The sequence below is a fragment of the Myotis myotis genome, unplaced genomic scaffold (assembly GCF_014108235.1).
Source record: "Myotis myotis isolate mMyoMyo1 unplaced genomic scaffold, mMyoMyo1.p scaffold_m19_p_58, whole genome shotgun sequence".
NCBI lineage: Eukaryota > Metazoa > Chordata > Mammalia > Chiroptera > Vespertilionidae > Myotis > Myotis myotis.
The window spans coordinates 346,704-418,792 of record NW_023416366.1 but is presented as its reverse complement, the minus strand read 5'-3'; the positions used below and the strand labels follow the sequence as shown (position 1 = coordinate 418,792).

The 72,089-nt window shown below is 44.9% G+C and overlaps 1 protein-coding gene and 1 pseudogene across 5 annotated transcripts; one reads left to right on the top strand and one right to left on the bottom strand.

Annotated features, from left to right (window-relative positions):
* Positions 1–4,832: 4,832 nt before the first annotated feature.
* LOC118657522 lies at positions 4,833–9,494 on the bottom strand (annotated as a pseudogene).
* A 16,264-nt stretch (positions 9,495–25,758) lies between these two features.
* Positions 25,759–69,424, top strand: PSMF1 (proteasome inhibitor subunit 1). 5 transcript variants are annotated; one of them, XM_036311610.1, is made up of 8 exons: positions 25,759–26,042; positions 28,066–28,212; positions 33,344–33,496; positions 35,056–35,138; positions 49,276–49,461; positions 65,101–65,154; positions 66,477–66,635; positions 68,376–69,424. In XM_036311610.1, the coding sequence occupies exons 1-8, from the start codon at positions 25,914–25,916 to the stop codon at positions 68,401–68,403; spliced, it is 939 nt and encodes a 312-aa protein (XP_036167503.1). In that variant the 5' UTR covers positions 25,759–25,913; the 3' UTR covers positions 68,404–69,424. The 5 variants fall into 5 exon arrangements, with proteins under 5 accessions (XP_036167503.1, XP_036167502.1, XP_036167505.1 ...); XM_036311609.1 differs by lacking the exon at positions 68,376–69,424 and adding an exon at positions 67,192–67,618; XM_036311612.1 differs by lacking the exon at positions 28,066–28,212.
* Positions 69,425–72,089: the final 2,665 nt, after the last annotated feature.

Here is a 72,089-nt window from a genome sequence, read left to right as displayed (position 1 = left end):
GAGTCCCAGAAATTACAATATGCCAAGGCCTCCTGTCTCCCCACCCCAGTCAGTGAGAGGCAGTGGAGACTGCCTGGTACCGGACTTCTGCCATTATGGCCACCTAGCATCACTCCCCTGTCCAATCTTCTCCTTTTGGGAGCTCTCCCTTCCATCTCTGACTCCAGTGATTTTAGTGGGGCTGTCAGTCGTTCGTTCCTATAGGGGGTGGGCACAAGGCCAGGCTGACCAATCAGAATCCTTCTCATGGATGCGAGGGGAGAGACAGTCTCCGTGTTTTCTGTAGGGATACCAACGATGAGAATCATGTAAACCTGGGGCCTCTGGCAACCATCTTTACTGCCATATGGGGATTCCTGCGTGAGGATGAAGCCAACAGAGAGAACAGCTGGGCAGAGAGGTAGATGGAGGGAGACTGCCCTAATGACACCAATGAGAGGCCCCAGATTCAGCCAAGCCTTGCCTCTCCATTGTGAGAGCCACTTGGACTTACTTTGCTACTTGTACTGAAAGCAGCCCTGACGCACAGATTTAGGGGTTAGTTATGATGCACTTCAAGTTTTAGAACCACTGGTCCACGCAGCCCACGTTGGTCCCTTTCCTCCGACCAGCTATTAGCTCAGAGAGACATCGGACAAAATTCTGGACAGAGATGTGAGGGGAATCTGTAGGGAGGGAGCATCTGGGAAATGTGTACATTCGTAATAAGAGACGTAGGATGAAAGGTTGACCCATTAAGATGCTTTTGGTTTCAAGCGAAAGAAAATCCGGTTACTAGGAGCTTAAATAAATAGGGGTTTTATTTTCCTCACTTTCTAAACTTCTAAAAGTAGGCAGTGCCTAGCATTGCTTCGATGGCTCAGCAATGCCTGTGGCTTTCTTGGTCTTTCCCTCCGAGCCCAGGATGGTTGCCACAGATCAGGTGTCACATCATGTCCCAGTCAGGAGGAAGCAAGCACTCTCTGTCCCTCTTATTGGGGAAAGTGGAGGCTTCCACGTATGTCTCATTGGCCAGAATTGGCACACGGGCACCTCTGGCAGCAAGGGAGGCTGGGAAATTCGGTTTTTCCAACCTTTATAGTGGAGGCAGGCAAAGAAGGCTGGGGATGATGTCGGATGGGCAAATCCACAGCGTCTTCTCGCTGAGTTGAGTTCCAGCTGAGAAGTTCCTGACAGGAAGTGTTACCTGCTTCTTCCTCGGGAGTTGGGGGATTAATAAAATGGTTCGGGAGTCAGGCTCAGCTTTGGTACGCAGATAAAATGAGGCTCCAACTTAGCTGGTACAGATTTCTCCGAGATGTCTGTCCGCTTATCTTAACGGTCTGTTTTTCACAGAATCATACTTCCTGGAATATCAGAAGGATGGGCACCCAGAATTTACCATAAGAAGTGAACAGGATAGAGCAGTTCGGGTTCAGAAGTGGTCTGTCACTTTCATGCTGCGTGAACTTGGACAAGTGGCTCTACCTTTCTGAGCCTCAGTTTCTTCATCTGTGAAATGGAGCTAATGCGAGTCCTTGTCTCCCCCCAGAGAGGTTATGAGGGTGAAATGAGATCAACCATATGAAGCAATGAGCTCTGTGCAGTATATAAGGTAGGTGCTCCGTGAACTGGTACCTATTAAGGTCATTATCATCAGTTATTTTAGCACAGAACTAGTGTCGTAGAGTTGAGGAAGTTGCTGTTCAGATGTCAGGACATGAAAAACTAATGGGCAGGTTTCTTATTACACCTGCATTAACAATATGCAGAATTAAATTCTCATTGGCACGTCAGTCAGCCTCATCATAAGCATGAACATGGTACCCTTGAGTGGAGGCGAGGGTGCCTTCCCTCTTAGCTACTTTATCAGAAGCTCAAGCCAAATGGAGGAGGGGAGGCCAGTGACTGTCCCTCCTCCCAGGATGGATGGAGGTGGCAGCATTCTGAGCTGCCCTCCACACTTCCTGACATTTGTGGTTTAATCAAGTCCCATTAATCCCTCCCAGTTTCAAAGCCCGACACAGGAACCACAGACTCCCACGGCCTCTGACGGGAATCGTGGGGCTAAAGCCAAGGCGAACGCTTTGAAAGGTAATTAGTGTCCTTTGAATCCAGCGCTCTTTGATTTTGCTTCCTGGCTTTAAACGGTCACAGGAGATTTTGCGGCAGGGGAAAACATAAAGGCAGCATCAGGAGTTCCTTACTGGCTTTCTGCTGCCTCTCAAATCCGGCCTAAGAGAGAACACTTGTGCATATGTTCAAGGGTGGATGAATTGTTGAGTTGTATGGGGGGGTGTGGGGGGAGGATACTCATTCATTTAGGCTCACACACTGTACACCAAGCACCAATTCTAAGCACTGGATATACAGTTTTCATTGATCATTCAATCATTAATTCATCTCCGTGCCAGACACTGAGCTAGGCCCCAGGGCTGTAAACTTGTTTAGTGAAAGAGGCAAACAATAAACAATAAATAAAAATAATTGCTGTTGGGAATAAAGTACCCACAATTAATTAAACTGGTGTTCATTCAAAGAAGAGAGCAGGGAATGTCTTTACAATGGCTGGTTAGGGAAGATCACTCTGAGAAGAGACAGTGCCAGTGGACATCATGATATATACAAGCCAGTCATTTAATACAGGATCATAGAGGGTAACTCATTGATACAGGTTTGCACTGGTTGCCATGGCAACCCATAGACCATTACCAGCTCTGTTTGTGGAAAGCTTAAGGAAGCTTTTTTTTTTTTTTCTTAAAGGAGTCAATACAGGCTACATTTGCTGTTGTAACAACTCTGTCTCAAACCGAAGGGGGAATTTTGGCCCACACATCTAACATGGCTTGGCTGTGGCGCTGACCACACCACCATTCTCACTCCAGGACTCAGTTACTATGGCAGAAGGAAAGAGAGAATTCTGGGGAGCCTGAACCTGCTGTTAAATGTTCCAAGCCTGAAAGAGACATGTGTTATTTGTACCCACAAATTACTGACCAGATCTTGTCACATAGCCTCAACCCAACCACAGGGAAGTACCATCCCAGGTTTCATGCCCAGGAGAACCAGATGTGTTTGGTGAACAGTGTAAAGGCCGGCGTTACTGAGTAACTGGACTAAGCCCTGAAGCAGAGAAACAGGACATGCGAATTGTGGACAGAAGGAGAATGTGCAAGGACCAAAGGACTAAAACAGTCTGAAGTGTTCGGGTAGGTAGAGTGCTAGCAGGAAATAGAGCTGAAAAGATAGTCACAAACCCTATATGAGAGATACTATTATTATCTCCATTTTTGAGATGAGAAAATTGAACCCATGTGGTCTGATCTCAGTGTCTACATTCTTCATTTCTATGCCATATTGTCTATAAGGTGGGGAAGGGCCAGATTACAAAAGATCTTTAATGACAAACTAAGGAGTTTGTCAGGCCAGGCAGCCACATTTACAAGCTGTGGTGGTTGTAGTTGTTGAAAATATGTATATTTTATCTGCATATTAAATATACAGAAATAGTATTCTCCCCTTGGTTCTTCTTAAAATGGGAGGCCCTCTTAGTGTATCTTTTCTTTGCCCTCTTTTAATACAGATGAGATCACAGAGATATATTTCTCTTCAGTAAGGAAACAGACCACGGATAATTATTAATGATCACTAAAAATCGTTTCCTTGTAAAAATGGTAGGGAATGTGGTAACCAGAAAGAATCATGTTCACCACTATCCTTTTGTAACATGTAGAAATGTTGGATCATTTAGATATTTTAGAGATTTTGTGAAATGTCCCAATTTAAAAATATTGACTTAAAGCATGGTGCAAAATACACCTGTAGATCAAATGCTCAGGGGAGCATGAGTATGCATCCTCCACATGGCAGCCAGTCTCTCAGATGGCCTCAATGATCCCATCTCCTGATACCTATTCTCTTGCATCATCCTTTCATATATTTATACTACAAAATATATTTTATTTTTAATTTAACTTGCTAAAGGGAAAAATTTGATTAACAGCACAAAATGATGTTATGCAAATTGAATAATTCGTTGCTGGCCTGAGGCTTGCCTTGTTTTACACTTAGTAGAATTTACATTGTTTTCACAAACAGCGGATATCAATATTTAAAGGAATTTATAATGGCCTGTTCAAATAGGCAATCATCTTGGTGGCAAACTTTCGTTGAAACCTTACATAACTCAAGCTTTATTAAAAAGCCAACGTAATTGAAAAATAGGTTCTCCCTGTAAAGGCTTAAGTAACCAAAGCTTGAAACAGTTAATTTAAAAGTAAGCAAGCGAAACAACAAAGCCCCTGCAGCAGACCCTGCTGAAATACTTTTAAAAATCTAAATGAGCTCACCTGGTGTGGCTCAGTGGCTGAGCATTGACCTGTGAACCAGGAGGTCACAGTTCATTTCCCAATCAAGGCACACGCCGGGGTTGCGGGCTCGATCCCCAGTAGGGGACGTGCAGGAGGCAGCCGATCAATGATTCTCTCTCATCATTGATGTTTCTGTCTCCCTCTCCCTTCCTCTCTGAAATTAATTTAAACAAATAAATAAATAATCTAAACGAGCTTAATCTTTTCAAAAGTTATTTTTGCTTAAAAGCTATAAAATCAGTCATCTTAAATCTACAAAGAAGGGGGGTCTTTATGGCACCATCTCTTTAGAACCTCCTCTTTTTCATCAAATTTGGCCACAAACAAATTTCTTTGCGCCCTTGTTTTCAGATGCCTCTTGCAGAAAAGGCCAAGTACAAACATGGAAGAGTAACTGCCTAGGCAAGCAGGAAAGTGTTCCGAACTATCATGCAAATAACATGGAGTTCTGGGTTAATCTCTGGAACTCCATCTGAACCATGACTATGACTTTGAATGGGATCTAGAACGGGAACTTGAAGCTCTTCTGGGTGGCGGGACACACAAGGAGCCTTCGAGGGTGGAGCAGGTAGGGGAGGTTTGGCACGAGACTGGCTCCTCGATCTAGATTTTTACTTTATATCACCTTTTCCATCTTCTTCGGGGGAATGATCGAGAACGAGACCTGCGTGGAGACCTGTTTCGAGAGTGCAATGGGAGGCCTCATCGGCCTTGGGCTTCGCTTTGCTCTTTGATCTAGATTTCCGGCCTTTTGCCAGAGACCGTGAACGACCTTTGCTCAGAGACCTGGATCAGGAACAACTTTTTGAGATACTGTGCCATCTGCTGCGGCTGCTCGACTCGTGACCTTGATCTGCTTCCAGTGTAAACCACCTAAGTTTAGTTCGTGCTTTATCTTTAATGAGCCTAATATTTTTGCCATTTGTTTCTGTGCCACCCAGTTTATCCAAAGCAAGCTTCATGTGAGAGTAGGAGCCGGACTCAGTTTGACCCCTTCGTTTGCGAGTTCTTTGTGAGCATCTGCATAGGTTACTTCGCCGGTTTATCTCATGAAACGCTTTAAATCTTGCCAACTGTAACGACTAGAAAGATTTCACCCTAAGCCTGAATTCCGTTCCAACAGGTGGGCCGTATTTGTCTCTTCCCGCCGCTCTCTGCCTGCTGTATCCTGCTCCACCCCGCGGTCCGGCGTCGGTAGCTGTAGCCATGGAGACAGCGCCCTGTGCTCCGTGATCACGCACCGCAGAGGTTCTTGCGGTTCATCTGTACAGGGCGTAGGGAGTCCTCCAACTCCACGAAGCAGTACCCATTTTTAAGGTCTATTTCGAGGAGTTGGCCATCGTCACTGAAAAGGCGCTGGATGTCCTTCTCCCATGGAGACGTGGCGTATCTGTGGCTGGAGATCCCCACTCCCCCCCCACCCCCCACCCCCACACACACACACCTGCCACCACCACCGCCAGGGCTGACCACAGGCAGAAGCCGCGGTCCAGTACTGGGTGGCAGGAGCCCAAACCCCACTTCACAGGACAGCCGCGGCCAAGTCCAGCCCACAATGACTCCAGCCTTTCCTGTATTGAATCAGGGTTGGCCGATGTGAGCAGTAGAATGCGGCAGAGGTGACAGCGTATGGATTCTGAATCTAGCTCACAAAGGCAGTGAGATTCTACCTTGTTCTTTTAAATCACTCGGGGGAGAGCAGCCACCATGGCATGAGGTCACTCAAGCTCTCCTGCGTTGAGGCCCATGTACAGAGGAACGGAAGCCCCCAGCCTACAGCCAGCACTGACTGGCCAGCCTCCTGAGTGAGCCTCTTGAATGAGAATCCTTCAGCCCCAAGTCAAGCCTTCAGATGAGTGCAGCCCCAGCAAGCCCCTAACTGGAACCTCATGAAAGACCCTGAACTAGAACCACCTGGCTGCGCTTTCAAATTCCTGACCCATAGAAACCATGAGAGATAACAAATGATTAGTATTGTGTTAATCCAGGGTTTAGCAAACTTTTATATAAAGAGAGTAAAAATATTTTAGCCTTTTTGGACCACATAGTCTCTGTTCAAACTATTTAGCTCTGTACAAGTAGCCATAGGTTATACGTAAACAAATAGGCATGGCCGTGTTCCAATAAAACTTTATTTACAAAACCAAACGGTGGGCCAGGGTTAGCCTGAGGACTACAGTTAGCAGACCTTTGAGGACAATGGTTTGCAAAGCCACTTCGTTTTGTGATTTTTTTAATGCTATGATATAGAACTAACCCACTCCCTGGATTTGTGGAGTGACCTGAATAAACACCTCACATTTCAGACAAAGCACACTGTCGGTGATTTGGACACCAGTAGAAACTCCTGGCAGGGCAAGCATAAAAAGGCAATGGTCCCAGGAAGAGATGATGAGCCAGGCTTGAGTGGGAGCTGTATGGACCCAGGTGATGGCATACATGTCTTTTGTGCTTCCTGCCAATTAACGGCACAAGAATGATATTAAAGCCGTAATGGAAACCTTTCCCTTGAATTCTCCCTGCACTGTCTAGTGCTGACTTTAAGCTGTCCGAATAATGAGCAAATGGGACAGTGCTGAGCAAAGTGGCATGGGGCACGCTCTTAAGCTCTTAATGAGACTGCCAACATCAACTGAGCCATGAGCCTAGAATAAAGAAACACCCCAAGGAGGGTCCTGGGAACACTGCCTGTCACCCAGTCTCTGCCCCTTCTGTGTGTCCTCTGCAGCCTGTTCCTCACAGCTCCTCTGAGGACCCAGTTCCCACCTGTGCTAGGATCAAGGTTGCAGCTGGGCCAGTGCACAGCCTGCGATAGACCTGAGCCTGAAACATCTGTACATGTGGGGATAGGGCAGCAGAGGGAGCAAGATGCTCGGGAGCTGGGGAGTGTGGGGGCGGGATGGAGAGGCAGAGGATGGAAAATTCAGGAAAGAAGGAGAAAAAAGGAAAGGGGAGGGAAGATAGAATCAAATAGGCTAGATACAGCGTACACAACATTTCAGAATCTGGCTTCTCTCCTGGCCCATCCCTGTGGATCCCATTCTATAGCAACCTAGGTAGCTCCAGCCTTTGGTCCCAGGGCTGCACAGAATAGTGACAGTCTTCCAGAAATCCCAGCAGCAGTTTGGGGGTTCACTCTAATTGGCTCTCAGTGCCCACATGCCCAAGCAATCACTGTGACTAAGCAATACCTAAGTCCAGTGCTCCATCCCCAGTCGTCCTGGACGGAGGGAAGGAAACCAGGGCATTTTCCAGGAGAAAAGGGAATGGATACTGGGAGGGTGGAGTCACAAACCATGAATGCCCCCTTTAGAATGCACTGGCTGGTCAAGGATTTCCTTTCCGATCCCTTCCTTGTACAAAAGGAGAGATCAGGCTCAGAGAGGGGAGGGATGTGCCTATTGTCAGTCAGCTTGTGAGTGGTGCTATGGACTGAATGTCTGTGAGCCTCTAAAACTGGTAGTTAAAGCTCTAACCTCTAACAGGAGGGTATTAGGAGGTGAATGAAGCCTTTGGGAGGTGATTAGGTTTATATGAGGTCATGGGGGCAGAGCCCCACAGTGGGATTAGTGTCCTGGAAAGAAGAGGAAGAGTCCAGTGCCCTCTCTCTCTTACTGCCACCTGACAAAGCCTGGGCAAGATTCTAGGCCCTGCTCTCTGGCAACGGTCTCCTCAGGGGCAAGACCAAAAGAGCCAGGCCCCCAGGGAGCCAGTGGGTCTGAGGCCACCAGTTAAGATGTCCAGGGCGGGGGCTGTGAGGTCTTGCACAAGGGCTTGAAGTATGGGCTGAGTTTGTATGTGTGGAAAGCAGGGAGGAGGACAGGGGTTTCCTCAAAGGGAGTTCTCTCTCCCGGCTCTCTCTCCTTTGAGAACCTAACAGTCTGGTGGCAGAATAAGACAGGTAGGCAGACAGTTGCCAGAGTGTGACCGAGTTATTATGGGACAAGCATTTAGAGAGGGTATAGGGCCCTCGCCCAGCTTGGGGAGATCAAGGAGGCTTCCTGGTGGCAGTGATGTTTACGCTGAATTTTGAAAGATGAGCACCAGTTAGCGAGGAAGAGAGGAAAGGCCTTCCCGGTGATGGGCACATCATGTACAAAGCCATAGAAACACAAAAGCTCATGATGTGGTTGCAAAACAGTTCCTTATCACTAGATGTGCCAGAGAAAAGTGGGCAATGAGGCTGGGGATGTAAGCAGGTGCTGATGGCACAAACTGTGTCTGAAGCTGGCCAGGGCCCTAACTTTATTCCCCTAGCTCTGGGGGAACAGGGAAGGGTGGATTGTAAGATGGGCAGTCACCGCTCATAAATAAGCAAGTGGCTTTGATCTTGGGAGGGCTGGAAGTGGCACAGGTATGTAAATCAGGACTGCTGGTTGTAGGGGGCAGAAGTTGGCCAACTCAGACCACCTTGGCCCACAGCACAGTTTGGTAAGGATCCTGGGATGACTTGTGTTATCCATCCAAGTTGTGTGAAAAGTCTGTGGGGAGATGACTGTGTAACTTGGTACTTTCCTTCTGGAAGACAGTTGAGCAATATGAGCTAAAGCCTAAAACATACATATTCTTCAAATTTCAAATTGTACTTCTAAGAATTTATCCTAAGAAAATTAGTAAGGATGAGGGCAAAGATTTCGCCTCCAGGATGTTCATTGCAACACTATATAGGAAATAGCTGGAAACCATCTGGCTGTCCAACACTGAGTCTGGTTTGGAGATCTGATGATGGACTATTCTTTATGCATTTGATCTGCTGCTGTGGTGAAGATTGACAGTTCCCAGATGTTTGTCTATGGGCCAAAGCTGCTCAGTAAAAAGTTTTTGCTAGTCTATGGCAAACTCAGAAAAATAAGAATAGCAAAAAGATGTTCATAAAACTTTTTTTTTCCTGTAACATTATCTCCATTTTACTTCTTTGGCCTGATGATGATGATAATGGATAAGTTTTTACTTCTTTCCAAACTGCACATAACAAAATATTATTAACTAGAGGCCCAGTGCACGAATTCGTGCACCAGGGGGGTCCCTAGGCCTGGCCTGCAGGATCGGGCCAAAACCAGCTCTCTGACATCCCCCGAGGGGTCCCGGATTGCAAGAGGGTGCAGGCCAGGCCAAGGGACCTCACAGGTGCACGATCAGGGCCATGGAGGAATATGGGAGATTGGCCAGACAGGGAGGGACCATGGGAGGGCTCCAGGGAGTGTCTGGTCCATCTCGCTCAGTCTCAATTGGCCTGACTCCAGCAGCAAGCTAACCTACCAGTTGGAGTGTCTGCCCCCTGGTGGTCAGTGCATGTCATAGTGAGCAGTTGAGCAGCCTTAGCATATCATTAGCATATTACGCTTTGATTGGTTGAACAGCAGACTGGATGGCCAGACACTTAGCATATTAGGCTTTTATTATATAGGATGGTGGCATAAACAAATAGGAGCTTATTTTTCCATGTTAAAAGAAGTCTGGAGATAGTGATCGCTGGGGACGTTTCAGTGCTCACCAATGTTAGGCAGATAGGAGTCTCTGTGATTCTTCCCCTCAGGTCCCAAGAAAGTTGCCGCTGTTCTTGGCATTATATCCATGGGTCAAGGTAGGAAGAAGGGGGATGAGATGGTACCAATGACTTTTTGTTTTTTACAGGAAAGCAAAAGCATTCTCAGAAGTCTCCAGCAGACTTCCTCAATGTGTCATTAGCTAAAGTAGGTCACAAGGCCACTCTTAGCTGCAAGAAAGTCTAGGAAATCAATAATCTGGCAAAAGGAAATGAGATTACCATGTTGGGCTTACTAATGATGATTAATTGTCTGGGAGTGAGTGCATGGCCCCTCAAATAACACCAAGAAAAAAGGGGTAGGGGGGTAGGAAACAACTGTTGAGAGGGGAGCGAGCCATGCCTGCCACACTTGATGAAAAAATAGTTGGTAACTCTAGATTTTTGGAAGGTAGAATTTACTAGCCCATGAAATGGTAAAGACTAGGGACCAGTGGAATAAGATGACTGGTTTTCAAATCAGATTCCTGTGTTGCCCAGAGTTATGTAGAGGCTGCTGTTGGGTGAGAAAGTGGCAAGAAGGGATGGAGGTACTAGCCCCCAATCTTTCTTCAGCCCAAGCACTTACACATTTATCTGAATATCATATTGAGTGTCCCATAAAATTCCACTTGATGTATGTGTATATGTATATGTATGCTTGTGTATATCTTTATACATATATATATATATTGATACATGTGTACTTTAGATAGATGATAGATAGATAGATCTAGTAAGATAGGCAGCAGTTATTTCAAACTGGTGACTCTTGGAGCCCAAGTCATTATTTAAAATCTCTTTGACTTTTAAATGTCTACACTGGCTATCTATTACTCCACAGATTCAAACATTTCTGATATTTTTAAGATCACAATTCACATATTTATATTAATTCTTATGTAAATTAGTTTACCCTATACTCACACATTTACATTCATTTTAATACCATCCAATTCACATTTACATTAACTGCCTGGCCCCTGAGCATTTGGTTGATGACTCCTGAATGTGCCAGGCACTAACAATGGCTCTCTCTGGATCGTGGTCGTTTTTAATTTTTTCTTTTTCCTGGTCTGGCCTGTCTAATTTTGCTAAAATAAACAGACATGGCTTTTGTAATAAGGGAAAAAGACGCCCTTTTAATTAAAAAGTAATAACAATGCAGCCTGTGATCCTGAGGGCTGTTTGGGCCACGCTCCATCTGCCCCCACTGAGCCTGGCTCTTCTGACGGCTGCCTCCCCATCCTGCCTCAAGTGTGTCGCCAAGTGAGTGGCTGGGGTCCCGGCCTTGCCCTGTGAGTGAGGCTCTCCCCAGAGGTGTGAGTGGGAGCTGGGGGCTGGACGACCTCTGAAGAATGGGCCTTTCCCAGAAGAACCTGTAAACCCAGCTGGAGTCTGAGGCCCTTTCGAACACGGAACGCAGGCGTGGGGGACTCAGTCCCTGCAAATGCCAACTGCTTTGCTCTGGTGACTGGGGCTGTCGATAGAGACATTGCTCGCAGCTAGTGTGGCATTATCACACCACAGTTCCACTCTCTGCTACTGCAAGTCACCAGGACAACATCTGCTTTGAATCTTTTCTCGTTATGATCTAAAAAAAAAAAAAAGAAAAGCTGAAATTGAAGCCACCCCTTTAACACTCTGTATCTCTTCCTCTCCCTTTCTTTCTCCCTTCTCTCTTTCTCTCTCTCTTTTCTTTTTCACTCCAGAAACTTCACACCAGGTCTGAGTTTTGAAACTGTCCAGCCCACGTGCCCTTCTGCCGCTTCAGCAGATGAGAACACTGAGGCCCAGGGAGGAGCAGGGAGGAGATCACAGATTTTTCTTAACTGACCTGCTCAGTAACCGGTGGCAAGCAGCTTGAGTCCCCCCGTTTCCTTACCTACAGGGCAGGATGGTGCTAACAGCCCTCCCACCCCATCTCCTTCCAGGACGCCCTGCAAATAGCAGATCACATGGTGGCCAGAAGACCCTGGTGATCAGCAAGGCTATTGTCATTGTCACTCAAGGCTTCTAGGTTATTAGTGACAGAATTAGGCCTTTCTAGAACTCAAAAATCCCCTGATTTCTAAGTGTAGCATCCTCTACAATGCACTTGAGAGGAAGGACTGAGAAGACAATAACAATAAGATCTAGCCTAGGAGTGCTAACTCGGTGCTTTACACAAAGGGCAGCTTCACATAAGAGCAACGTTCTGCAGTCAAGCTCCGACCTCGAGCAAGCACAGCACTCTCTCTAGCTCAGTTTCCACAGGTGAAAGGTGAGGGAGAGAATGGTGCCTACCTGATGAGCGTATTATGAGGGTGAAATGAAAGCATGTGAGCCCAAGGTAGCACAGGCACCCAACCAAAGCACGCGGCTTCCAAGACCAGCTGACCCGGATCTGCCCCCAGTTTGCACTTACTTTCAGAGCAGCTTTGGGCAAGTGCCACCTTTGTGAGCCTTGGTTTCCTAATCAAAGTTTATCACAGTCACCTCTGTATCGGGTTGTGAGGATGAAATGAGGCAACACACACAAAAACACGGTCCTTCAGCCTGGGATGGCTTCTCCCCACAAGAACAGTCTGAACCCTAAAAAGAAACAACCGCTTGCTCTGTGCGAGGCCGCATTCTAAGCACTCTACCAGCTCACTTCACCTTCAAACAGCCTGGCAGGCAATAGAACTAGTAACCCCATTTTGCAGATGAGGAAACTAAAACCCAGAAAAGTTGAGAAGTACAGCACTTTCCCAAAATGGGCTACAGACAAAATTATAGGACACCCTTCTGCGGTCTGATTCTGGCCCTGCTCATTGTCTTTGAGCTCCATTGTGCCTCATTGGGAACTGTAGGAACTGATACAAACTCTGTCTAGTCTGATACAATTGACTTTCCTTCCCTTGTGGAAAAACCAGCTGCCTCCATTTAGAATTCAATTCCCTTACTCTGTACACATTTGAACTTTTCTTACTTTTCCTTTGAACCAATTATAACATCTATCTGGTTCTCTCACTGTTTAACAAGTAAAATAAAATCTTTAACACATGGTCATTTCTATATTGGTAAGAGAGTCATGATTTTACCATTTAATGAAAGTTTCTTTTAATGGGCTTTAGACATCATGTCTGATTCTTATGGCAATAGCCCTGGAAATCAATCCTTCCATTGCCCCCTGCTCATCTCTAGGGCTCAGGACTCAGCCATCCCATGTGTATTTTCTAGATAATCCTCATGCAGGTAGGAAATCAGAAACTAGAGAGGCAAGGCAACATAGCCACAGTTACACAGCTAAGCCAACACCTTCTCTTTCGGGAGGGGTGTGTGTGTGTGTGTGTGTGTGTGTGTGTGTGTGTCCTGCCTCCTTGAATAGATTGTGAATCCAGCTCCAGGTAGAATCCAAAGAATTCATTTGGGAATTGCTTGTGTGTGATGGGAGCCAGGTGATGCTGTGGTTAAAGAGCAGGTTCCAGGGGCGATGGCAGGTTGCTCAATCTCAAGGGAGTGAGGCTGCAGCATCACAGTTGGTGGTGTCCTTAATTCCTCCAAATCCTGAAGAACAGTCCAGGCCTATGTGGTGGCTCACTTCTGTTCCTTCCCAGATCTCTCCACTGAGAAACTTGCCCAAGGTCTTAGTATTTGTAAGTGATGGAGGCAGGACTTAAACCCAGGAAGTCTGACTTTGCGTCAATCTTCAAGACCTGGACTTATACCCAAGTTTGTTCTTCTCCACTGTGTGATCCTGGCCAAGTTACTTAACCTCTCTGAGCTGCTTAATCTCTCATGAAGTAGTTACAAAAATTGAATCTATATATATAAAAGCCTAAGAGACCAAACGACCAGTCAACCAGTTGCTATGACGTGTACTGACCACCAGGGGGCAGATGCTCAACACAGGAGCTGCCCCTTGGTGATCAGTGCACTCCCACAGCGGGAGCACCGCTCAGCTAACCCACAGGCACCAGACACAGGGCTCACGGCTGGAGTGTGGCTGCAAGCTGCAAAGGCGCAAGCCTCTCCCAATCAGGACTGACTGGGCGCAAGCCTGCGGCAGGCGTAGCAGGGCTGGGATGAGTGGTAGTGGCAGGCAGGAGCAGCAGGCGGTGTTGGACTGCTGGTTTAGGCCCGATCACTGCAGGCCACACCAAGGGACCCTACCAGTGCACAAATCTGTGCACTGGGCCTCTAGTTAGATAATAAAAGCCAAGTGTCAGACGCATGGTAAATCCTCAATAAACAGCAGCTGCTTTCCAAGGCCTCATTATCTCAAATAATGAGCCACCACTTAGGAGCCCCTGTCATGTGCCAGGCACTATGGGAGGCACTTTAGTGGCATCACCTTTAGGAATCATCCCAACCCCTGGGAAAATACCACTATAATCCCTATTTGACAATTTAAATGATGTGACCAAAGTTGCACAAAGGGCAAGCAATGAGGCCGAGATGTAAGCCCAGGTTGCTGACTCCAAGACCTAGACACTTTTCCACTCTGTACATCCACTAATTTATTCATTAACTCAACAAATTTTTATTGGGCGCCTACCATGTATGCCAGGCACTGTTCTAGGAGCTAGAGGTACAGTAGTGAATCAAACAGAAACAAATGTCTGTGCTCATGAAGCTCATATTCTAGTTAGGGGAACATCAATCAGACAAAGCTTCTGGCCTTTAAGGTTGATGCCCGAGGGAGCTTTAGGGCCGGAGCTGGACATGGCTGGTGTTGGAGGCATGGGCAAGGATCAGAACTAAGTCTATGAAAGGATGGATACAAAGATGTCTGCTGAGGGGCATGGAGGATGTGGGGAGGAGAATGGTCTCAGAATCAAGCAGAGCTGACCATCTCTGCCCCCGGAGACTTGGGTTCTCTGAGGACTGTCTCTCCTTGAGGGTCAACAATGTCCAGAGCTCAAAGCAGGTATTTCCCTGCATGAAGACTGTGACTGCACTGAGGACAGAGTCGGCGCAGGTCCCCCAGTCTGGGGCTCCCCTGAACGTACTGGTAGTCAGGATGAAGGGGACATGCACCTCACCCTGCACAGCTGCCCTTGGTAGGCATTTGGGTGGGCCCGGGCGCCCTCTTGTGGCTTCCCTTGTCTGCGTGGGCCCTCCATGTGTCTTGTGGCTTGGGGGGGCTTCCCATGCTTGGATCATTTCTCTGTCCCCAGCCTGGACCCTTTTCCCTAACCCAGCCTTTCTTGCCTCCAGCCCAGGCCCGGACAGTTCTCTCCCCCTTTCCTGTGTAGGCCTCAGGCCACAAAGCCTGGGTGCCCGCAAGCCCCTGTGATGCCACCGCGGGCACAGCCGTGTGGTGCTGTAGCATATAAGCGGGACATCTGGTTCACATTTTGACTGCACCACTTAGGAGCAATTGTGCAACCTGGCTGTGCCTTTCTTTTTATATTTTAATAACGAGAGTCCTAATTTCTTTTTATTTCAAATATTTAATGAAACATACTGCCAAGATGAAAGAGCAGGGGTTCTGTGCAAGTGGGTTATAGATCCATTTCCTAAGTTCTTTGCAGTTTGCATTGCCCTTTCTTCTGTCCTACCTTAAAGCCCCATCATAATTCATTCTCAAAGTCTGTTTTAAACACAGAATCTAATATAGATATTAAATATTTTTAACTTTGAAGAAACTTGGTGAAAATAGTACACAAAAGTTTTTTTTAATTAGCTTTTATGTTATCAGTGTTATACACCCACCTACTTTAAAGAGTTAAATGATCCTATGAAACTTCAAAATAGCTTCTACCTTAAAGAGTTGTGGGATTAAATGAGATAATACTCACTGTCCAATTTGTCTGTTAAAACCACAAAACAGTCCTGTCTCCCACCGGCTCACACACACACACCTTCTGTATTGCAGGGGTCTGGAGTCTGACATTTCCCAGAATGACTTGCCCACAGGGTTCTGGGTTAAATTCAGCCAACAGGAGGCAGCAGAGGCACATTATTGCTTCTCGAGGAGCAATGGCTGAATCCTGAGTTTCGGGGTTCCGTTTTGCAGTCACCTCTGCAGGTTTTGGACTCTGCCTTGGGACAGGAGGGCAGCTGTGGTCATTGCTGGTGCTTTCCTGCAGTCCTTGCAACTTCCAGACTCTCTGAAAGCTGCCTCCAGCCTAATCTTTACATCCCAACCCACCCAATGGCTTTGTAAGCGCCACATTTTTCATACTAAAGCCTTTCTGCTGGATGTGGAGCGGCCAGGGCTCTCACTCATTGCTTATAGGAGCATGAAATGGTACAGCCACTTTGGAAATCCACTTGTAAGAATTTACCCAAGACTAATGAAAACATATGTCCACACCAAGACCTGTGTATGACTATTTATAGTAGCATCATTCATAATCACCCCAAACTGGAAATAACACAAGTGTCCATCAAGAAGGGAATGGATAAACTGATACATTTGTACAATGGAAAATTACTCATGAATGAAAAGGAAGGCACTGATACAACAGCATAGATGAACCTCGGACATAATGAGGAGTGGAAAAATGCAGGCACGAAGAGTATTGTCAGTGTTAGCAGTGGAGGGATAGCGATCTCTCTTCAAGAAAGAAACTGCCAGTCAGCTATCGGAGTAAAGGTCGCCAGCAACCTCCAGCTGCAGCACCTGTAGAACAATGCTGGGGCCATGCTCTTCACAGCAGCCCACCCCGGATGGGCACAGAGGGGGTACAGAGGGACTCCGCGCCACTTCTGCCCGGCGTGGGAGTCTGTGGGGCTCTGTTCTGGGACTCCGTGTTGGGCTGCACTGAAGCCTGAGGCTCCTCCTTTCCAATTCTCATCGTTCCCCTTTTTTCCCCAGGCAACAGACCTGCATCATCGTGTGAAAGTCCTCCCCACCTACTCCTGTTCTGCACCCCTTTTTCTGTTTTAATTTTTCCCTTTTTTGTTAAATTTATTGGGGTGCCCCCCCTTTTTAAAGAAACCTTATGTGTTACAATTCTCTAGCACACTAACTCTATTCTGACATCGCTTCCCAGGGTCCCAAGCCAACAGATACATTTCATTTTTGTGAAATTTCAAGAGGCTAAATTAACCAATAGAGACAGAAAGCAGACCAGTAGTTGCCTGCACCAGAGGTCAGAGACATTGGCTGCAGAGACGTCTGAGGAAACTTTTGGAGCGATGTCAATGTTCTGCATCTTGATTGCTATGGTGACACTGGTGTATACATTTGCCAAAACTTATTGAAGTGTACAATTAAACTTGTGGTTTTATTGTATGCAAATTATATTTCAATAAAGATGATATTTTAAAAATCTCTGCCTTCCTGAAATATCTGGAGTGCCTGATAGTTACAGGACTGTGTACATTTGTCAAAATAGAATTGTACATGAACAAGGGGAATTTGTACTATATATAAGTTATAGCTTCATGAAAAAAAAGAATGAATCAGGAAAATAATTTCTATTTATTACTATGTGATTATTATTTTAAAGAATTTTGTCATATAGATGGGGGATCCATTGAAGGACTCACACTTCCTGTTTCAAACTTTATTGTAAAGTTATAGTAATCAAAAGAATGTGGTACTAGAATAAAGGTAGGTATATAGACCAAAGAAACAGAATATAGAGCCCAGAAATAAACTCTTTCATATCTGGTCAAGTGATTCTTGATAAGAGTGCCAAGACCATTCGCCCTTGGGGAAATGACAGTGATTATAACAAGTGGTTCTAGGGAAACTGAATATCCACATGCGAAAGAATAAAGATGAACCCCTACCTCACATTATACACAAAAATTAACTCAAAATGAGTCAAAGTTCTAAATATAAGACCTAAAACTATAAAAGTATTTAAAAAAACATAAGGTAAAATCTTCCTGACATTGGATTTGACAATGATTTCCTGAATCCAACATCAAAAGCACAGGCAACAAGTGAAAAAATAAACAAATTTAGCTTCATGAAAATGAAAAGCTTTTGTACATTCAAAGACACTATAAACAGAGTAAAAAGGCAACCCACAGAATGAGAAAATATATTTGCAAGTCATATATCTGATAAGGGATTAATATCCAGGATATATAGAGAACTCTTAAAATTCCACCCAAAAATTTCAAGATCTATATGTGGAACACTACAAAACTCTGGTGAAAGAAACCAAAGAAGAATTAACTAAAAGGAGAGAGATTCCATGTTAATGAGTAGTAAGACTCAATATTGTTTAAGATGTCAGGATTTCCAAACTTGATCTATAGATTCAATGTAATCTATAGATCAGAATCTCAATCAATTATTTTATGGAAATTGATGAATTTATTCTAATATTTGTGTGGAGAGGCAAAAGACCCAGAAGATCAAACACTACATTGAAGGAGAATTTGAAGGATTGACATTATCCAACTTTAAAACCTACTATAGAGCTATAGTATTCAAGACAGTATTTAGCCCAACCAGTGTGGCTCAGTGGTTGAGTGCTGACCATGAACCAAGAGATCACTGGTTCCATTCCCAGTCAGGGCACATTGTGGGCTCAATCCCCAGTGGGGGGCCTACACAAGGCAACTGATCAATTATGTTTCTCTCTCATCGATGTTTCTATCTCTCTATCCCTCTTCCTTCCCTTCTCTCTAAAAATCAATAAAACATAGTTAAAATATTTTTTAAAAGACAGTGTAGCCCTAGTCAGTTTGGCTTAGTAGATAGGGCATCAGCCTGAAGACTGAAGGGTCCCAGGTTCAATTCCAGTTAAGGGCATATGCCTGGGTTGCGGGCTCAGTCCCCAGCAAAGGGCATGCAGGAGGCAGCCGATATTTCTCTCTCCCCCTCTCCCTTCCTCTCTGAAATCAATAAAAATGTATTTTTAAAAAAGACAGTATAGTATTGGTGATGGGAAGGGCAAATAGATCAGTGGAACAGAATAGAGACCTCAGAAATAGACCCAAATAAATATAGTCAATTTATTTCACAAAGGCATATAATGGAAAAATGGTAATCTTTTCAACAAATGGTGCTGAAATAGATGGGCCTCTGCATGCAAAAAAAAAAAAAAGAAAGAAAAAAGAATCTAGACACAGACTTTACATCCTTCACAAAAATTAACTCAAAATGAATCATAGACCTCTTAAAAGATAGCATAAGAGAAAATGTAGATGACCTGAGGGTTGGCAATGATTTTTTAGATACAACATCAAAGGCACATTTCATGAAAGAAAGAATCAGTAAGCTAGACTTCATTAAAATTTTTAAATTCTACTCTGCAAAAGACATTGCCAAGAGAATAAAATGACAGACCACAGTCTGAGAGAAAATATTTTCAAAGGACATCTGATAAAGGACATTAATCCAAAATATATATAAAAATTCTCAACAATAATAAGAGTTGTTCAGCAATAAGAAAACAAATAACCCAATTAAAACTTGGGCCAAAGACCAAAGAAAATATACAGAGGGCAAATCAGATAAAAAGATGCCCCACATCATACATCATCAGGGAAATGCAAATTAAAACAATGAGATACTACCACACACCTATTAGAATGGCCAAAATCCAGAACATTGACAACATGAAACGCTGGTGAGGATGTCGAGCAACAGAAACTCTCATTCGTTGCTGGTGGAAATGCAAAATGGTACAGACACTTTGGAAGGCAGTTTGGCAGTTTCTTATAAAACTAAACATACTCTTTGCATACAACCGAGCAATTACATTCTTGGTATTTACCCAAAGGAGTTGAAAATTTATGTCCACATTAAAAAAAAAACTGCACATGTATGTCTATAGCAGCTTTATTCATAATTGTCAAAACTTGGAAGCAACCAAGATGCTCTTCAGTAGGTGAAAGGGTAAGTAAACTGGCATATCCAGATAATGGAATGTTATTCAACACTAAAAAACTGTTTAAAACAAAAAAACAAACACCCCCAAAAAATGCTGCCATGAAAACACAAGAAAGAATCTTACATGCATATTACTAGTGAAAGAAGACAGTCTGAAAAGACGGCATACTGTATGATTCCAACCATATGACAATTTTGAAAAGACAAAACTATGGAGACATAGTTTGCAAGATGAAAAGATCAGTGGCTGTCCGAGGTTGGGAGTAGGGAGGGCCAAATAGGCAGCGCGCAGAGGACTGGGCACTCTGTATAAAACAGTAATGGTGGAAATATGTCATCATACACTTGTCCAAATCCATAGAATGTACAACACCAAGAGTGAACCCTAATGCAAACTATGAACCATGGTGATAGTGACGTGCCAATGTAGATACACCAGTTACAACAAACGCACCACTCTGTGGGGGAACGTTGGTAAAAGGGAGAAGCCATTCATGTGTGGAGACAGGAGGCATAAGGGAAATCTCTGTATCTTCCACTCAATTTTACTGCGAGTCTGAAACTGCTCTAAAAAAATAATGGCTATTTAAAACACAACCTAATTCAAAAATGGGCAAAGGACTTGAATAGGTATTTCTTCAAAGGAGATATAGAAATAGCCAAAGAGCGCATGAGTAGATGCTCAAAATCACGAATCATTGGGGAAATGCAAAACCATGGTGAGATACCACCTCATACCCATTAGGTGGTCACTATAAAAACAAAACAAATCAACAACAACAACAAAACAGGAAATAGCAAGTGTTGGCAAGGATGTGGAGAAAAGGGAACACTTGTGCACTGTTGGTGGGAATGTAAATGGTACAGCCATCAAAGAAAACAGCATGGAGGTTCCTCCAAAAATTAAAAATGGAATTATGATTGATCAGTTATTCTATGTCTGGGTATATACCCAAAATAATTGAAATCAGGGTCTTAAACAGATGTTTATACTCCCATGTTCATAGCAGCATTATTCACAACAACCAAAAGGTGGAAGCAATCCAAGTGTCCATCAACAGACGAGTGGATAAGCAAAATGTGACAGATATAAATATAAGTATCCCACTGTGCATATATTAATGTGGATAGATATAGACATCGGCTATGAAATATTGTTAAGGCTTAGAAAGAAAGGAATTCTGGCACATGCTACAACATAGATGAACCTTGAAGGCATTATTTTAAGTGATATAAGCCAGTCACAAAAAGACGAATCCAGTGTGATTCCACTTATATGCGGTACCTAGAATCGTCAAATCCTTAGAGACAGAAGTAGAATGGTAGTTGCCAGGGATGGGGAGGAGGGAGGAATGGAGAGTTGTTGTTTAATGGGCACAGAGATTCAGTTTTGCAAAATGAAAAGAGTTCTGAAAATACTGGTGAAAGTGAGTGCACAACAATGTGAATGTACTTAATACTACTGAACTATACCCTTGTAATAGTTAAGACAGTTAAATTTTATATTATGTGTATTTTACCACAAAAAAATCTTTCAAAAAAAAACCTAATAGAGTGATATTAGTTGTATTATTTTAAAATAGAGTTCTCTCTTCCAGATGTCAAATATGCTGTGCACCCCACTGAAAAGGGGAATGGGAGGTCTTGGGTTTCAGTTAGTACTGAGCAGTACTAATCATGGAGAGCCTCCTTGAGGAGGTGAGGTGGTTGGGCTTATGCTAGGCAAAAGGAACAGAAGAAGGATTCCAGCGGTGAATGATACTACCTCCGGGTCCACATGGGACCTGCCCCTTAGCTCACCTCTACAGTTTCCAGGGAGACAGTTTCCAGATAACTTGGAATACTCACATTGCTGTTACTTGGCAACCAGGAACTGGTGGCTGCAGCCACCTGCCATGTTCTTCCATCATCCTGGGCCCATGGGCTCTGCACCGCCCAGGCAGCGGGTGCCCAGCTAACAAGGCACCTTCCACCTGTTTAACTTCTCAGCTGCACACAGGCCTCACAGGAACAACTGAGACTCCTGGTAATAAAGGTAAGTCCACAGAAAGTGCTGGATGGATGGACCAGGGGCAGACATGGACAAGCTCCAGCCCCACGGGACCCTCCTATTTGTTCCCATCCAGGGAGAACCATGGAGACCCTGAGGTCCAGGGTGGACAGAACACAGTCCTGGCCCTCAGGGGACTCACAGCCTAGTGCAATAGTCAGAGCTTACCTTATTCTTTCAGTATACAAATGTTAGTGCCTACTCCATGGTGGCTGCTGGGCCAGAAATTTTCAAAGACATGGCTCACCCTTAATGGGCTGGGGGTGGGGGGTGGGAGAGAAGGGGGAAGCAAATGCCATGGTGCCCCACTCACTCCTCAGCACTCACCACTAAGCACCAAAGGCTGCTTTCTCTAAACTCTGCAATTCTCTGCCTGAGGGCTTTTCACGCCCCCAGAAGCAGCCCTCACTCAACCTGCTGCAGGCTGCATCTTGAACAAGAAACACCCCCCCCCCCCCCGTTCCTTTGCTCTCAATTGGGACAACTCATGTCCAGATGCAAAGAGGTGAAACCTTGGCTTGATCACATAACACCTAAGGCTTCCTTCCCTTCCCTGTCTCACTCCCTTCCTCCCTTACTGCTATTTCCTGGAATCAGGTCCCAAATAAACCATTCAAATCCTTGCCTCACATTGGCTTCTGAGGGAACACAAGCTAACAGGGGTGATGATGTATAACAGGGAACCAAATTTCTGTGGGATTCAAGTTATAACCAATTGTACCCAAAGCAGTGGACAAACCAAGGGGGATGGGGCGCTGTCTGCCCAAGTGCAGGCAAGGACACACTGTCTATTTAAAAAAAAAAAACCTTAAAGCAATAATAAAACTGATCAACAGCCCGTCTACTTTTTATTATCACCATGAACCAGGCATTTTATCATCTGGAATGATAAAATTCTCCTCCCCACTGAGTCTGCTAGCTCTCTCTGTCCCGTGCCCGCCCTTTGGCACCCCCACTGGCCAATGGCACTAAGAAGAGCGTAATTAATTTTGGGCAGAGGAGATGAAGGGAGGCCTCATTCAGGAGGCAGCATTGACCCTCTAATCACAGAGTACTGGCTGCATTTCACACGTCCAAGCCTTTGCATATGCTGCTCCCTATTTCTGGTACACCTTCAGCTCCCTATCTTCCACTACAGTTCAGTGCAGTTGGGCATCTCTTTCTTTAAGAAGCCCTCCATGACCCCTGCCCTGAATTAGCTGCCTCTTCTGGGCTTGCACAGACCACCAAGTGTCCCTCTGCCATCATGGTTTTCACACTGGGGATCCTTTTCTTTACCACTAGACAGTGAGCTCCATAGTGGCAGGAACTATGGCTTGTTCATCTGGGCCTGGATCACAGTAGGCACTTAGGGATAGGGCTGCCACTGGGGTGGGCACCTTTGTGCAGTACATAGCCTGCATCACCATCCAGGGCAACCCAGCCTATGGAGGTTTAGTTAATGATTAAATGAATGAATTGGTGGAATTTTCCATAACTGGTGAAAGAGATTGGGAGCAGAAGAGACACAGCAAGTAAAATCAGGGATGCCTGAAAATGCAGAGAATCTTGGTGGAAAGAGCAAATAGCCTATGCCACCTGCAATACATCTCAGGAGTTCCACAGTCCCCAGCTGTAGCATCACCCAGAGTGTGGTCAACATACCTGCATTCCATCTTAGACCTGCTCATCTAGAATCTCCACAGATGAGGTGTAAGAATCTGGGCATCCAAAGGTTACCTCAAGAACACAAAATTTTGAGAGATACAAGGCCAGCTAACAAAGTGAGTGGTGGACTGCAAAAAGGGTGAGTGAGACTAGCCCAATCATTCATTCATCCATTCATTCATTCACTCATCATTCATTCATTCACACGTGCATGCATGCATTCATCCATACATTCATTCAATAAGTATATATTGAACTGGGAAGGTACTCAGGCATACCTGTATCCAAGACAAACATGGTCTCTGCTCCTTTTCACAGTCTAGTGGGAACACGGTCATTAAATAAACAAGCAAACAAATACCTAATATAATATCAGGTTATGATTAATACTTTTCAGGAAAGAAAAAAAAAGTGGTTGCATGAAGGAGGTTGTTTTGGATGGGTGTCAGGGAAGCTCTCTGCTGAGGCTAGTAGGAGATGAGGGAAGGAGTCACCTTAAAGGAAGGAATGAACTATGCAGATGTTTGGAGAGAGAGCACTCCAGGCAATGACAGCAGTACATGCAGAGAAAGGCCAGGAGAATAGAACATGTGAAAGAGAGAGACTGGGCAGGAGGCTACTGCAATAGTCCAAGTATGACACGCTAGAGTATCAGATCAAGGTGGAGGCAGTCAAGAAGTCGACTAGCTTTGCTGTTGAAGCAAATGTGGGTGTGAGAGAAGATGGGAGTCAAGATTATTGCAACCAATGCAACATTTCAAAATGAAATTTTGTGCCCTGGATTTTTGTAATAAATTTTTAAATCCTTAGTAGAGGTTATTCTATGTTCATAAAGATCAATATTACATATCTTTATCTTTAAAATGTATAATTGACCCCAAGAACACTATATTAGATATTGGTTCCTTGGTAAAAGGTAAATTGGCCTTAAACGTATTAGTAGTCCCTTTGTTATTATTGGATAAATACTTCCATCTAAATCGCAGGTTGGCCAAATCTGCTCCACTGCCCGTTTTTGTAAATAAATATTTTTTGGTTTTAAAAAAAAAAAGATTATTGCAACCAAGAATGCAGGTGATGAGGGGAGAGTTAGAGTAGCTAATGTCAGAGAGAGTTAAGTGTTGAGGGAGGGATGGGGGTGCAGACCACATGCAGGTTCCTGGGAGGACTTTACTTTTCCTTTGAGTGTGATGGGAGCCCTGGGAGTTTTGGGCAGAGGTGGGATGTGAGCTAGTGTATGTTCTAACATAATCTATAGTTGCAGAACGTAGGAGAGGCGTTCAGGAGAGGGCAGTTCAGAGGGTAGCATAGGCATCAACATGAGAGATGACAATGACTTGCAGCCAATTGCTGACTGGGATGGGAAACTAGATTTCAAGAAACCTGTTGAAGAAATAATAGGTGGTAAAAATCATGAAGGAGACAGGCAAATAAACTATAGAAATTTAGTAGTAGATCAGGAACTTCAGCTCTGCGGCAGGCAGCTGTTTTCTTGGGGGAAGTGGCCTTGATTCTCTGAGCTGGTTTTATCATCTGAAAAATGGAGGTGATAATGGAACATACCTCAGAATTGTTGTTAGGGTGATGTAAAGGTTTTGGCACAGCATCTAGTACACAATAAACATTTAATAAATGCTATCCTAGCCCAGGCGATTGCTCAGTGGTTGCCTCAGCCCATTGATGGAAGGGTTGTGGGCTCGATTCCCGGGCAAGGGCACATACCTCAGTTGCAGGTTTGATACCCTGCTCTGGTCCGGGCACATAGGGTAGGCAACCAAAACATGTGTCTCTTTCACGTTGATGTTTTTCTCTCTCTCCCTCTTCCCTACCCTCCATTCTCTTTAAAAATCAATGGGAAAAAATATCCTCAGGTGAGGATTAAAAATAATAAAAATGCTATTCTAGGAGCCAGTCAGCTAAGTCCTAATTCCATCTCTGCCATACTCACTGTATGGCTGTGTTATCTTGGTCAAATTTAACCCTTTGCATTTTTGTTTACCCATCTGTAAAATGGGCTATAATACCAACCTTATATGGGTCATGAGGATTAAATAAATAAATACAAGTAGTGAAGCATTTCGAATAATGTGGCACGTAGCAAGAAATGACTAAGAGGCCATTACTATTAATAGTCTATTTTTGGCATATTTCATAACATCTCCCCCCATTAGTATGCGCCTACCCCATTCTGAGGATGGGAAGTCTGTGGCTTAGAATAAGGGAGCCTCTCCTCCAGGACGCAACACCCTACCTGCAGCGGTCCTGCTAGCAACCTGGGAAGGTCGGGATTCCAGCTGGGGACCCCGCCCGCCCCGCCCGCGCACTGCCTGGAGGAACCTTTATGTGTTGCGCTCATGTTTCCAGCCCGGACGCGCTCGCGCAGCTGCGCCGCGCTTTAGAGCTACTTCCGGCAGCCGCGCCCCCTTACCCGAGGGCGTCTCCATTTTGGCTGTGGGTGGAAGCAGCCGGAGCGAGTGGATTATCGGTGCGGAGTCATCAGTTCCCGGAGGGCCGATCGGCTCACCGCACTTCCTCACTCCCTTCCTCTGCCCGCAGAAGCCGGGGGCACGCATGGCGGGCTTGGAGGTTCTGTTCGCGTCGGCGGCGCCGGCGATCACCTGTGCGCAGGACGCGCTGGTCTGCTTCCTGCACTGGGAGTTGGTGACGCGCGGCTACTACAGCGTGGGTGCCGGCGAGCAGGTACGCCACGGAGCGGCTCGGAGCTAGGGCGGAGGGGCGAAGGTGCTCTCGGCCCAAACCCATAGGACCGAAGGCCTGGTGCAGGGCTCTGACCTTCCCCTCTCCCAGGTCTCGGTTTCACGGCACCATTGGTACAGACTGCGGCTGGGGAGGGGCTCTGCTGCCCCAGCTCAGCTCAGAGCACCTCACAACACAGTGTGTGGAAAACCCACGGTCAGAAACTTGCTTTCAGCACAGCCTGCCAGTCTCCGAGGCCAGGACTGTGTGGGCCTGGCACCGAGACGGGGGTAGCCCCCCTGCGCACGCCTCACCCACCTGGAGTGTCCGCTAAGTTCCTTCCCACACAGTCGGGGCGGGGAGGCTGCCCTCATACTGTACCGGGGTCCCCACCGGATAGCGGGATCCAAGCATGGGTGTCGGGGTGAGCGTGGACCTACGCAGCCCTTGTCAAGGGCCCTTTCTTCACGCCTCAGCCTGGGCCCAGAGAGCTCACACCCTCCATCCTTTGCAGACCACTCGCTGCTGTCGTCCCCAGCTCAGGCTCTGGAAAACCAGCACCTCACACACGTACACACGCGCGTGCGGGCCAGGGAAGGTTTCCTCCCCACAGCTGTCCCTACAGGACCAGCCCCTCCTGCTCTCCCACCCTCCCCTCTGCCTCCGGGGCCGTGATCCCCACAGAGCCCCTCGTGGTTAACTCGTGTCGCCTGCCCCTCCCCTGTGCCTCTCATCCTGCACATCAGCTTCCTGTGAGACCTGGGCCCGGCCCCCTCCTGCCCCTTTATTTTCCTTCTGCTCTACCAGAGAGAACACCTTCCCTGCCGGGCTTCCCAGGTACACACACTCAGAACTCCAAGACCGCTCCGGGTTCCGCTCCTCTCCCGGGCAGAACCTACACCAGCTCTGGGAGCAGGGCCCCTCCCCTCTTGCATCCAACAGTGAGATGTTTGACCCTGCTCTCACTTCTCACTGCTTCAGTTCTCGAGCTCGCTAATCCTTTTTATTTCTCAGATGTACATCCAGAGTCTTGAACCTTTCCTCTCTGCCCAGAGCTTCGGGAATCCTTCCTCGAAGATGGTTTATCCGCCCTGAGCACGTGGGGCCAGGTCCTTCCCCACATCCCTGGCTGCCCCATCCGCTGTCTCTTAGAACTAGTGGCCAGGACCACCACCTTCTCTCACACTTTACTCCCAGGACAGGGAGCAGAAGCACAAGAACTGTCATGGGTTTCTGGGCCTCTCCCCCCGACCCCCCGACCCCCACTCTACCACCAGATCTCAAGTTTCTCACGGGCCCCCCAATACACACTTAGCTTCCTTTATTCCCACCTCTAGGTTCACACATACTTCATCCCTCATGCGGACTCTAGGACTGGTGATAAGACGGAAAAGAAGGGCCAATCTCTCTCTCTCTCTCTCTCTCTCTCTCTCTAGACGGAAAAGAAGGGCCAATCTCTCTCTCTCTCTCTCTCTCTCTCTCTCTCTCTCTCTCTCTCTCTCTCTCACACACACACACACACACACACACACACACACACAGAGCAAGAGCCATTTCTCCCTCCCAAATGCCTTTGTGGCCTGTTTACCCTGCACTTCAGACCTTGGGACAAGGTAGAGACAGTCCCCACTCGCAAGAGTCCCGTTTCCCCTTTCAGTGTATAGTCTCCCCAGCATCTCCTCACCTGCCCCACTCCAGCTTTCTCATCTTTAACACTTTCACTTGCCCTAATCATTTCATTTCAGTCTTTCCTGGGAACTTCTCCCAGAAAGCTGATGTGTGGGATAGCACAGGGAACAGTGGGATGGGAGAGGGGAGTTAGACTTGGTCATGACCTTGGAGCTCCCCCCACCTCTTTGCTTGTCTTTCAGATCTAACATGCCTGCCCCACTCTCTGCCCCTCTCCTTATCTCCTGCCGGCTAGCTACTGCTCCTCTAACGCACTGTCAGAACCTCTCTCCCCAGGAGCAGGTTTTTGTTACAGAGGGCCTGTGTGACTCCCTTTTCTTCTCCCCACGCTAAAAAGACATGTCAACACTGCAGATCTGCTTCTACCACTCGTCCCTCTCGCATCCTGTCAGCAACTCTGATTCACTTCGACAGCTTAGCTTATTGCCTCCTTCCAGCCAGCATCATCCCCTTTGCCATATACTCGGGACCCCAAAATTTTCAGGTGAAATGATCAGAAAGAATATGATCTCATTTTAATACTGGTTTTAGAAAGTAAATAAAAGATCCTTAATTCCCGAAGGTCCATCTAGTTCCACTCTATTCATAGTGCTATGTGCTGAGTTCATACAGAAAATGTTTCAGCTCCACACATCATAGGGGAGGCCAGGGGGAGTGGGAATGAGGGTTTCGGAAGGCACTGCCCACTGTTCACATGACTACCCAGTGCTAAAGTGTGCATGCTCTTGGAGGGGATGGGTGTTTGTATTGCACGTTTGAGTATATTTCTGCTGTTCTTGGCCTCTCTTTTTTAACTGTCATTGGAGCTCAGGTTGCATGTGTCCTCCTCTCACTTCTGCTGAGTCTACTTCTTCAGAGTTGAGGCATCTTTCCTAGTAATTTATTTAAGAGGAGTTTAATTTTCTGGCCTGGGACCGGAAGACTCGGCAGAGACCAGTAGTGTCTGCCAAACTCAGAGGATGTGTGTGTGTTGCCTATCTAGCCACCTTCTGCTCCCCACCCTTCTTGGGTGATAAAAGAGAGAGGAAGGTCCCAAAAGTGTGTATGTGCTTGATTATATAATATATTGGCAATTAAATAAGAAGCTAAATTGTCTCCTCTATTTGGTTTTGTCTCCTTTGGTACTGGGGAATTGTGTACATAATACTTGATTAGGAGAACAATGCATTCACTGGCTTTAATAAAAAGCCAATATTTGAATTTGTATTTCTTTCCTGAAGTCAGTGCCATGCCTCATAAGAGTTTTACAGCTGTGTCAAGTGGCTTAGGTGGCAAGGGACAGAGATGGTCATAGATTTAGTTAGAAATATTGTTTTGTGTTGTAGTATGGTGAAAGAGAGAAAATGCCCAGAATGATCAATTTGAGTTTCTTTGGGCACATTTTAGCCCAGAGGCACTGGGATGAACTCAAGACCATTAAAGAAGGCATCCAGCCCCAGCAGTTTGCCTAAGGGGACAACTGCATTTCCTTTCTTGAAGTCAACCTGGTGGTTCTGGCTGGGAAAAATCTTCTCCAGCCATAGCCAGGGCAACCAGAAGCTCTGACTACCAAATCCAGCTCTGTCCCTGACTTACCGTGACTTTGGGCAATTCTCAGGCCCTGTCAGCCCTTTCTTAGATTTTCCTCCAAGGGAAGTAAACTACACAATTGCACTTTGGCTACTTTCCAGTTGTAGCTTTCTGGGAGACCTGATATTTGCTGTCAGGGCCTAGAGGGCAGTGAATGCCCTCTATATTTGGACTGATATCACTGGGGCCAGTCCCTCTCTGTCCCACCTGTTTTCCCCATATCAAGGCAGCCCTTGAGCTGAGGAACATCGGTTCCACTGCAGTGAGAGGCATCACCTCACTTGGCCCCAGGATTCTCTTATTCTGGAAGCCAGAGGTTATGGGATAGTGAACAGACTGAGTTACCTATATTCTAAGAAAAAATTCTGATGGGTTGCTATAGATCAGTGATGGCGAACCTTTTGAGCTCGGCGTGTCAGCATTTTGAAAAACCCTAACTTAACTCTGGTGCCGTGTCACATATAGAAATTTTTTAATATTTGCAACCATAGTAAAACAAAGACTTATATTTTTGATATTTATTTTATATATTTAAATGCCATTTAACAAAGAAAAATCAACCAAAAAATGAGTTCGCATGTCACCTCTGACACGCGTGTCATAGGTTCGCCATCACTGCTATAGATGGAGGACATATATTCAGAGGCCCTTAACAGAACAAAGACAGATTTTTATCAAATTCTTGGCTTCCAAAATAAACCGTAAATCCACAATGCTAACCATGTTACAGGAAACTTAGCAGTTGGGATGAAGGGAGAGTTTCTCTTACTCACTTAGCAGAGTGATTTGATTAGTTTCACTTTTGGTTTCCTTTACTCTCATTTCTCTGCTTCAAGCCTGTGAGTTTCCTTGTCAGCCATCCAGGTTTTAAACCATGCCAGTTGCAACATCTTGACCTTTATTTGGAACTTCTCCCCCCATTGGGTTCCTGAATATCAGGGGTGATCAGAGAGGCCCCCAATTCTCCACTCTTGGCTTCCTGCTGTCCTTGGGGTTGCTGGACCTTTGTCTTTTGCCCTTGTTCTTCATCTTTGGTTCCACTCTCTCATACTATATTCTCATGAATACAGATCTTCCCAGTCCACTTTCTCCATATTCAGCTGTATAAATATGCATCCATGAAAAAAAATATTTTATGTGCATTTTTAAAATGTGTGCATAAATGTCACCCAGCTATAAATCTCATTTTTTCTTAACCTTTTTTGTCATACACACACACACACACACACACACACACTCTGGAGGCCTGGTGCATGAAATTAGTGCATGGGGTGGGGGGCCTCTCCAATCTGGGACCCCTCAGGGGATGTCCGACTGCCAGTTTAGGCCCAATCCCAGGGATCAGGCCTAAACTGGCAGTCAGACATCCCTCTCACAATTCGGGACCGCTGGCTCCTAACCACTCACCTCCCTGCCTGCCTGTTTGCCCCTAACAGCCTCTGCCTGCCTGCCTGCCTAATCGCCACAAACTGCCCCCCTTGCTGGCCTGATCACCCCTAACCACCTCTGCCTGCTGTCCTGATTGCCCCTAACTGCCCCCACTGCCAGCCTGGTCGCCCCTCTCTGTCTCCCTTCCAGCCTGGTCGCCCCTCTCTGTCTCCCTTCCAGCCTGGTCGCCCCTAACTGCCCCCCCCCGCCCCCCCACTGGCCTGATTGCCCCAACTGACCCCCGCTACCAGCCTGGTCACCCCTCACTGCCCCCCCCCCCCCGCCTGCCTGGTCACCCCCAACTGTCCCCCATTGCCAACCTGGTCGCCCCTCACTGCCCACCTCTGCCGGCCTGGTCGCCCCACACAGCCTGCTCTTCGGTCATTTGGTCACCCCTCACTGCCCCCCATGCTGGCCTAGTTGCCCCACACAGTCTGCTGTTCGGTTGTTGCATGAGGGCATCCTAACAATTTGCATATTACCCTTTTATTAGTATAGATCAGTGGTCAGCAAACTCATTAGTCAACAGAGCCAAATATCAACAGTACGACGATTGAAATTTCTTTTGAGAGCCAAATTTTTTAAACTTAAAGTATATAGGTAGGTACATTGTTATTAACCTAATTAGGGCACTCCTAAGGCTTAGGAAGAGCCACACTCAAGGGGCCAAAGAGCCGCATGTGGCTCACGAGCCGCAGTTTGCCGACCACGAGTATAGATTATTAGTATAGATTTTTAGATCTAGTTTGTTCCTTCTCACTGCTATATCATGCTCCTCTATGAGGAGATGTCTTATTTCCCCTCCACTTTGGTGATGAAAATTATTTGTCATGTCCTCTGTGCCTCTGTGCACAGGTTTTCTTCCAGGAGTGGAGGTCATGGCGTGTCAGCTCGCCTCATTGCACTGAATACTACCAGATTGCCCTCCAAAGTGGTTGTAAAAATGGCTACCAGAAAGCAGTGTCTGGGGGGTCCTATTCTTCCCACACCCACACAAACACCTGACAAAAAGTAGAAATATGGATAATAACCAATCTGAAGTGTAACCTGGTATCTCATTATTTTAACCAGTGCTTCTCTAAGTGCTATTAAACAATCATTTATACACTGTTAGCTGCTCTTATCTTTTGCTTATTCATATCTTTTGCTAGTTTTTCAAGTGGGTTCACAACTTTTATTCATTTCCAAGCATTCCCTTTATTAATTCTTTTCATTTGTAGCCATGGCAGATACCTCATCCTAACCTGTGGCTGCCTATTTGTAGTGTCTGTTGTTGAAGAGAAGCTTTAAATTATGAATAGTCTCAAAGGCAGCACTTTTTTTCTTTTGTCAGTTTTGTTTAAGAAATCTTTCCCCACCTGGAAGTCACTATATTAGTTCTTACTACAGAAATAGTTTGAGAACTGTTTTTCAAACTCTAGTGTATAAAAGGAAAGTCCTGGGGTTGCTAAAAAGAAAAAAAAGAAGAAAGACATCACAACTCTCAGTGATGCATTTTTCACCCACCAGGTTGGCAAAAATATTTAAATTGGACAATAGCAACGTTGCTGACCACACGGAGCAACAGGAACTCTTATGCTGATGGGATTATAAATCAGTATCTCTTTGGGATACAATTACACTTTATCTTATAAATTAAAAGTCCTTCCCCCAGACATACTGTATGGAAATTTATCCACATGTGTAGTAGGAGATGTGTACAGGAATGTTTATAGCAGTCTTTATAATAGCTAAACAGATAAACTGTACACACTCCAAATACCTACCAACAAGTGAAAGTGTAACTTGTATGATATTCATACAATGGTATGCTATATAGCTGTGAACTGTAGAGCAATGGAATGCTGTATAGTGAATCAACTATAGTGAAATGCATTGACATGGATGAATCTCAAAAAACCATTGAATGAAAAAGGCAAGTGATAAATTGATACAATCTATATAAAATTCAAAAACATTTGAAAATTTTATTTTTAGGGTTGTGTGCATAGTAATACAACTATAAGGAAAAGTAAAGAAGTTTTTAGAAATACAGAGTAGTAATAACCCGTGAGGGGGAGGAGGAGAGCTTCATTGGGGGTACACCACTCAAGGCATTAGCAGTATTGGTGATATTCTATCTCTTAAGCTGGTGGCAGATACATAGGTGTCCATTTTATAGTTCTTTTTTATCTTGTACATATGCTATATTTTGTACGTGTATGAAATTGTTCATAATTTTTGTTAAGCCACTACAGTAATCTGGAGGGGGGTACATTAGAATCTGTATTTTAGTCAACACTTTAGTGATCCTATTGTAGATGGCCCACGTTCCAGACTTTTAAAAACACTACCTTAGAATTTCACAGATTTCCTTGAAATGATTGGCCTTATTCTTGGCAGAGGGATGGCGAGGAGATTATTGAAGCAAGGCAGATTCTTGACAGGTTCCAGTGCTGTGTGACAAAGGCAGTCAGAGACGAGAGAGGAGCAGGAGCGTGAGTCCAGAGACCTGAGTCCCAGAGCTCCTGACCCTATGCCCTCATCTGTGAAGCAAGCAATGTGATTAGATTATAAATCCTTCATAGCTGTATTCTGAGGTTGTAACCTTCCTCCTCTCAACCCTGGTGTCTTCTCAGCCAGTTCCCAGTGATAAGAAATCAGAACTGCTGCCTGTCGGATGGAACAACAATAAAGACCTGTACGTCCTCCGGTATGAGTCGAAGGAGGGGTCCAGAAAGCTCCTTATGAAGGCTGTCACTGTGGAGAAGAGCATGATCATCAATGTGCTGGTGAGTGTCTGAGACAAGGAGGGATCTGGTGATGAGAGTAGATGTGAAACCCATTTAACTGTATGGATGAAGAACCCTAAATATTTGTGAAGCCTTTACCCATTTCCTACTTCTGGATCTTTATCCTGAGGCAAGAACCCTAAAGATAGAAAGCTTTGTGCTCAAAGATTTTCACCACTGGTATTGGCGAGGGTGGGGGTGGTGGTGAGGAGGGCTTTCCATCACAGGGGAATGGTTAAGTAAATTAAGATAAGTCCATTCGGTGACAATCTGGGAGGAAAAACCATAGCCCCTGGGGCAGGGGTCCTCAAACTTTTTAAACAGGGGCCAGTTCACTGTCCCTCAGACCATTGGAGGGCTGGACTATAGTTTAAAAAAAAACTATGAACAAATTCCTATGCACACTGCACATATCTTATTTTGAAGTAAAAAAACAAAACGGGAACAAATACAATATTTGTATTTGCATATGGCCCGCCAGCCGTAGTTTGAGGATCCCTGCCCTGGGGGATATTTTAGTTCTTTATCTAAGCTTCTCTTCTTGCTGCCTTGAAGCCTTTACATCTCTTGGTTCCTGTGCTGGGAAGCTCTTCCCCCTGTGAGGGCCTCACAGGCATACACACTCTTCACCCTTTCTTTAGCCAGGCCTACGCCCTCTCTTAGTTCACTTCCTCAGAAAGCTCAGTCCTAACTACCTACTCTCACCTGCCAGAAAAATCTAAAGTGTACTTCTCTACTTGATCCTTTCATTTTCCTGCCTGGTACCACAATGTGTACTTATGTACTTATTCATGCTTTGGGTTAATGTTTGTATTCTATCACTGGACAGTGAGCACCATGAAGGCAGTGATTTTCTTTTTGTTCTGATTGTGTGTGTTCATGGAAAAGTATATTTTGGAGATCTTTACATAGGAATGCATATACTAGTAGCTATAATTATTCATTAATTTATTATGCCATATTCCATAATACCATAATTTATTTATCCTTTTGATGAACACTTAGATCTTGTATCAGACAAGGTTCTTAGTTTCAAACAACAAAATCCCTTCAGGTTAGTTTACAGATTGGGTTTGTGGAAGAATTGGGATAGTTTCCTTTAATTATTGGAAGGGCTAGAAAACAGGTTCACATCTGGGCTCCAGGATAGTGCCCCAAACCATGCCACTGAAACCACTGCTGTGGCCACCACAAGGGTGGTAGGGACTGGCCAGCACTGCCTGGCCTGGTGCTGCTTCTCCTGAGCCACTGATGCTGGAGCCCCTCCTTAGTAAGATGTCTGTCTCTTGCTCAGCCTGCTTCCCCATGTTGCCCACCTCCATGTCGAAGTTGTGCATCTTTTTGGCTCCTCAGTTATATGCCTGTGCCCAGGCTGCAAAAGAGCCTAGGAAGTAGGTTTTCTGGGCTCTGCCTCAAAAAAATGATATTCCTAAATCAGAGAAGTCCCCAATCATTAGAAGGGTATTTCTTGTATTATAAACAGTCCTTATCTATGTCTCTTTGTGCACATACATGTTTCTTTCGCCCAGAAATAGTCCATCTCTCTTTTTTTTTTCTAGGAATATGGCTCACAGCAAGTGTCAGATTTGACCCTCAACTTGGATGATTATATCGATTCAGAAAACCTGCTTGACTTCCACAGGTACTTCTAAGTGATAGCTTTTCCTAGGGGGTGGAGAAGGGGAGGAAGAGAGAGAGAGAGAGAGAGAGAGAGAGAGAGAGAGAGAGAGAGAGAGAGAGACATTGATGTGAGAGAGAAGCACCAATTGTTTGCCTCATGCATGTGTCCCAACCGGGGATCGAACCCACAACCTGGATATTTGCCTAACCAGGTAGGGAATAGAACCTATGACCGTTCAGTGCATGGGAAGACACTCTAACTACTGAGGACACCGTCCAGGGCCCAACTTATTTATTTAATAGACTATTTTTAGAGCATTTCAGACTTCCCATGTACTTCCTGTCCCCTCCTCCCCCCTCACCCACACCCTCCACCCCCCCACCCCGCAACACGCACAGCCTCCTTCACTATCTGCATTCCTCACTAGATGGTGCATTTTTTTAAATGGATGAACCTGTACTGATGCACATTATCACCCAAGTTCCATAGTTTACTTCCAGAGTTCACCCTTGGTGGTGTTGGAGTATGTTTAGGTTTATTTTTATTTTTTTTATTTTTTTTATTATTTTATTACTTAAAGTATTACAAAGGGTATTACATATGTGTCCTTTTTTCCCCCCCCCCCCGCCCTTGACAATCCCCTGGCCTCCCCTACCCCCCAGTGTCTTATGTCCATTGGTTATGCTTATATGCATGCATACAAGTTCTTCGGTTGATCTCTTACCCCCTCCCTCCTGCCCCCCAACCCTCCCCGGCCTTCCCGAGGCAGTTTGACAGTCTGTTTGAAGCAGCTCTGCCTCTGTATCTATTATTGTTCATAAGTTTATAATGGTCTTTATTATCCATGAATGAGTGAGATCATGTGGTATTTTTCCTTCATTGACTGGCTTATTTCACTTAGCATAATGCTCTCCAGTTCCATCCATGCCATTGCAAATGGTAAGAGTTCCTTCCTTTTTAGAGCAGCACAGTATTCCATTGTGTAGATGTACCACAGTTTTCTAATCCATTCATCTACTGATGGGCACTTAGGCTGTTTCCAGATCTTAGCTATGGTGAATTGTGCTGCTATGAACATAGGGGTGCATATATCCTTTCTGATTGGTGTTTCTGGTTTCTTGGGATATATTCCTAGAAGAGGGATCACAGGGTCAAATGGGAGTTCCATTTGTAGTTTTTTGAGGAAACTCCATACTGTCTTCCATAGTGGCTGCACCAGTCTGCATTCCCACCAGCAGTGCACAAGTGTTCCTTTTTTCTCCACATCCTCTCCAGCACTTGTCGTTTGTTGATTTGTTGATTTGTTGATGATAGCCAGTCTGACAGGTGTGAGATGGTACCTCATTGTTGTTTTGATTTGCATCTCTCGGATGATTAGTGACTTTGAGCATGTTCTCATATGTCTCTTGGCTTTCTGAATGTCCTCTTTTGAAAGGTGTCTGTTTAGATCCTTTGCCCATTTTTTGATTGGATTGTTTATCTTCCTTTTGTTAAGTTGTATGAGTTCCCTATAAATTTTGGAGATTAGGCCCTTATCAGATATGACATTGGCAAATATGTTTTCCCACGTAGTGGGCTTTCTTTGGAGTATGTTTAGGTTTATAAGAAACTGCCATCTCTCTTCCAAAGTGACTATACTATTTTGCATTCCCAGCAGCAATAAATTAGGATTCCTATTGTCTCACATCCTTGTCAGCATTTGTTGGTGTTAGCAGTTCAGATTTTGGCCATTTTAATAGATGTGTAATGGTATCTCATTATTTGTCTTAATGTGCAGTTACCTAATAACATATGATGTTAAGCATCTTTTCATATGCTTATTTACCATATGTATATATTCTTTGGTGAGGCTCTTCTGGTCTTCAGCCCATTTTTAATTGTTTTCTTATTGTTGGGTTTTAATTCTTTACATATTTTGGATAACAGTCCTTTATCATATAGTATGTGTTTTGCAAATATTTTTTCCTAGTCTTGTCTTCTCATTCTCTTAATTTCTTATTTTTAAATTTACAACCCTACAGAAAAGATGGTTGCAGAAATATTACAGTGAACACTCATATACCCATCAGCTAGATTCACCAAATGTTTTTAACATTTTGCCCTATTTGCTTAATTTTTAGATGCTTTTTTGTTCTTGAACCATCTTGAGAATTATTTCCAGACTTTATGGATCTTAACTCCTAAATATTTCAGCATTTATCTCCTTAAAAGGGCATGCTCCTGTAACCTTAATACAGGTCATCACACTCAGGAGCTGTAACATTGATACATTAGTGTCATTTACTGCACAGCTCACGGTCAGATTTCTGCATTCAGCGCAGCAGTGTCCCTTTAAGCTAGCTAGTCTTTTGGTTCTGGGTTTGAGGGTTTTTTCTTGTCCAAACAAGATCACACATTGCATTTATTATCATGTCTCTTTAATTACCTTTAACCTAGGCAGTTTCTTAGACTTTTTGTGTGTGTGGCATTGGTATTTTTGAAGACTTGAGGTCAGTTGTTGTGTAGAATGTTCAGATTTCTTCCTCAGGATTGGATTGATCAGATTGTTTCCTCATCGTGTGATGTAGGTTGAACATTTTCCACAAGGACACTACAGACAGTCCTCGGGTTATGTTGGACTCAACGTACCTCATTTCGTGGTTACGTCGCCATCTCCCACTTATTTATTAAAAAAAAAAGTTCGTCATTTTGACGTATGTACATAGGTGCTTTATGTTTTTTATTATTTATTTACCACAGGTAGAGGTCAGGAATTGTTATCTTTTAAATTTTTTTTACTGTTTGACTTCATTACTGGTGTGTATGTGCTCCATGTGAGTGACGTAGGTGCTTATGTAGGTAGGTTCCGACTTGTGGCGAAAATCGCGTTTTGTCGACTGTAGGAATGGATCTCCAATGTAACCCGAGGACCTACTGTACACGGGTGAGGCTGTGTTCTCAGTGTTTCACATCAGGCATGTCATGACGTCTGTCTCAGTTGATTTTGTTCAGTTGATCGCTTGGTTAGGATACTATTTTCCAGTTTTCTTTGCAATAGAGGCATTTGTTTTTGCTTGTGTTTAATAAGTGATCTGTGGGATTATGCTAGCAGACTAAATAATCTGCTTCCCACTGGTCTTTCACCCAGTGGTTTTAGCATCTATCAAAGATTCTTGCCTGAATCTATTATTGTGATAATTATAAAATAGTTATTTTTTATTATTCTTTCTACATTTATTAGCATTTTTTAAAAAAAGGTTTCTATTCTTCTTGTCCCCTTTATTTTTAACTTTTAAAATATCAGTGCAGACTTAAGGGTTCTTTTTTTTTTTTTTTTCCAGAGTTATAGTCCATTTCTGTCATTCTTTGCTCAAGTTGTTCCAGAGATGACAGCAGGAACCTCTTCAAGCTGCTTCCTTTGTCCTTTTGACATGTCCTCATCCTTCTTTGAGTGTTTTCACACTTTCTGGCACGATAAGAGTTCTAGTCTCATCTTGCACGTTCCTTGCCCCTGCCTTGAAATTAGCCATTTTTCTGAGGAACCATGATTTCTGTTCATAGGGAATATTATTTGAAAACCAAAATCTTCACCCTGAGTATGTTCATTAAGACTAAGGATGTCATTGCTTCCAGGTCTTCTCAGAGAATAGAGGTAGGCAGCTTTTTCCTTAAAGTTTGTTTGTCTTAAATTTCAAGCTAATACCTCTACTTTTTATCTAAGTCCATGGAATTCTTATTCTCTTATTCCATCCTTGTATCTCTCTCCTTCTGTGGTGAGAACTCTGGTGCCCAGCACCACCAAAATATTTACTTGTTTGTATTTGTTTGATCCTAAAATATACACAAATGGTTTCTGAACTGCTACATTAGAACCCACCAAGAACAAATCTACTAAGTAAAGTTTCAAATATGATTTCTTCCCAGGTCTTCTGTCCTTTGTGGGTATCCCACTGAGGATGTATAAAGTCAAGAGTATTATGTTCAAAAGGTACTTAAGTTAATGCTTGTCTTTCCAATATAATGAAATGATCTGTTTACTATATAGTTTGTCCCATTTACTTCCACTTTATTCCATTTAGGGACTTTTTCCCCATTTTCATTGACCTCTTGGGGTTTTGGAGGAAGCCTGGCATCACTATAAATCGGCAGTCATCAGAACTGCCTAGAAACCCTGTTGTATTTAGTTGTATCTAATCAGCAATAACCAGTTTAAATCTTCAGTACACCGCTCAGACTTCCACACCACCCACCTCCATCATTCTGGCTACCCCTCTTTGTATGCTCCCCTCTTCCGTACAACCACTATGTGAGGAGAGCCCAACCTCCATTCCTGCTTACCACCTTCCCGTCGATTTACCACATAGCAGTCAGACCAGCATTTTTAAAACATAGATTAAATCATGGTTAAAAACCCTTGCTTGAAATCCTTCAGTGAAATGCTCCACGCATTAGGATGGCTACTATTTTTTTTAAATCAGGAAATAAGTATTAGTGATAATGGGGAGAAATTGGAACCCTTGTACACTATTAGTGAAAATGTAAAATGATGCAGTCACTATAGAAAGTGGTTCCTAAAAAGATTAAACTACTGTATGATCCAGTAGTTCCACTTCTGGGCATACACTTGGTAGAGTTGAAAGCAGGATCTTACAGATATATTTGTACACCCATGTTCAGAGAAGCATTATTCACAGTAGTCAAAAGGTGGAAGCAACATAAGTACCTATGAGTACCTAGGACAGGTGAATGGGTAAACAAAATGTGGTATATACATACAATGGAATATTATTCATTTTTAAAAAGGAAGGAGGGTTTCAGCATGAACCTTGAGGACATTAGGCTAAGGGAATAAGCCAATCATAATCAAACAATATTGTATGATTCCACTTATATCAGGTACCTAGAGTAGTCAGATTCATAGACGCAGGAAGTAATATAATCATTGCCAGGGGCTGGGAGAGGACAGAACAGGGAGCTACTGTTTAATGGGTAGAGTTTCAGTGTTGCAAGATGAAAAGAGTACTGAACATGGTTGTTGTTGGGTTGCACAGTAATGTGAATGTACTTAAACACTACTGAACTGTACACTTAAAATGTTATATTGATACAGTTTTAAGTATTTTTTAATTGGGGGAAAAAGACTAAAACCCTTCAGTCAATTTTCATTTCTCGGAGGATAAAGAACAAAATCCTTGCTGAGGCCTAAAGCCTCGTGCCTACGCCTTCCAGCCTCATCCTGTGCCACTTGCCCCTGTGTCTTAGCCATGGTGCCATGCTTCTCCTCCCTCTTCAGAGTTCTTCCCTCTGCCTAGCATGCTCTCCCCAGCTACCTCCATAGCCAACTCCTGTTCTTTCAGTTTCCATTTAAATGTCGGCTCCTCGGAGAAGCCCTCCCTGCCCCACCCCACATTTGGTATTTTGAAACAACCTTTTAAAAATGTAATAAGTGGGTATTTTATGATTAACTTTTTAGAGTTGGTTTCCCCTGTTAGCGTGTGATCTCCTTGAGAGCAAGTCCTGGGTCTATTTTGCATGTAGACCAGCAATTTTCAACCAGTGTGCCACAAGAATTTTTAAAACATGCAATAATTGACTGTTTAGTCAGGCACACTGACCTCTTTTCCCTTAGATTGTCAAATAAAAAATGAACAGCATCCTGGCTGGTGTGGCTCAGTTAGTTGGAGCATCATTCCCTGCTCCAAAGGGTCGCGGGTTTGATTCCTGGTCAGGGCACATGCCTAGGTTGTGATTTCAATACCCAGTTGGGGCACACATGGGAGGCAACCGATTGATGTTTCTTTCTCTCTCCCTCCCTCTCCCTCTCTCAAATCATAAAAGCATATCCTTGGGTGAGGGTTAAAAAAAAATGACAGCCGTCAACATAATAACCATTTGTAAATGAATCAAAACTATACCTTTTTTTTTTGTCAGTTCAGCAAAAAATATATATATATATATATTTTTTGGTGTGCTGCAGATTTTTAGTAATTTGTGTGCCATGAGATGAAAAAGGTTGAATATCGCTATAGTAGACAAAGGAATCAAGGAGTGAAGTGAGGCCAGGCCTGGCCTTTGGAGAGCTGCCCACACCATGACCCCACTAAACCCCTTAACAAGATATAAGGGAAGGACATTTGGAGTGTGGTCTCGCTAGACTTCTTCATTCTGGAATTCCACTGGGAGAGAAATTGACAAAACTTGTGGTAAGAATCCAGGCCTGTATTAAACTGTTCATGCACATTAGGACGTTTCCTTGCCTCAGCAATACTGAGAGAGAAGTAGTAATAATGTTTATTTATTTTTTAAAGTACATTTGTTGCTAGGTCTTATGTGTGTGGGTGTTTTGTTTTTTTGATTACTGTGAAATGAGGGATACAATAGTACTATTTCAGCTGTTGTTCTGAGAATGAATTGAATGAGATGTCAGCACAGAGTGCTTAGTGCTGGGCCCAAGCTCTTAGTAAATAGCAAAGGGGGGAAATCTGATCACTAGGAATCATCTCCATGGAAACAGAGGCTTTGAGAGCTAGGGTATGGGATCTGCCTCCTAATCATAAGGCCCGCCCTCCCTCTGCCTTACTGGGTGTAGCACTGAGCTGCCTGCTTCTAGTCCCCTATCCCCATGTGGCCCTCCCTGTGAGGTCACTATGGCTTGTCTTGTCTGTTTTAGTTAGTTATTTGTGCCCCTTTGTGAGCAAATTGCAGTTTGCCAAGGAGTATAAACCTGCTATGTGTTTTTTGCCATGCCCTTTCTATGTTAGACAGGATGACAAGCTCTTTTGCTACTACCAAAGTGGCAGTTTTACTGAGACTTGGAAATTGTGTGAGAACTTCTCTTGGTAGTTTCTGAATCAGACCTGAGTTCTGCATGTGAACATTTTACATAGGGATATCAGAGGTCTTCTTAAGTGCACCACACATTGTTCATCTGGTTGGAAAGAGGAGTTAGATTCCTTTATCCCTCCCAACCAACTTGGTCAGCGAAGCAGTAAAGTCCCCAGAGTTCTGTGTTCTAAGTAGAAACCTATTCTTTGTAGGGATGTATGGACCGCATAGGCGCTTAGCACTTTCAGGCCATTGCAGGTATTACCACTTTCTAACCATGAACTCCTTGAAGCACAGTGTTCTTCAGGATTGATATTAAACTGGTTAAAGCAGAGGTGCTCTGGTGGAAAGGGGAGCAGAGCAGGAAATGGAGGTCCCCTATGCCAAGTGCCCCATCCACTTGCTTTTCTCTTGCCCTCCCTGGGCTCCCCCTTCTATGCTTTGCTAAAGACCTGAAACCACTGATCTAGTCTAACCTCCATTTATTTTATGGCTATACAATAAATGTGTTTTTAATTAAACTTTTAATACAGAGAGACCATTTGTGTCCTTTATACTTTTTACCTTAATGATAACATTGTACAAACTATACTAGACATTATGACCAGAATTTGACTTGGATACAGTGATACAAAGCCACCACAGGATCCCTCCTGATGCCTTTTTTAAAAAATATATATTTTATTGATTTTTTACAGAGAGGAAGGGAGAGGGATAGAGAGTTAGAAACATCAATGAGAGAGAAACATCGATGAGCTGCCTCCTACACACCCCCTACTGGGGATGTGCCTGCAACCAAGGTACATGCCCTTGACCAGAATCAAACCGGGACCTTTCAGTCCCCAGGCCGATGCTCCATCCAGTGAGCCAAACCAGCTAGGGCTCCTGATGTCTTTTATAGCCACAGTTACTCTTCCTTCTGGCAACCATTACTTATTCTTCATTTGTAAAATTATCTCATTTCAAAAATATATAAGTGGAATCATACAGTATGTAAGCTTTTGGGGTTGACTTCTCATCCATCCGAGTTGTTGCATGCACCAATAGTTTGTTTCTTTGTGTTGTTGAGTAGTGTTTGTGGTATGGATATACCCAGTTTGTTTAATCATTCATTGAAGGATATCTGAGTTTTATTTCCAGCTTTTTGCTATTACAAATAAAGGTGCTATGAACACTCATGTACAGGCTTTTGTGTGGACAGATTTTTTATTTCTCTGCAGTAAATGCCCAAGAGTACAATGGTAATTGCATGTTTAGTTTTTTAAGAAATTGCCAAACAATTTTCCAGAGTACATATAACATTTTGCACTTCCATCATCAGTCTATGAGTGGTCTCTGTATCTTCACCAACATTTGGTGTTATCACTATTTTTCATTTTAGTTATTCTGGTAGATATGTAGTGATATCTCATTATGGTTTTAACTTGCATTTTCCTAATGACTAATGATGTTGAGCATCTTTTCATGTGTGTATTTACCATCTGTACATCTTCTTTGGCAAAATGTCTTTTGCCCGTTTTCTAATTTTTTTTTTTTTTTTACTGTTGTAATTTTGAGAGTTCCTTATACAAGTATATATTTCAGATGCAAGGTCTTTGTTAGGTAGGGGTTTATAATTACTTTATTCTATAGTATGTTTTTTCCTTCTCTTTACAGGGACTTTTGCAAAACATAAGTTTTGAATTTTGAAAATATCTATTTTATCATTTTTCCTTTTAGTGTGTTAAGTGTAAGAATTCTTTGTCTAGCCCTAGATTCCCAAATATTTTCTCTAAACATTTTAGTTTTGTCTTACATTTAAGTTTGTGATTTATTTTAAACTATAGGCCCGGTGCACAAGATTCGTGCATGGGAGGGGGTTGTCCCTCAGCCCAGCCTGCACCCTTTCGCAATCCAGGACCACTGGCTCCTAATCACTCTGCCTGCCTGATTGCCCCTAACCACCTCTGCCTCAGCCCCCGCCACTGCGGCTTCATCCGGAAGGACATCTAGAAGGTTGTTCGGCTGTTTGGTCTAATTAGCATATTATGCTTTTATTATTATAGATTAATTTTTAAAAAATTTAATTCTCACATGAGGATAAGTTTTTATTGAATTTTAGAGGGGAAAGGGAGGGAGAGAGGGAGGGGAGGAAGGAGGGATGGAGGGAGGGAGGGAGAGAGAGAGAGAGTGAGAGAAAGAAATATCAGTCAGTTGTTTCCTGGATGCGCCCTGACTGGGGATCGAACTTGCAACCTGGGTATGTGCCCTGACTGGGATTCAAACATACAACCTTCAGGTGTACGGGATGACACTCCAACCAACTGAGCACCCAGCCAAGGCTTAAGTTAACTTTTGTGTAAGATGTGAGGTTTCTTGCCTGTGGATATCATTGCTTCAATACCATTTGCTCTTATATTGAACTATAGGCCCAGTACACGAGACTCGTACATGGGGGGCGGGGGGGGGGGTGTCTCTCAGCCCAGCCTGCACCCTATGGCAGTCCGGGACCCCTCAGGGGATGTCCGCCTGCTGGCTTACACCTGATTCCCCCGGGGATCTGGCCTAAGCTGGCAGTCAAACATTCCCCTCGCAGTCTGGGGCTCTCGCAGTCCAGGACCTCTCGTTCCTTACTGCCCGCCTGCAGCAGAGGCAGGAGAGGTTCCCGCCACCACTGCTGCTCTCACCAGCCGTGAGCCCGGCTTCTGGCTGAGTGGTGCTCCCCCTGTGGGAGTGCACTGACTACCAAGGGGCACATCCTGCATTGAGCATCTGCCCCCTGGTGGTCAGTGCACATCATAGCGAGCAGTCATTCCCATGTTCAGTCAATTTGCATATTAGGGTTTTATTATATAGGACTAGAGGCCCGGTGCACAAAAATTTGTGCACTTGGGGGGAAGAGGGGTCCCTCAGCCTGGCCTGTGCCCTCTCGCAGTCTGGGACCCCTCGGGAGATAACGACCTGCTGGCTTAGGCCTGCTCCCGGGTGGCAGAGGGCAGGCCCAATCCCTAGGTGCAGCCCCTGGTCAGGCTCAGAGCAGGGCCGATTGGGGAGTAGGGGCGCCGCCCTCTGTCATGCACAGAGCAGGGCAGATCGGGAGGTTGCGATGCCACCCTCAATCACGCTCAGGGTAGGGCCGATTGGGGGGTTGGGGCACCGCCCCCTGTCACACTCAAGGCACGGTCGATGGGGAGGTTGCAGCGCCACCCCCTGTCACGCACAGAGCAAGGCCAATCGAGGGTTGGGGCGCTGCCCCCTGTCACGCACAGAGCACGGCCCATCAGGGGGGTTGGGGCTCCTTACCCTGTCACGCACAGAGCAGGGTCGATCAGGGGGTTGGGGAGCTCCCCCCTGTCACGCACAGAGCAGGGCCCATCAGGGGGTTGAGGAGCTCCCCCGTCACTCACAGAGTAGGGCCGATAGGGGAGTTGGGGCACCGCCCCCTGTCACACACAGAGCAGGGCGGATCAGGGGGTTGGGGTGCCACCCTCTATCACCCACAGAGCAGGGCCGATCAGGGGGTTGGGGCACCGCCACTGTCACACTCAGGGCAGGGCCGATGGGGTGGTTATGGCTCTACCCCATCACACACAGAGCAGGGCCCATGGGTGGGGGGGGCAGGGGTTGGGGCGCCGCCCTCTATCACCCACAAAGCAGGGCTGATCAGAGGGTTGGGGCACCGCCACTCTTACACTCAGGGCAGGGCCGATGGGGAGGTTATGGCTCTACCCTGTCACACACAGAGCAGGGCCCATGGGGGGGGAGAGGCAGTTGGGGCGCCGCACCCTGTCACACACAGAGCCGCAGGGCGATCAGGGGGTTGGGGAGCTCCCCTGTATCAGGCACAGAGCAGGGCTGATCAGGAGGTTGGGGTGCCTTCCCCTGTCACGAACAGAGCAGGGCGGATAGGGAGGTTGTGGCCCCGCCCCCTGTCACACACAGAGCTGCAGGGCGATCAGGGGGTTTGGGCGCTGCCCCCTGTCACGCTGATCCCGGTGCCAGGAGGCCTCTCGGCTCCGCTGATCCCGGTGCTGGGAGGCATATTACCCTTTTACTATATAGGATAGAGGCCTGGTGCATGGGTGGGGCCGGCTGGTTTGCCCTGAAGGGTGTCCTGGATCAGGGTGGGGGTCCCCACTGGGGTGCCTGGCCAGCCTGGGTGAGGGGATGATGGCTTTTTGCAGCTGGTCACACACCCTTCAGGGTGGGGGTCCCCACTGGGGTGCCTGGCCAGTCTGGGTGAGGGGCTGAGGGCTGAAGCTCCCAACTGCTCCTTTTTTTCTTTTTTTTTTTATTCTGGGCCAGCTTTAGCTCTGGCTCCAGCTCTGAGACCTCTGCTGCTGAAAGCAGGTATCTGGTTTGTTTGGGTTCTATAATTGAAACAATATATAACTCCAGCTCTGAGATCCCGGCTCACTGAAAGCAGGTTTCTGGGGTTTTGTTTAGCTTCTATATTTGTTACAATGTTTCAAACTGCAGGCTCAGAGGCCGGCAAGGCAGGCAGGGAACGTTGGTTTCCTCCGTCACTGAAGCAAGCAAGCCTCATGTTAGTTTCAAGCTGCCTGGCTGCCGGCCGCCATCTTGGCTGGCAGTTAATTTGCATATCGCCCTGATTAGCCAATGGGAAGGGTAGCGGTCGTACGCTAATTACCATTGTTCTCTTTTATTAGATAGGATTGCTTTTGCAACTTTGTCGAAAATCAGTAGTCTGTACTTGTGTGGGTCTATTTCTGGGTTCTCTGTTTTGTTTTGTTTTTTCCATTGATCTTTGTGTCTATCCCTCTGCCCCTTCACACAATACTGATTATTGTAGATACATAGTAAGCTTCAATATTGAGTAGAATGATTCCTCCATTCACTTCTTTGTCAAGATAGTTTTAGCTATTCTAGGGTCTGTGCCTTTCTGTATAAACTTTAGAATAAGTTTGTGTCTATAAAAAAACCTGCTGGAATTTTTATAGAAGTTGCATTAAACCTATTGATCGTTAAACCTATGATGGGGAAACTTGACACTTTTACTATGAACATAGTATGTCTCCAATTACTTAGGTCTTAATTAGGTTACTTTCATGATCATTTTGTAATTTTAAACATAGAATCTGAACATGTTTTTGTTATTGGGGGGCAGGAATAGAGGTGATCATAAATGGAGTTCTTTCTTAATTTTGATTTTCAAATGTTCATTGTTTGTATATAGAAATGCTGTTTATTTTTGTGTATTGCTCTTATATGCTGTCTTGTATATTAAATATTTGGTGAGCTCACAGTGTTGGAGTTTATAGATTCCTTTAGAATTTCAAGGTAGACTATCATGTCATCTGCAAATAGGGGCAGTTTTATTTCTTGTTTTCTAATCTGTGTGCTTTTTCTTGCTTAATTTTTTTTTCAGGTTTGAATGTGCTTTTTTAATTAAATTTTACTGGGGTGACATTGGGCAACATGCACATGTAGGTTTCATGTGTGAATTTCTAAGTTGCAAAATTGAAGGAGCTAGAACTTCCAGTATTATGCTAAATAAGAGTGGTGGGAGAGGATATGCTTGCCTTGTTCCTAAAGTATCCAGACTTTCGTTACTAAATATATTGCTAGCTATGGGCTTTTTTTGTAGATGCTCTTTATCAAATTGAGGAAGTTCTCCTCTGTTCCTAGTTTGTTGAGAGTTTTTCTCATGAATAGATTTACTATACTGTCTTTTGTCATATTTTTTTTTGTATCAATTGACATAATTATTTGATTTTTCTTAACTTATCGATATGGTAATATTGAACCAGTCTTGCATACCTACAATAAATCCTGTGGTGTATATTTCTTTTTATATATTTTTAATTCAATTTGTTAATATTTTGGGCATTTTTTGCATCCAAGTTCATAGGAAATACTGGTCAGTAGTTTTCTTTTTTTGTACTCATTGTCTGGTTTTGATATCAGGGTATTACTGGCCTCATAAAATGAGTTGGGAAATGGTTCCTCCTCTTGTATTTTTCTGGGAGTGACTATAAATTGATGTTCTTTTTAAAAAATATTAATTCTTTAAATGTTTGGTAGAATTATCCATTGAAATAATCTGGACCTGGAGATTTCTTTTTGGGGGTGCTTAAGTATGGATTTAGTTACTATATTCAAATTATCTATTTCATTTTGTCTGAGTTGTTACAGTTTGTGGTTTTAAAGAATTGGTCTAAGTTGTTGAATTAAGTTATTCTTAGTAGTCTCTTATTATTCTTTCATTAGCAACAGAGCTGTTGTAAAATATCATTTCTTTCTTGATACAGGTGATTTGTGTCTTCTCTTTTTATGTTTGCTGATCTTGCAATAGGTTTATCAATTGTATTCATTTTTTTTAAGAACCAGCTTTTTAATTAAATTTCTCTACTACTTTCCTGTTTTATTGATTTCTGTTCTTTATTATTTCGTACTGCTTGCTTTGGGTTTAATTTGATCTTCATTTTCTAGGTTCTTAAGTCAGAATTTTCCTTAATCTCTCCTCCTAAACCCCCACCCCCACCTTCCCTCTGAGATTTATTATGATGTTTTCCCCCACTTTTTCCAATGTAAGCATTTAATGCTATGACGTTTCCTCTCAATACTGCTTTAGCTATATCACACATATTTTAATATGTTTTATTTTTATTCAATACTTTGTATTTTTTCAAGACTTCATCTTTGATCCATGGATTATCTAGACTAATGTTGCTTAATTTCCATGTATCTAGAGACTTCCTTTCTGTGTTGATGTTTAATATTATTCCATATGGTCAGAAAACATATTATTTCAGTTTTTAACATTTGTGAGGTTTGCTTTTTGACCTAGGATATGGCTCATTTTAAAACACCTGTTACCCAACTCTGCCTCAATACCTCATCTATAGCTCACATTGCTTCTCTCTCACTGGCAGAGAAGGGAGGCCCAGAGGAACCTTCCAAGGGCCTCTGAGTTAGTGACAGAACTAGACCTTGAGCCCCCAGAGCCCTGCCTACTTGGACCAGGAACCAAGTTTATCCTCCCCTCAGAGCCTTTGCCTTCCATGATCCTTCCCATGACACATGATGAACACATAATTGAGGGTGGGATGGGATGGGTGGGTACAGAGGAGTAGCCAGTCCAGGACCTGTGCCCCTACACTCTCACCTCTTTCTAATGGGGTGGTAAATGAGGAGGGACAACTCAGATGCCTAAGAGGCTTAGGCGCAAATCTCGTAGACAACCTCGGGCTGTTGCCCCCCTCGCCCAGGCCCGCTGGGCGGCCCATTCCCACCCTTGCAAACAGTCTAAGCGTACTTTCAAGAGCTGTCAAGGCCGTCGCAGCCACCAAAATACTGTATTAAGGGTTGCCAAGCAGCAACGAGCAGTTAACACCTCATCTACCTCCTATAGGACCTACAGGAACAGTGAGGAACTTCGGTCTCGTATTGCATCTGAAATCATCACACCTCTCCACGAGCCTTGGGACAAGGCTAGTGTAAGCAGTCCCCATCGGGAGTTTCCGCCTGCCACTGCCAGAGAGGTGGACCCACTCCGGATTCACCCACAGCACCCACACATTAGCCGGCCTCCTTCCTGGTGAGTATAGAGCCCCCAGTGGGCAGCCATGCTTCTGTAGAAGGATTCCAGCCATGACCTCCTCACTGGCCCCTATGTGTCTTCAACAGATTTGTCAGAGTCCTAGTGTATGGAGATAGAAGACATAAGTAGAGCAGTGAGTTCTTGTGCTGCCACTAGTCACCTAACTACCCAGCATCTTAAGGCTGCCTGCCCCTTTATGGAGTCCACAAAGAGCCTCTGAGTCAGCCCCAGGGTCAGTGCCCATGGGGCTTGTGTGCATACTCCTACGTGGCTGCCAAGGTGCTTCAGTTATTGATGCCAGAGCTCTTGGTGTGTGCAGGGCCCTGGACAGGCTTTTTGGGAAAGTGCAAAGATGCAGAAGTACTGTCCCATAGAGGATGTAGTCCCAGTGTCTTGCCTATTTCAGTTTATTGGAGTCCCCTGACCCCTTTGACAACTTCAGAACTTTTCCAAAACAGCATGGTGTGTGAACAAATCATGCCCAAGACCTTTGCAGATGAGCATAGCAGCCTTCAGGGCTGAAGACTTCTGCTCCAGGGGAGGAGAGAAGGACCAGGGAGACTAGTCTCTGGCTGAGACGCACTTTCCAATTTGGAATCCACAATGTAGTAGTAATAGTAGGATTGGCAGGGTGGAGGAAGGTTCACTTTGAGGCCATAATACACACTCATTAAGTGCTAACTATCATTGTTATTTTATTCTCTTTGGCAATTAATATACTTTTGATTAGATTTTTATGGGAAATTGATTTAATTATTGTAGTAAGTAATAATTGGCAGTCTCTTTGGCAATCTTCAGAAATACTGGGTCCTGTGGGAGAGTAAAGAATAATAAAAAATGGTTGAGAGGCTGTAACAGCTTATCTGGTCTAACATTCTTATTTTACAGACAGGAACAAAGTTAAGATGACCTTTGTAAGGTCACGAGCCACTAGTAAAGAGACAGAGCCAGGGCTGGGGTCCAGGTATCCTCACACCCAGCACAATACTCTGGCTGTGATGTAACCAGAATATGGTGGCAAGATTTCAGAATAAGGCCTGGGCAGCAGTCAAATTGGAGGAGATTTTTAGACCTTAAGTAGATAATAATTTAGTTATTTTGGACACACTGCCCATTTCAAAATAAATATTCTGTGAAATCTCCTTTACTCTCTCAAAGTGGAATTCATAGATATTGTTACTTACCAAATGTTCAGTTTCAAATAGAATTGGTATAAAATTCTAACTATAATATAAATGAGAAATAAAAAGAGAATAATCTATAATAATAAAAATGTAATATGCTAATTAGACTGGATAGCCGAACGACATTCCGAACGTCCTTCTGGATGAAGCCACGGCACCAGGGGCCAAGGCAGAGGCGGTTAGGGGCGATCAGGCAGGCAGGCGAGCAGTTAGGGGCGATCAGGCAGACAGGCGAGTGGTTGGGGCAATCAGGCAGAGTGGATAGGGGCAATCAGGCAGGCAGGCGAGCAGTTAGGGGTGATCATGTAGGCAGGCAGAGTGGTTAGGGGCGATCAAGCAGGCTGGCAGAGTGGTTAGGGGTGATGAGGCAGGCAGGCAGGATGAGCAGTTAGGAGCCAGTGGTCCCGGATTGCAAGAGGGTGCAGGCTGGGCTGAGGGACCCCTCCCCACCCCTTTCCTACTCCCCTGCACCGGGCCTCTGGTTAATAATAAGATAATGTGTATTTCATTGTTTAGATGCCTGAGCAAGATTTCACTGGAAAACATAGTCAGATATTTGCTGTTGTATGTGGAATTATCTTGAATTTGACAGCAACAAAAGCTGGCGCATACAGATGAGTCATGTCAGCAACTGAGTATATAAACTGTGTTGCTATTGCTAACATGACTTTTCTGAAATGGTGAACAGCCCATAGGAGAATGGCAAACAAAATAATGGATGGACAGTGTTTCTTAATTACATCAGTTATATTCCTGGAAAATTTTGTATTAGACCAGTATGAAAAATACTTTGTGTTCATATGTAAAATAGTCTTGGACTCAGATAATTTATGTAGGCTTTGCATCTCCTTTAATGTCTAACAACTTTCAAAAGTTGTGTGGGATGCATTGCATTCTTTGTTATGTAGGATTCTGTGAATTGTAGAGCAGGCAGCATCTGACCTCTGTCTGTTAATGCCACAAGGACTCTGCAGACACTATGACAAGCAAAAACACCCCAGAGCTTCCACAATTGGCACCTGAAGGCTGTGCCATCCTAATTTTGGAATCATAGACCTAGAGTCTAGAATTATAAAAGTAAAAAAAATCCTATCCTTAGAGGAAGTGGAAGAATTAGAAAATTACCATGTTGCAAACTTTGTCATACACGTTGTCGGTAGTTGCTAAAACCATTAGATAAAAGGTTGATGGAGAATTTTATAATAGACTAGTGGCCCGGTGTACAAAATTCATGCACGGGGCGGCGGGGTGGGGGATGGTGGGTGTCCCTCAGCCCGGCCTGCACCCTCTCCAATCTGGGACCCCTCTGGCTCCTAACTGCTCACCTGCCAGCCTGGTCTCCCCTAACTGCTCCCTTGCTGGCTTGATTGCCCCTAACCATCTCTGCCTCAGCCCTGCACCCAGGACCCAGAATTCCCTCCTCCAGCCGGCCACAGGCACCCAGGACCAGGCTTCCCTCCTTCTGGCCAGCCAGAGGTACCCAGGACCCAGGCCAGCTTCACCCAGGCCGGCTGCAGCCTCAGAGGACGGTGGGCAGGTGGCTTCGCCCTGGCCACAGCAGCAGGCACTGGCGCCCGGCCTGTGGGGTGGGCAGCTTCTCCGGCTGGCTGCGGCCTGGGACCTCAGGGTGGGCGGCTTCTACATTTCCTGGGCCACAGCCAGCCTCAGGCACTGGCGCCTCGACTGCAGGCGGGAGGCTTCTCCGTCTCCCTCGGGACGCTGTGCAGGTGGGTAGTCCGGCTGGCTACAGCCCAGGACCACGGGGCAGGCAGCTTCTTCATCTCCCAGACTGCAGCCAGCCTCAGGCACAGGCACCTGGACTTCAGGCGGGCGGCTTCTCCATCTCCCCCAGGACCAAGGGTGGATGGGTGGCTTCTCTGGCTGGCTGCGGCCTGGGACCGCGGAGTGGGCGGCTTCTCCGTTTCCTGGGCTGCAGCCAGCTGCAGACGCTGGTGCTGGCGCTGGGGACTGCTGGAGGGCAGCTTTACCCTGCAGGCTTTGTCCGGAAGGACTTCCAGATGGTCGTCTGGAATACGTCTGGTCTAATTAGCATGTTACTCTTTTATTAGTATCGATGGATCAGACTGATTGCACCTGAAACCATAGATCAATTTTTTTTTAATTTTTTTAATATATATTTTATTGATTTTTTACAGAGAGGAAGTGAGAGGGATAGAGAGTTAGAAACATCAATGAGAGAGAAACATCGATCAGCTGCCTCCTGCACATCTCCCACTGGGGATGTGCCCACAACCCAGGTACATGCCCTTGACCGGAATCGAACCTGGGACCTTTCAGTCCACAGGCCGATGCTCTATCCACTGAGCCAAACCGGTTTCGGCCATAGATCAATCTTAACACTGAAAGTAGGACAGCCAGACATTGTGTCTTCTATAAGTAAGTTCCTAGCAACCTGAATCTAGATCGAACCTTCAGTTTCAGAGAAGCATAAGGGATAGAAGATGAGTTAAACAGACACATGAGGATAGAGCCAAACATGGAACATGAAAAATTTTTACACAGTAAATTGACCTTGTTTTATGTTGTTGTTTTTTTCATCAAATAAATGAATGGCATGGGGGAGAAAGGGAGAGAGAGGACTGTTAATAAAAGTCATATCAACCAAATACAGTGTTGGACTTTCTTTGGGTCTTGATTCATAGTAATTCTAAAAATTATTTTGAAACATTTGGAGAAATTTGAACATAGACCAGGTATTAGAAAACATTAGGAATTATTGCTAATTTTGTTAAGTGAAACAATTAAATTTTGGTTATATTAAAAGAAAAGAAGTCTTTATCTGTTAAAGATATATATTTTACAAATATTTATAATGAAGTCTTTTTCTTTAAAGTAATTTCACGCTCTAAAGAATCAGGCATTAGGAAGTAAGTAGAGGTGAAACAAGAGTGGTAGAATATTGATAATTATTGAAACGAGTGGAAGGATGCATGGGGATTCATAAATTTACCATTTGTACTATTTGGGGCCATTTGAAAATTTCCTTAATAATTATTTTTTTATTAATACCAATCTTTCACAAACTCCTTCAAAAAATAAAAGAAGAAGGGACACTTCCCAACTCATTCTGTGAGGCCAGTATTATCCTGATACCAAACCAATGATATCACAAGAACACTACAAACCAGTATCCCTTCTCAATATACATGCAAAAATCGTCAGCAAAATACTAGCAGAACAAATCCAGCAATATATAAAAAGGAGTATACATCATGATCAAGTGAAATTTATTCCAGAATTGGTTAGCTTAACATCTGGAAATAAATCAATATAATATACCATGTTAATAGAACAAAGGACAAAACCCACATGTTCATCTCAAATAGAGAAAAAGCATTTGCAAATTTCAGCACCCTTTCATGGTAAAAGCCATCAGCAGTAGAAGGAAACTTTCTCAACCCAATAAAGAACACCTGTAAAAAGCCCACAGCAAACCTCCAATGTAATGGAGAAAGATTCAGTGCTTTCCCCTAAGACAGGGATGGGCAAACTTTTTGACTCGAGGGCCACAATGGGTTCTTAAACTGGACTGGAGGGCCGGAACAAAAGCATGGATGGAGTGTTTGTGTGAACTAATATAAATTCAAAGTAAACATCATTACATAAAAGGGTATGGTCTTTTTTTTTTTTAGTTTTATTCATTTCAAACAGGCCGGATCCGGCCCGCGGGCCGTAGTTTGCCCATGGCTGCCCTAAGATCAGGAACAAGCAAGGGTATCTGCTTTTGCTACCTTTACACAACATAGTACTTGTTGTGTAACAAGTACCAGGGCAATCACTCAAGAGATCAAAGAATCCAGATTAGAAAGTAAGGAATAAAACAATCTCTATTTGCGAATGACATGGGGTCTTATATGTAGAATAAGGAAATTTAAAAAAAAAAAACTTTTTAGAACTAATATACAAATTCAGCAATATGACAGGATACAAGATCAATACACAAAAATTGCTTGTATTTCTATACATTAGCAGGGAACAACCCGGAAATGAAATTAAGGAAATGATCACATTTACAGTAATGCCCAAAAGAATAAAATACTTAGAAATAAATTTAACAAAAGAAGTATAGGATTTATCCATTGAGGACTACAAAAGATTGTTGAAAGAAATTAAGGAAGATATAAATTAAGGAAGATACCCATGGACATCCGTGTTCATGGGTAAAACGTCTTAATATTGTCAATACTCCCCAAATTGATCTGCATATTCAATATAATCCAAATCAAAATCCCAGAGTGTTTTTGTTGGAAGGTTTTGTTTGTTAGTGTTGTTGTTTTAGAAATTGGCAAACTGATTCTAAAATTCATATGGAGCCAAAACTGGTTTGGCTCAGTGGATAGAGCGTTGGCCTGCGGACTGAAAGGTCCCAGATTCGATTCCGGTCAAGATCATGTACCTGGGTTGCGGGCATATCCCCAGTGGGGGATGTGCAGGAGGCACCTGATCGATGTTTCTCTCTCATTGATGTTTCTAACTCTCTATCTCTCTCCCTTCCTCTCTGTAAAAAATCAATAAAATATATTTTAAAAAAATAAATAAATAAAATAAAATAAAATTCATATGGAAATGCAAGGGAACCAAAATAATTAAAATAGTCTTGGGGGAAAATAAATTTGGAGGACTTATACTTCTCAACTTACTACAAAACTACAGTAATTAAGACAGTGTGGGACTGACATATAAAGCAAGGGAATAAAATTGAGAGTCCAGAAATAATCCAGACATTCATGGATAATTATTTTAAAATGTAGAGGCTGAGGAGCCACTTAGGTTCTTAAGTCTGTGCTATTCATTGAGCTCACTAGATCTAGCCCTGGGTGAGTCACTAAGGCCAGTGACAGCATCTGGGCTCTGCTCTCATTTTATCTCCTAGGGGAACAGCAAGGTACTTGGGAACACATAAGAAGCAGAACCTGAACCATACTTGTGGTCAGGCAAGGCTTCCCCAAGAAGGAACTGACCTCTAAACAGGAGAGAAAGGGTGCTCCAGCCTGAAGGGTTGTCCTTTGCAGAGCCCTAGAAGGACAGGTAGGGTAGCTAGAGCTGGTGCAGATAGAGTAGGTGGTGGTGGTGGTGAGTGGTTGAGAGCCTACAGCAGGCTTCCCCACTCAGGGAAGGGACAAGATACAATACTCCTTATCAAGGTGGATAATTACCAAGCGAGTGGCATGGGCTCTGTTGAAGGCTCTTGGTCTTTGGGCTGAGAAAGGCTTTAGGGAAGATGTGGGCATTGTTCTAGGCCAGTGGCCGGCAAACTGCGGCTCGCAAGCCACATGGGACTCTTTGGCCCCTTGAGTGTGGCTCTTCCACAAAATACCGACTTCTGCGCATGGGCCACAAAGTTTCAATCGCACTGTACATGCGCACCCGCACGTGGTATTTTGTGGAAGAGCCACACTCAAGGAGCCAAAAAGCCACATGTGGCTCGCGAGCCGCAGTTTGCCGACCACTGTGCTAGGCCCACAAGATGGAGAAGAGAGCCTGGGAATGGTGTCAGCCAATCAGCCTGCTGCAGGCACAGCCAGCTCTGCACTCTCCTGCCCTTTGTGTGTGTTTTGTTAGCCAGAACCCCGGGCCCCTAGCCTGGGGTTGACCCACTCAGTTATTTTTGTCTAATCCCAAGATTATTGGCTTTTTTTTTTCAAGTATGGACTTTTTCAACTGGTTGTAGCTCCATCATCTGGACTTACTATGCCTTGCACATACTTGATGAGTTCTCTATTCTGCAAATGTTTCCTGTGGGTTAGAGATCCCTAGGGCTGGACCCCGACCCTGGAGGCACACACTCTTCCTCTGGCTTTGAAAACAAGGGAGTAAATTAAAGTGATAGCCGCCATTAACAGAGGCCAGTGCAGAGATCCTTCATGGGTACCCTGGGAAAGGCTTTGGATTTGGAGGAGGTGCTACCTCTGCTGTGTCTCTCTGGGGAAGAGCAGTATTTTTTAAGCTGCTTTTCTTTTATGTGTCTGAACTATTTCATAGCATTTCTTTGAGGGGGTTGTTTCATACTGAGGGAACACTAGGCCAGATGCATGGGACTGTCCCTGAAATTAGAGGAAGAGTTTGTGCCTGGAGTCCTAGGATACAACAGCTGTGGAGGATGGGATGGGTTTTGGAAGGCCCCTGGTGTGGAGTACATGACTCTCCCCAGGGGCAGGTGGAAACCACTGAAGGATCCTGTTGGCAGTAGTGCTTTTGGCTAAAGAGCCTGGTGGGTTGGAGGGGGTATGGCAGAAGGCCGAGCCTCACCACACCTGCACACCACCCTTGGCAGGCAGGACTTACTCCCCTTCTTTCTGCCTCCCATCCAACCCCCGTGTCAAGGAGAGAGTATTACATGGCAGTTAGGAACAAGCTTTGGAGGTTGATTGGCTGGGTTCAAATCCTAACCTTGTAGCTTTACCTGCCAGCACATGTAGCCTCTCGGAGCCTTGGTTTTCTCATCTGCACTTTGGGGTCATTATTCCTGTCTCAGAGGTTTCTTAGGATTGAATTTGATGAATGTCACATGTTGAGCTCATTGCTCAGAATATAGTAAACGTTGAATAAATACTTAGCAGGTCCCATTCAGACAACAGTAGAGATGAGAACAAGACTGAAGGTGTAATGAGTAGAGGGTCTCCCCAGAGAGAACCTTGTTTTATGTTTTTAAATACCTAGTATCCTCCCCCCATAAAAGGATTTGAGGCAGTGGAGCCACATTGGTGTGAGGGAATTGACCCAGAGGATGTGTTTAGTGACTGTGTTTAGACCCAGGCTCTTATGGACATTGTTTCCTTACATCAGCACTGGCAGCCATTTATCGAGGACAGGAGTAAAGGCCAGATCTTGGCTTTCATTTGTGGTTACTCATCTTCCAGACAGCCCTACGAGAAGACCAGTGCAATCCTACTTTACAGGGGAGGAGACAGTGGTAGGGCAGTAGCATAGCCTCCCTGAAGTATCTAACTGGGAGGTTGAAGACTGAGGTTTGCTCCTCTGTGGGTCCGGCTCAGCTTATGCTTTCCTCACCGCACCCTTCAGTTTTAGTTCCTGTAATCAGTTTGTGTACAAGTTCAATGCGGAGCACATGGAGAAACCCATCTCCTTCCCCCCGCCCCATTAGGTTTTTCTCAAGCGAGCCTGTTTCCGGCACTAGGACACTGAACTAGAACAGATCGTTGGAAGAGGAGGCGGGATGTGTAGGAGGTTTTTTGTCAGCCACTAGTGAGTTGAACCTGTCAGGTCTTCTCTCTGTAGCCCCCTTTTCCCTCCACCCCCACTCTTTACCAACCCCCTTTCTTTATAGCCCAGATGTCTGTAATGACATCCATTCCTTTATTATAGCCACCACTACCACCACCACTACCACCACGTTGCTGGGCAGCCCAGCACTCACACTTTCACCTTTTTGTTTTTCCCTCAAATGCCTAATTTGGGGGTGGGGCTTTAGATTGGGGAGTAGAGAAAGAGCAACACAGCAGCAGACCCATCTGGTATTGCAGGGTGATAATTACCCCATCCCTGAAAAGCTTAGCATATGCTCCCAGTGGGAAATAGCAGCCTCTGCCTCTTCCCATAGGACATAGTTCTGTGTCTCACCCCTCACCTTCCACACCCTCATCTTGCCTATCCCATAAACCTCCAAATGCAAACCGAAGTTGGGATATCTGCCCTAGTGCATAAAGAGAGTTGCTTCTCCAACCGTGTGTTGAGGTATGTCAGAGCTCATCAAAGGCTACTGTGTCTGCTGGATTGATGCTGGGTTTGATGTTGGTATAGATGGAGAGGACATTCCATTGTGATGGAGAATTGAGGGTGAAAAGTAGATCTACTCCTGAGATCTCTAGGGAGAATTACTGAAAACAGCCCATCTGTAAGGGAGGTGGTTGATTTTTTTTGTTTGTTTTCATATAAGCCTAACTTTTTTGTTGTTAATATTTACAATTCTAATCCATTTCCCTTTGCTCCATCTGTCCTCCATCAGTCAGGAGACTCTGTCCCAAATCCTGTTCCCCATTTTGAAAAAATAATTTTTCCCATGCTTAACCAGCTTTGCTAAAAATAAATCCTTAGCTATAAAGCTCTTATGTCATTCAAAATTCATTTTTAATCCCAGTCTGTATCTTTACATATTTTTTATGTTCCCAATATTTTGTGTTCTATATTTTTTTAATTTCATAATTCATTGACTAAAGTATTAAGTATGGTTTTAGCATCTGATATTATATAATACAGCTATGTTATCATTTGCCTAACCTCAGGGGGGTGGGGTATTTTTAGCATTCCAGTATTTCATTTTAAATTGCACACTATGAAAATTTGTGTGTGTGTGTTTGTGTGTACAAGAGCCCTGGTGCACAACATGCGTGCACTGGGGGAGGGGGGTTCCCCTCAGCCCGGCCTGCACCCTCTCACAGTTCAGGACCCCTCAGAGGGGTTCTTAGCACTGCCGCGGAGGCGGGAGAGGCTCCTGCCTCTGTTGCTGCACTTGCCAGCCGTGAGCCCAGCTTCTGGCTGAGCAGCACTCCCCCTGTGGGAGCGCACTGACCACCAGGGGGCAGCTTCTGCATTGAGTGCACGTCATAGTGACTGGTTGTTTGGTCAATTTGCATCTTAGGGTTTTATTATATATATAGTGTGTGTGTATATATTTTAACTTCCTTGAGGTATATTTCCCATGCTGGCAGATCCCAAACATTCTGGTCTTAGGAACCCTCTTGCACTTTCAGAGATTACTGAGGACCCCAAAGAGCTCTTGTCTGAGGTATGTCTGTCAGTGTTTATCATGTTAGAAATTACAGCCCAACATTTCAAAATACACATTTTGCCATTTAATTTAAAAATGACAGTAATAAACCCATTATATGTTAAAATAAGTAAGAGATTTTATTAAAATAACTATATTTTCCAAAACAGAAAATATTAGTGAGAAGAATGACATTGTTTTACATTATTGCAAATCTCTCTTTAATATCTAACATAGAAGACAAGACAGATTCTCATTTCTGCTTCTGTAGTTAGTAAGTGATAATGTTTTTGTTAAAGGTTGTTGGAGAAGAGAGAAATCATTTAATAAGCTTTTCAAATAATCATGGGTGTTCTTTGCATTTCACCAGAACTTGACATGTGATAGTTTTTTTAAGGGTTAGTTGTAATTTAGAATCCAAATCCATGTTAGTGAACGCTTTATACATTACTAGAGGCCCAGTGCACAGATTTGTGCACTGGTGGGGTCCCTCGGCGTGGATAGTGCTGAAACCAGCATCCAACATCCCCCAAGGGATGTAGTAGTGCGCGAAGCACTGGGAAAGAGCCTCTCCAGCTCATCCTGGCCCCGCTCATCCTGGTCAGTTGAGCATCTGCCCCTCCCACCCCCACCCCCTCAAGTCTTCTACCGCCACCCCTTGCATCTCCTGGTCTGCTGCACCCAGCTGTGGAAAAGTGGGTCCCTAGGGTGGAGCTCCCATGGCCTCGCTAGGGGAGCTGACTGAGGCTCAGAGAAGTGGGGTGAGTACCCAAGGGTCACCCAGGGCAGACCAGGGAGTCACAGTAGCTGTGCAGCGAGGACACCCACTTCGCGCACATCCTGCAAGTCCTGGGGTAGCTCCGGTCTGATAGGAGGAGGTGGGCGCTAGGGATGGAGTTTGTGGTCTCTTTTTTCCCTCCCTCCATCCCTTGGTTCCGGCTGCCCAGGGAGGATGCGACCAGAGGTGTTGATGGGGTCGGGGGCGCTGCACCTCCCGAGTGGTGCCTGGGGAGCAGCAGAATTTGGGCCGATGGCCTGGTCGCCCAATGCAAACTGCAGCTCAGCCCCACCTGCTTGCAATCTTTCATAGACTCAATCGCCTGTTTCTCTTTTCATCTGTCCAAGTTGACTGCTCCCTGGTGGTCAGTGCGTGTCATGGCGATCAGTCGAATGGTCAAACGGTTGCTTAGGCTTTTATATATATAGATTACATTTAAATCCCACTGCTCTTTCATGCTTTTGAGTGGATCTTTTACCCATGCATGATATTAGATCATGTATCAATAGTTTGAAAATATTGGTTGACTGAGATGTGCAGATCTGCTCAATGTTGATACATTTTATTACACAATATAAAAAAATCACATTCATTAATATTACCAATCTCATCAGCATCATTATTGGGAAGCCATCAAATTAGTGATAAATACATATTTCCAAATTGCTAATTTTCACTTAAAAGCTTGAATTTTATCATTGGCAACATATATTGTCAGTTGTTTTTCTGAACTAACAAGTTCACATAGTCAGAGGGCTGCTGCAAAGAGTGTCTTGGAAGGACATACAAGAAACTAAAGACTTGGTAGGTTGGGGAGGGCGGAGAGTGAGAAGGAGGTTTTTACTTTTACAGAGTCCATAATCTCCTAACAATAATTCTGAAATCAAAAGAAATCTGAAAACCATGGTATGTTGTTTTGTTTGTTTTTCCCCAAAATCAGGTTGGTCCTGAACCTTATTTGATAGGAAAACCTGACCTAAAGTGTCATGAAGCTCCTTATATTTTCATTTATCCCAATTGTGACTATTCATTTATTTTGCAGAAATATTAGGGTATTGGGTACAGGGTGCTGCCTGGGAGCATTGCACAATATACAGTACTTACCTGGCCTTTCTAAAATACGAAAAGTTCTGAATTCCAAAACACAGCTAGCCTAAGATTATGGATGTGTGTATCCTTTTTTACTCTTGAATTTTGAAACTGGTGAATGCATTACCTATTCAGAAAATTAAAAAAAAAAAATTTATATATTTTTATTGATTATTTTTACAGAGAGGAAGGGAGAGGGATAATTTGAAACATCGATGAGAGAGAAACATCGATCAGCTGCCTCCTGCACACCCCCTACTGGGGATGTGCCCGCAACCAATGTACATGCCCTTGAGCGGAATCGAAGCTGCAACCCTTCAGTCCGCAGGCTGATGCTCTATCCACTGAGCCAAACCAGCCAGGGCGAAAATTAAAATTTTTAATCTTCTAAAAACTAAATTTAGCACAAAGCAAGCTCACGGTAAATGGTGGCTGCTGTTAATCGTCCCTCCAGGCCTTTCAAACTGCCAGCAAATCTGTTCATGGCCACACTGTTTCACCATAATAGCAGCCCCTGTGAGTGTCACTACTTAGACTTACATCATAGAAGACGGGGATGCAGAGGTTTGGTGATAGACCCCTGCCAACCAGCTAGATAGTTCCCCACCCAGAGTTCAGAGCCCAGAGCCCAGAGCCCATCGCCCATCTCTTAATCCCAGCCCTGAGGCCGCTCCAGTTCCCCAGAGCACCTCAGCCATTGGCATGGCACCCACCGGCGTTGTGTATCCAGGAGAGGAGTGTTGTGTGTCTGAGAGGAGGGGGAGCATATAAGAAGGAAACTGTGGCTAGACCAGGGGTGGGCAAACTTTTTGACTCGAGGGCCACAATGGGTTCTTAAACTGGACCGGAGGGCTGGAACAAAAGCATGGATGCAGTGTTTGTGTGAACTAATATAAATTCAAAGTAAACATCATTACATAAAAGGGTACGGTCTTTTTTTTCAATAGTTTTATTCATTTCAAACGGGCCGGATCCGGCCCGCGGGCCGTAGTTTGCCCACGGCTGGGCTAGACTCACCTCAAATCCTTTAAAGGGGCCCCTTTTGGAGCTGGGACATACTGTCCTGTGGGCCAGCCAAGAAGTGCCTACGGGTTAATTATACAACACTCTTTCCTTCCGTTGATTACCAGATGAAGTAGCGGGGGCTGGATTTCAGGGACCATGTGCAAAAGTTACTTTCTTATGTTAAGCCCTAGAGCAGGGGTGGGCAACCTTTTTGTGAGTGCGTGCCAAAACCAGCAAAATCTCTGACTCAAAATTCTTCTGCATGCCAACCCTAATTTTTTGAGAACATGTTACGCCTACTTGATATCTCTTAAGGTGTACGTTTGTGAAGAACCTTGAAGAAATAATAAAATTCATTCGAGTGACAAAAACACAGTATATGATGATGAAAAATACATTTATTTTTTAATGTATACATGTACACTGATAGTCCGACAGAAAACTTTATGACTCCGTTTGATATTATCAGTGGGACTTTTGCTGCTGCATCACTGATGACAGAGATTTTACATCAGGTTTATATTTCGTGACCTTCAGAGACATGCACAAGCTACTACTTTCATCCGTCAGGCTACTCCTATTACGAGACTTAACAAAATTCATCACTGAGAACAAAGATTCACAAGCGTATGTGGATGAAAACATGGAGAGTAACGCTGTTGCAAAGTTTTTTAAACAGAAAAAATTTTCTGGAATGGCATCCCAACTCCTCAGTAGTTCGTTTTCGACACTATTGGAATTGCTCTCCCCCTCTCTCGTCAATCCATGTCTATGGTCTTTAAGATAACTTGTTATGTAAAATTATTTATTTATCTAAGATGCACCTACACTGAATTTATCTGAAAAAAAAGTCGATATTAAGAAAAAAATTGTAAATGGAAGATTATAAGAGAGGGTTTCACGTGCCAGCAAAAGTTACTGGCGTGCCATGTTTGGCACACGTGCCAGGGGTTGCCCACCCCTGCCCTAGAGCCTCAGTCAGCACCTCCAGGACAGAGACTACTTTAAAATGGATTCTGCGCATGTGCCATAATGAGCTCACTGAAGGGTGCATGTGTTGAGTGTGAGCCTAAAGCAGAGGTTCTCAACCTTTGTGTTGCGACCCCTTTGGCAGTGGAACAACCCTTTCACAGGGGTCGCCTAAGACCACCCTGCATATCAGATATTTACATTACGATTCATAACAGTAGCAACATTACAGTTACGAAAGTAGCAACGAAAATAATTTTATGGTTGGGTCACAACATGAGGAACTGTATTTAAAGGGCCAGAAGGTTGAGAACCACTGGCCTAAAGGATATGTTGTAACAGTTTCAAGTACACAAATTATTGGGGTTGGCCTTGCGGCTGCCATTCTAGACCCCATTGTTCTCCATTTTCTCTCCCCTTCCTCCTCTGTGGCCCAGGAGAGAGAAATGGAGATGGCTGCATGTTTCAGGAGCCATCAGACTGTTCTCCCAGGCATTTTTATAGCCACTAGAAGCCCCTCTGCCTGCTGCTCTGAAGGGAGCAGTTTGTGGGGATAGGTAAAATGCTTGCTGCCCTCTGGCACCCGCTGGTCTGAACAGTGAGGCAGGATGGTGGGAGGCCACCAGAGACTTTGACTGCCAGCTCCATGACCAAAGCTTGGGAACAATAACTTCCCTTGGAAACATAGTCCATCTAAATCAGTGGTTCTCAACCTTGGCTGCACATTAGAATCACCTGGGAATCTTTTTAAAATCCTGATTTCTGGGCCTCATCCTCCGGAAATTCTGTTTCTTTGTTATCGGGTGGGGCCACAACATTAGTAACAAAGAACAGAATTCCAAAGACCACTTGTTCAAATACTAAATCTTTTTTATTTTATTACATTCATATCCATATTCTTTATAGAAGAAATAGAAGAAACTCACCACTGTTTATATTTTCAGTACGCTTCTTTCCAGTTTTATTTATCCACACCCACCCATGCTTTTCACAGTTGATTTCTTAGGCTATTGATAATCCCTTTTTCTCCCACAGTTAACATTTGAACATAAACATTTTTACACATCATTTTAAAACATTCTAAGAGCATTGTTTCCTTGGCCACATTTAGGGATATGCCCTAATGTTCCTAACTGGTCCCCAATTAGGCTGACCCATTTCCCTTGATTAGTTTGTATGGAGATACTTTAATTTGAATTAAGTGTTCTTTAAGATTGCTACCTAGACATAAAATTGTTGGATCAAAGAATATAGTAAAGATACAAAAAGCTTTTGAGAGCAAGATCTATTTTGTGGGCATATATATTATATAATACAGAATCTCCATTTATTCTCCTAGCTCATGCATTGTCAATGAGGGTAATGGGAGAGGGGTGAAAAAAAATCTTAGCAGTTACAATGGTTTGTGGCCCTCCAGTGGGCTATAGTGCATAAACAGGAAAAAAAAGGTTGAGAAGCACTGTATTCGCTGTATGTGAGTACACATCTCACTCTACCCTTGGAAGCTTTTAAATCTGAGCTTTTGGTTTTGCGTTTTAGAATAACCTTCTGGTCTAAGTTCTTTATCCAAAGTTTAAGAGTTTGAGAAGGGTGTGAATAAAATAAAATTTATGTGGTGGTTACCACTGCTAATATTTTTCTTTCTATAGATTGGGATTCTCCATCTTTTGTGGCTTTGTATTCAGCCATTGTAACATTAGCAGTGTTAGTCTTTGCCAAGGGCCACTTTGAAATATCCCTTGTGTTATGGTTCATGCAGGGGTTTCCCTTGTCCCCAAGCCTGGGAGTCAGGTTCAGGCTCCTAGGAGCCCAGGTGCCTGGCTGCTCTGGGACTTACAGTAATTGTCCCTTGTTTGTTTCAGGTGTGATCCCCTGGGCCCATTTGCTGTCGGGGGAGAGGACCTAGACCCCTTTGGGTGAGTACTGCTGGGGAAGTGGCAGCAATACAGCTTGCTCTCCTGGCTTTTCAGCTCAGCTCATCTTCTAATTCTAGAGCAGCGGTTCTCAACCTGTGGGTCGCGACCCCTTTGGGGGTTGAACGACCCTTTCACAGGGGTCGCCTAAGTCCATTGGAAAACACATATATAATTACATATTGTTTTTGTGATTAATCACTATGCTTTAATTATGTTTAATTTATAACAGTGAAATTGGGGGTCACCACGACATGAGGAACTGTATTAAAGGGTCGCAGCATTAGGAAGGTTGAGAACCACTGTTCTAGAGCTTTTCATCAGTCTTCCTTTGGGGTGAAGGAGCCAGTCTGTTGCTGAGGCGCTGAGAAGTCATTGCCATTGTTCTGCTCTGCCTTGCCTGGAGCCGTGCAGGAGAGCTCTGAGTGTGGGGGAGGGGCTAAGCCAGCACTGCGGGCAGCTCCTCTGTCCTTTCTGGCCCTTATTGTGCTGTGGAGGACAGCAGCCCCTCCTAGGAGGGCAGGATACCAGGTGGGTTTATCGGGTGTGGGCTACAGGCCTTAGGACATCTCAGGGCTACTCAGAGGTCACCTTGCTTGATAAGGGGAGTCTTTAATCCCCAATAAGCTCTGGATGGTTCTTGTCACACACCCACTGAAGTCATTACAGCCTCAGCTATGCACTCTCTTCTCTGAATGAGTCACACTAGATTTTAACCTGTGCTGCAAAGTGTCCCAGCCTGACCTTCTGATTTTTAGACAGTGATGAAGTCACAGAAGTGCACAGTTAAGCTTGAACAGTGACCTCAAAGTTTAGGGAACGTCAGCACATGTGTCCTAGTTTGAGCACATGAGGTTGGGTCCATGGAACTCCATGAGAGAGATGCTGTCAGAAGCCAGATGGAAGACCCACAGGCAGTCCATAGATGGCCCTGAGGTTCTTTAAATGAACAGCAGAGAAGCTAGCAGCATGGATTGTCTCAATGTTATTCTTAGTCCTTAGACCTAAGTAGTGCTCTGCAGGGCCTCGTGATGGTTCTGCATTGACGTTGGCGAGTTCTGGCACCTGTTCTTGATCAAATTGCTCCCGTTGGGTACAGGTCATGGCAGGAGTCTCAGTTTTGTACGCTCAGGGACCCTGGAGAGCCAAAGGTCCAGACTGTGCTATTTATGTTCTTTGCCCACTTCCTGCTGGTGCTCAGGCAGCCATCCCCGTGTGTCTGCTTGAGCCACCATGCAGAAACCCAGGCATTCTTAGTCTGTTCTCACCTCTTCTCCAATAGCTCCCTGCCATACCTGCAGACCCATTTTTCCTTCTTGCCTCAGGTATCGGAGAGGTGGCATGATTGTGGATCCTCTGAGATCTGGCTACCCAAGAGTACCTATTGACCCATCCTCCGGCCTCCCAAACCGGCTTCCTCCAGGCGCTGTGCCCCCAGGAGCGCGCTTTGACCCCTTTGGACCCATTGGGACCAGCCCAGCTGGGTAGGTATTCACTCAGGTATGCTGAGAAGTAGGACGTGATGACAGCTCATCTCAGTGCTGCAGGAACAAAGGCATCACACCAGGCCCAGATGCCAGCAGCTCCATCCCCCACTGGCAAGAGAGTGGAGCCTCCTCCAGGCCCTGCCAGATGCCTTCCCCCCTTCTCCCCGAAGCTTCCAGGAGCACCCCGTTCCTCAGTGCCTCTCTCCCCTCAGTTCCCCTCAGAGAGGACCCAGGGGAGGAGGAGCGACTCCCTTGCTGTGTTGAGCTGTGTCAGGAACCCACTGGATCCTCATCAACACTCATGGATAGATATTACTGTCCGCATTTAGTAGATAGAGAAAATCGAGGCCTTGAAGGATGAAGTAACTTAGCCAAGGGAGAAGAATCAGGATTCAGTCCCAGGCTGTCTGGCACTGGAGTACACGTGTGCTCTTAAACTGCACGAACCACCCCATCGTTCTGGAGTACAGGCTCCCTCAGCTCAGGGCCCTGTCCGCCTGTGTGCCCCTGGCCCTCCATCACTCCAACTCACCAGCCCCTCTTTCCATTCCAGACCTAACCCAGACCATCTCCCCCCGCCGGGCTACGATGACATGTACCTGTGAGCGCCTCAAGAATGTAACATCCCAGCCTTCCCTCCACTCTCCTGGAGCTACCACCTCTGGCCCCATCAGCAACCGTGTTCTTACGGGCTGGGGGCAAGGGACTCTGCCCATGTGTTGGCAGGCTGGCTGGGATTGCCTCCCTACTCCTTGTCAGAGCCACAGCACCTGCTGCAGCTCTCCACTTGGCTGCATATAGGTCCCAAAGAGAAGTCAGTCTCTCTCACCACCAGCTCCTCCCCACTTCCCAAGGGAGACTCCGGCAACATATACCCTCCACCCAGTGCAGCACTTTAAGAACAAAATGCATTTTGGATGTTATTATTAAGAACCAAATGTCAATACAGAAGTCATGTTGCCGTCTTCCATTTTTCTTTACTGCACAGTTCCTTCCAGTTATGAGCTTGAATCTTTGTGGGGCTAAATGACTTTTCCTTCCCAGGGCCCATTCTTACTTCTCAGGCACCTTCCCTTCATAAATTGCTGTTGGGTCCTGACATCACCAGGATGGGTCCCAGTATGGCTGCATGGATGAAAATGAGTGACTGGAAACCTCATAGGTCACAAGGATGGTTTCACACGGGCAGGGACATTGCAGAGAGACTGCGTGCTTCTGTGGAGGGCAGAACCCTCCAATTCTGCCTTACCTGACCCAGTCCTGAGTCTGTGCCTGGGCAGTGGCAGCCTACAAACAACAGACCTGAGCGCTAATCTCTTTTTACCACTAACTTACTGAGTGACCCTAAGTCCCTTCCCCTCCCATGGCTTTGTGCCACCTATGAAATCTGAGGTGCCCTTCCCATTCTGATGTCTGCTATGTATGCCGACCCCTGGGAACTGGGGCAGAAGGAAAAGAATGAAGGTTCAAGGCTTTATGTGGTACTTACAGAGGCTGACTCTGTGCCTCTCACCCTCCGTGGGGCCCAGCCGAGCACAGGCTCCATGTAAGCACAGTGTGGAACTCCGGGAAGAGCAGGAGGCCAGCCTCAAAGCCACTGGCTGGGGTGAATGGAAGAACTAGTCAAGCACAAGAAACAGCCCAGGAAGGCAGTCACCCCGAGGGAGCCCCACCCCTGGAAGCCTGTGCCCTCTGTCCAGGCCCGCCTGACCTTGGTGTTCTCCGGATCCTTTTCAGCCCGAGGCCTGACAGATGTGGTCAGTGATGAACCTTATGCTGGAGTGGAGAGAGCACCATAGAGCACCAGGCTCAGACGCAAGACATCAAAGCACTAGTCACTTTGGCTCCACAACTAGCATTTCAGCCATGTTTGGGTCCTTTCACTTCTCAGCTCCTTGGGTTCCTTCCCCTAAATTAGGACATATTATTTCTCTGTGGGCAGGGGCTACCAGAGCCTTTCTGAGGTATCTGCTAATGTGCTATAGCCTGGGACTCCCTGTTTGCCCTGCCGGAGAGTGGGTTAGGGGTAAAATAAATTGGCCCATAGGCCCACGGTCAACCTAAGATGTGGAGGCTGGGCCAGGGTGGAGAGGCTAGCATGAGTGGGCTCTCTGGGCATTTCTGGCAGACCCCATCTCTAGCACTGACCTAGTAAAAGACCAGCTTGGTCCTTTAGAACACGTGTGCTCTGGAGAAGGGCCCAGGGTCAGGCAGAGCTGCAAATGTAGTCATCAATCCTAGTTTGCTTCCCCAGGGGCCAGCAAAGATGGAATGTTTTTGTTTTGCAGTTGGCTCATACCTGCTACCAGAACGACATAGGCAATTTACTCATAAAAGCATCCTTTACTCTAAAAGGAGGCTTAAAGGAACATCTGAGCAGAGACCATCTGACAAGCAGGGAAGGGGGGTAGATCACTTTTTGGACCCTGACTCAAAGAAAAGACAAGATCAAAACAGTAAATTTGCCACTTAGTTTTACTAGTAGCAAAGGTCGAAAGGATAGTCCAATACATACTCTGTTTTCTGAAAACAGAAACTTAGTGATTCATCTGAAGAATCGGCCATTTTTGTGTGTGGGTCTCCTTGCATCAAGGACATTGAGTAACACAGATGATGTCTTAGTTCCATAGGGGCTTTTAGGAACTTCCAGGTCAAGCTGTCTGTGCTTGTAGTCGGGCCACATCCTTGCTTCCAGCCATAAGTAATTGCCAAGCAGCAAATGGGAATGGTTCGGGTTTGTTTTTTGGAACCTTAAGGTTGGAGCCTTAATAAATATCAGCACTTAATAACCTAGTTCTCTTTTTTAAATAACTTTGTATATAATTCACATACTTAACGAAGTTCACCCTTCTGAAAGTGTGCATTTAAGTGGTTTTTAGTGTATCCGCATTATGTACACCCATCACTATACCTAATTCCTGAACATTTTCGCCACTCCAAAAAAAACTACCCCATACCCACTAACAGCCACTCTCCATTCACTCCTTTCCAGCCCCAGGCAACCACTGGTCTATTTTCTGTCTCTAAAGATTTGACTATTCTGAATAGTTCTCATAAGTGGAATCATATAATATGTGGCCTTTTGCACCTGGCTTCTTTCAGTTAATGTTTTTAAGGTTCATCCATGTTGTAGCATGTATCAGTGCATCATTCTTTTTTATGGCTGAATAATATTCTGTTGTATTAATATACCACATTTTCTTTATCCATTATCAGTTGATGGACATTTGGATTGTTTTTACTTTTTGGCAGTTATGAATACTGTTGCTGTGAACATTTGTGTACAAGTTTTTGTGTGGAGATATGTTCTTAATTCTCTTGGATATAAACCTATGAATGGAATTGCTGTATCATATAACTTGATACTTAACTTTTTGAGGAACTGCTAGACTGTTTTCCAACGTGGCTATGCCATTTTACATTCCCAACAGCAGGATATGAGGATTCCAGTTTCCCTACATCCTTGCCAATACTTGTTAGTCTTCTTGTGTATAGCCCTCGTAGTTGGTGTGAAGTGGTATCTCATTGTGGTTTTGTCCTCTATTTAAAAAAAAAAAATTTGCCCTGGTCAGTTTTCTCAGTGGTTAGAGTGGGTCGGCCTGCGGACCAAAGGTCATGGGTTCAATTCCCAGTCAAGGGCACGTGTACCTCAGTTGCAGACTCAATCCCTGCCCCCAGTCGGGGTACAAATGGGAAGCAACCAATTGATGTCTCTCTCTGACATTGTTGTTTCTCTCTCCCCACCCCCCTTCTCCCTCCCCTCTACACCTTCTTAAAAAAAAAAAAATCAATGGAAAAAAGATCCTTTGGTGAGGATGAAAATTTTTTAAAAAAGAATTTTGACCTAGGCTAAATAAGGCAGAGACCAGAGCCAGTCCCCCTTGGGGAGCAGACCATGGCTTTGGTAATGACCACTTTGGGATGGCCATGGCTGGTGAGCCACAGAAGAATTGGTTTGAATTTTGGGGAAGGTTCTGGGCTGGATGTGAATTGGACAGGTGCTGTCCGCAGGTAAGTTCCCTGACCTTTCCAGGTCTAGTGACATTCATGGCCTCACTTTCACTTGGTTTGAACTTTGTTTATCTGGTGGCTTACAAGTGAAATAAAGGTCTTATTCCAAATCCTGTCTTTTGGTGAAGTGCCATAGACCACTGTACTACCATCCCTGGCAGCCCCCACATCCCCACCTTCTCATCTTATCTCCTCCCAGTTTTGAGCTGGCTGTGTTCTCATTGCATCATCTACTCAGTCATGAGCTTGTGTCAACCTCCATTATGAAGTCATGAGTCTCTGGAGACCCTGACTCCAATGTATTATGTTAAAAATGGAGACTTTATATTCCTGCTGGATACATAGTTAAAAAACGGTAGCAAGTTCCACACAACCTCATTCTTTGGAACTCAGCTTCTCTCACGGCTTCCTTTTCTACTGTCGTGGTGACATTCTGTTACTGATCCATGCCTCTCTTCAGAGAAGGAGAATTAGAATGTGTGGGACAGTTAATGTCACCTTCTAATCTTGTCTACTTTGGTGCTGTGCCAATAAAGACAGGCCCCACCACGAAGAAGAGGAAGGACACCCCCCCCCCCCACACACACACACACATTCATATCCTCAGCTTTCTCTCATAAAACATGCTTGTGGGCCACTACCAACCATAGGAGAGATTCAGTGACAGGCAGCCAAGTCCTCAGCTTCTGTTTGTCCGTGGGATACTGCAAGACACACCCAAGTCACTCCAGCTGTGCTTGACCCTGGATCTGACCTGGAGGGTGGGTCAGAGGCAGGGATGGTGGGCAATGATCGGTGGCAAGTCCCGGGTGACTGAGGACAGACTCTAAAATGCAAAGAGGAGCAATGATAATGAGGTTCCAATATTCCACTAGTGGCAGGGCTGGATAGGAGGTGCCAAGTGGAAGGCCCGTCCCTGCTGAGGCTGACTGTGCAGTCTAATAGAGGAGCCTGGCTGGCCACATGAAAGGCCATGTTCCGTATGAGCTGCATAAGGTAAGTGTGAGAGATGTGATGGGGGCTCAGAGGGAAGGGGCAGGGGAGCTCCTGCTGAACTGTTAATCCTGTGGTTCAGCTGCAATAAACAGAAATGACTTGGGCTTTTGTCTTAAAAATCAAAAAGGTTTGGGTATAGAGATTTAGCGAGGTTACATCATCATTGTCATGATCTGGGGATCAGGAAACTCCAGAGCCATGCAGCAGCTGCATAGATCTGCAGCAGAAAGCGAACGCCCTTTATACTGCCATCTTGACTCCCACTCAGCTCAGTTCAAATTCAAGGCTTAACCGAATGCATCTGATAGAACCTATATCATCTCTCTAACCATAGCTGCAAGAGAGCCCAGGAAAATGTCTTTGTTCCCTTTTCCCACCTTTCATTCAGGAAGGTGCACTGGGACAGAGGTCTAGTGTCCTGATCTGTGTCTGTCTGCACTGCCG

Excerpts from the sequence above, each read along its gene's own strand:
- PSMF1 (XM_036311609.1), top strand. The coding sequence starts at position 25,914 with ATGGCGGGCTTGGAGGTTCTGTTCGCGTCGGCGGCGCCGGCGATCACC. Across the intron at positions 35,139-49,275 it reads AACCTGCTTGACTTCCACAG|GACCTACAGGAACAGTGAGG; the intron begins GTACTTCTAAGT and ends TACCTCCTATAG. Across the intron at positions 66,636-67,191 it reads ATTGGGACCAGCCCAGCTGG|ACCTAACCCAGACCATCTCC; the intron begins GTAGGTATTCAC and ends TTTCCATTCCAG.